We start from the raw sequence: 60,948 nt of genomic DNA, 5'->3' as shown, positions 1-60,948 counted from the left end.
CCAAATAAACCTTTGTACCACTGGTCTATAAATGTATACCTCAATACATAAGACCTCAATCCTAGCCCTTTTTGCTTTTGGGCTTAATACTTTTTCCTAAGAGAAACTGAGCTCATAAAATATACTATTTTTTCTATTTCCTCCTCCCTGTTATTATGGATTTGGGCAGTCTGGTTTAGTGCCCCCCCAATATTTTATGCATGGTGCTAGAATTCTAACTCAGCAATTTTAATTTTTAAAAATTTATTATTAAATTGATATGCTGCCCATTCTGCTATCTGTTTTAAAGTTCATCTCAGCTTCTGCTTTCTGTAGTTTCTCATTAGATGCTACAACCATGGAAAAGGGCCAAAGAAAAGCAAACTCTGCATATAGTGGTGTCACACCACTTCCTAGCACACCTGAGATGCTGGGAAGTCATGTTAATCCAATCTGTTTCCATGCTCTCAAGATAAAGGCTGCCAGGAGTCCAGGACAAATACTTGCAATCAGGAACAAATTCTGATTGCATTGCCTCAGGAACAATCACCATTGCCAAATGCGTTAGCTATGTATCCTTTGCATCTGCTAAATATAGTTGATTGTATTTGATAGAAGGCAAAAAACTGAGAAGCAATATATTCTAAATGAGCTGTTTCCAACCTGGGGTCCTTCAACATGTTGAATTTTAGATTCAATAATCTCTGATCAGTGTGATTTTTTTTATTGATGTTAATGGAAATGGATGGGTTAGGGTTAGGGTTAATTCCATAAGGAGATTGAGCACCGATATGTCTCAATGTTCTTTTGTTTTTAGAAATGATTGCCTTCATCTTGCTAAGTCTTGCTGCAGTGCTTTAACAGTCTTTTGGAAATGTAAGTTGAATAATTTTGTATCACACATAGCAGATTTAATATATACAGTACAAAACTTTCTCCTCTTACAATTAAGAGGCTGTTGTAGGAACCTCAGCCAATCACAATTACAGCATTCTCTTAAAGATACAACAGTATTAAATGACTATCCTAGTTTATATATTGCCAACCCAACTGTTAGATGACTATCATTCCTAACAGGATTCCTACACTTTTAAGCTTTCCAGAGGGCAGTGAAGATCTGGTTCAGCCCCTCCCCCCCTCCACCAGTGTTGGGGGTTCAATGGGGCTGATTGGTATGGCACTTGGAGAGTAGGATGCCTCTCTTTTTATTCCTGTTGTGAGCCACTTAGGATCTTTACAGGAGATAGATAGCCATATAAGTTCACATACATACTTCTGCAGTATTCCCTTGAAGAACAGATTAAGGTATAATGATTAATTCATTTTAATTTGGCTGTGTGATCACCTGTTTCATATGTTGTGCCTAGTCTCCTTTCAAATACACAGACAAATGGGCCACTCTTTTATAGCTGGGGATCAGAAGAAAGTTGCAGGGAGTAGAATGGTGATAGAAGGAGATAGAAGGCAAAGTCATTCACAAGAACTGCTGCTGAGGCCTGAAGCCACCTGTTCTAGTTACCTGTTCTATTTAAAGTCATACAATTTTTAATTGTTTTTATTTTATTTTATTTTGCTTGCTATCTTAAGGTTGATTTTAACTCTGAGTCAACCAGGAGACAAGAAAAACAAAAGGAGATTGTTGACTTGCACAATTCTTTAAGGAGATCTGTGAGTCCAGCTGCTAGCAACATGCTAAAAATGGTAAACTAAATGTCATTATATTTGTCAGAGAGTTTGAAAGTTTAAGTTTCTTTCTAGTATAAATATTATATGACTTACCAACTAGGATAAGAGAACATATTTATTATTGATTGATTGAGTAATTCTGCTTTTTTGCCAACGTGGATTCAGGTGAATCTGTCTTTTTATTTGAATCTATCAGTTACAATATCACTCAGGGAAATATACAATGAAAAAATATCATGAAAATATATAATAAAAATAGGAAATTGAGGGGAATTACGTTAAGAGGGTCTTTGGCAATATCTAGTATCTTCTCATAGTGTATTTTTACATCATTTCCAATATTGGCTCTTGTATCTTTAATTGCCATAATCCCAGCAAAGACTAGACTTGCACATTTCACATAAATTGCAATCTCAAGGTCCTTTAGGTTGATATAAATCCCATGGAAATCAGTAACCCTTGTGCTCTAGTAATTGTACATAGGTACATAGCATAGTGCAATGCCTACAACATCTGGATGTCCTTTCTTCTATATGAAAATCAGTTACAATACTGCCATTTACATCCAAGCACTGTGGTTTCAATTAGCATCAAACAAAAAATAATAGAGTTGGAAGGGATCTTGGAGGACTTCTAGTCCAACCCCCTGCCCATGGTAGGAAATATTACACCGTTCCAGAGAAAATGGCTGTCCAGTCTGTTCTTGAAAATGATAATACCAATTTGCTGTACTGTTTTGTACAATCTGATTTTTTTTCTTTTATGAAAAGAAGTTGATTAGCTTTCCTCAAAGGTAAAACCAGTTTTACAAAGTATTAAAATAGCAATGCATATTGGCAAGCAAATGGCCCAGGTAGATCTTTGGTTCACGTGGCAGTATCACCAGGAAACAGACTGAAAATACCAATTGGAATGATTTATGTAAATAAATAAATATTATGACATCTATGAAAAAGAAGGAAGATGGTGGGGTAGTTAGAGTGACATAAATGACAATGTCATGATATATCCCTCAGTCCTTACTACATGCACCACAAGATCCAGGAAATGCTTTTGTGTAAATTATCAGAGTAGAGTCACACATGAACTGATCATGCAGGAACCTTGATAAGACTGGTGATTGGGGAGGAGACAGCCAGTCTTGGGCCGCTAATGTGTGGGGTTCCACGGGGGTTGGTGCTTCTCCTCTCCTATTTAACATCTAAATGCTAGGAGAACTCATCCATCACCATGGGATGAGTGTCATCAATATGTTGATAATATTTAATTCTACAGTTCTGTCCCTGGCAAATTAAGTGATGCTCTGGATGGGGAACAACTGGCTTCACCTGAACCTGGAAAGATTGAGTGGCTTTAGGTTTTGGGAACCTCCAGTTCTGGGACATCTTTGGTGCTGGATGGCATTATATTGCCCCAAACCAATCCTATGCACAATCTGGGTTTCCTCCTGGATTCACAACTCCTGCTTGAGGGACAGATGGCAGTTGTGGCTAAGAGAGCCTTCATACAACTTCATATTGTTCACCAGTTGTGTGCCCATTCCTAGATCAAGGAACTCTTGTTCACAGTGACCCACCTTTAAAGTCCTATGTGGGGTGGGGATGGGTTATTGGAGAAACAGCCTCTCCCCAATTACATCTTCCTGTCTCACCAGATCTAGCAGAGAGGGCACTGTGTGGGTTCCATTTAGGGAGCTACATTTAGGAGGCCATAGGCAATGGGCTTTCCTGGCTCTGGTGCCCACATTGTAAAGTCTCCTCCCCACCACCACAAGGCTAGCCTGAGGACACCAAGGAACTGGAAAATTAGTGAGGCGCAGAGGTGGTATTCAACAGGTTTTGACCAGTTCTGGAGAACCTGTAGCGGGAATTTTGAATAGTTCAGAGAACCGGCAAATACCCCCTCTGACTGGCCCCGCCCCCATCTATTCTCTGCCTCCCAAGTCCCAGCTGATCGGCTGGGTCTTCTTTTGTTACTGGTAGTAAAAAAAATTGAATCCCACCACTGGTGAGGCAGGGCTATTATTATTAGCATCCCTTTGCTGATTATTTCTTTTTAGCTATGTTTCATAGTTTTTAATGCTTTTGATAATAATTTTTCGTGTTATTGTGAAACAGTTTGTTTTTAATTTTGTTTAAAAGCACCACCAGAGTTTTGTCGGATGGATGGATTGATGGATGGATGGATGGATGGATGGATGGATGGATAGATAGATAGATAGATAGATAGATAGATAGATAGATAGATAGATAGATAGATAGATAGATAGATAGATAGATAGATAGTAGACAGACAGACAGACAGACAGACAGACAGACAGACAGACAGATAGATAGATAGATAGATAGACAGACGGACGGACGGACAGACAGACAGACAGACAGACAGATTAATGAATAATAAATAATTAACCTACAGTAATAATTGTTGAAATGTTCCAAAAATCATCTCTTAACCGTATTTTTTTCTTGAATTGGAAAAAGGCCATTTCGTTCTTTGGTTCCTGCATGTAAGAGCAAGTCAACACACACTCATCAGAGAACTCCATCTTAATCTGAATGTTAACAGTCCTGGTCAGAAGGAAACCCGCTTAATGGCAATCATCAGGGTACACATGAGTTGTCTGCACACATGGATGGGTTTTTTGTCAAAAAGGGTGGGGAGGGAGCTTTATAATCCATCTCCAGCTATTCAAAGAATGTTTTAGAGCAGGGGTCTCCAACCTTGGCAACTTTAAGCCTGGCGGACTTCAACTCCCAAAATGCCCCAGCTTTCCTGCAAAATCTCAAGCCTAGTGACATAGGGTATTCTGTTGCGAGTGGAGGAGTGTAGTACTCTTCTTGTGAAATACTTCTGGACTCACTCAATTGTATTAATGTCCAATAAACAAAAGCTGGTGTATCAATACAAATACTGTAGACAGCCACTGCTCCATGGACCTGGAGTATATGACTCTTAAATGTAGACCCATATATCTTCTGAGGGAATTCAGCATGGTTTTGATTACTGCATTCTATATCCCACCTGATGCCAATACTACCATAGCTTTGGGATTCTTGTATAACATTGTTAGTAATCAGCAGAATAAGTATCCTGATGCTGTGCATATCATAGCGGTGGACTTTAATCAAGCCGATTTTAAAAGAAGTGCTCCCTAAATTCTATCAGCATGTTAAGTGTGCTACTAGAGGAGCAAACATATTGGACAAAGTATATACCAATATCAAACATGGCTATAAGGTTATACAATTACCACATATGGGACAACCATATGTCACTGCTTTTAGCACCAGCATACATCCCTCTTAGGAGACGGGCTGTGCCTATAATAAAGACAGTGAAATCTCGGCCAGAAGATGCTTCCCAACAACTTCAGGATTGTTTTGAGAACACAAATTGGGACATCTCTTAGCACCCTGACCTAGAGGTGCACACTACAGCTGTTCTGTGCTATATCAAACACTGCACAGATACTATCACTGTGGATAAATGTATTAGGATCTATCCCAATCAGAAACCCTGGATATAAATCATGGAAATCAGTAACCCTTGTGCTCTAGTAATTGTACATAGGTACATAGCATAGTGCAATGCCTACAACATCTGGATGTCCTTTCTTCTATATGAAAATCCAGTTACAATACTGCCATTTACATCCAAGCACTGTGGTTTCAATTAGCATCAAACAAAAATAATAGAGTTGGAAGGGATCTTGGAGGACTTCTAGTCCAACCCCTGCCCATGGTGGCAGGAAATACTACACCGTTCCAGAGAAAATGGCTGTCCAGTCTGTTCTTGAAAATGATAATACCAATTTGCTGTACTGTTTTGTACAATCTGATTTTTTTCTTTTATGAAAGAAGTTGATTAGCTTTCCTCAAAGGTAAAACCAGTTTTACAAAGTATTAAAATAGCAATGCATATTGGCAAGCAAATGGCCCAGGTAGATCTTTGGTTCACGTGGCAGTATCACCAGGAAACAGACTGAAAATACCAATTGGAATGATTTATGTAAATAAATAAATATTATGACATCTATGAAAAAGAAGGAAGATGGTGGGGTAGTTAGAGTGACATAAATGACAATGTCATGATATATCCCTCAGTCCTTACTACATGCACCACAAGATCCAGGAAATGCTTTTGTGTAAATTATCAGAGTAGAGTCACACATGAACTGATCATGCAGGAACCTTGATAAGACTGGTGATTGGGGAGGAGACAGCCAGTCTTGGGCCGCTAATGTGTGGGGTTCCACGGGGGTTGGTGCTTCTCCTCTCCCTATTTAACATCTAAATGCTAGGAGAACTCATCCATCACCATGGGATGAGTGTCATCAATATTTGATAATATTTAATTCTACAGTTCTGTCCCTGGCAAACTAAGTGATGCTCTGGATGAGGGAACAACTGGCTTCACCTGAACCTGGAAAGATTGAGTGGCTTTAGGTTTGGGAACCTCCAGTTCTGGGACATCTTTGGTGCTGGATGGCATTATACTGCCCCAAACCAATCCTATGCACAATCTGGGTTTCCTTCTGGATTCACAACTCCTGCTTGAGGGGCAGATGGCAGTTGTGGCTAAAGAGAGCCTTCATACAACTTCATACTGTTCACCAGTTTGTGCCCATTCCTAGATCAAGGAACTCTTGTTCACAGTGACCCACCTTTAAAGTCCTATGTGGGGTGGGTTATTGGAGAAACAGCCTCTCTCCCCAATTACATCTTCCTGTCTCACCAGATCTAGCAGAGAGGGCACTGTGTGGGTTCCATTTAGGAGCTACATTTAGGAGGCCATAGGCAATGGGCTTTCCTGGCTCTGGTGCCCACATTGTAAAGTCTCCTCCCCACCACCACAAGGCTAGCCTGAGGACACCAAGGAACTGGAAAATTAGTGAGGCGCAGAGGTGGTATTCAACAGGTTTGACCAGTTCTGGAGAACCTGTAGCGGGAATTTTGAATAGTTCAGAGAACCGGCAAATACCCCCTCTGACTGGCCCCGCCCCATCTATTCTCTGCCTCCCCAAGTCCCAGCTGATCGGCTGTGTCTTCTTTTTGTTACTGGTAGTAAAAAAAAATGAATCCCACCACTGGTGAGGCAGGTCTATTATTATTAGCATCCCTTTGCTAATTATTTCTTTTTAGCAATGTTTCATAGTTTTTAATGTTTTTGATAATAATTTTTCCTGTTATTGTGAATCAGTTTGTTTTTAATTTTGTTTAAAAGCACCACCAGAGTTTTGTCGGATGGATAGATGGAAGGATGGATGGATGGATAGATAGATAGATAGATAGATAGATAGATAGATAGATAGATAGATAGATAGATAGATAGATAGGTAGGTAGGTAGGTAGGTAGGTAGGTAGGTAGGTAGATAGATAGATAGATAGATAGATAGATAGATAGATAGATAGATAGATAGACAGACAGATAGACAGATAGACAGACAGATGAATGAATAATAAATAAATAACCTACAATAATAATTGTTGAAATGTTCCAAAAATCATCTCTTAACCTTGTTTTTTTCTTGAATTGGAAAAAGACCATTTCGTTCTTTGGTTCCTGCATGTAAGAGCAAGTCAACACACACTCATCAGAGAACTCCATCTTAATCTGAATGTTAACAGTCCTGGTCAGAAGGAAACCCGCTTAATGGCAATCATCAGGGTACACATGAGTTGTCTGCACACATGGATGGGTTTTTGTCAAAAAGGGTGGGGAGGGAGCTTTATAATCCATCTCCAGCTATTCAAAGAATGTTTTAGAGCAGGGGTCTCCAACCTTGGCAACTTTAAGCCTGGCGGACTTCAACTCCCAAAATGCCCCAGCTTTCCTGCATGGGACCCTCCAGTTCTGGGACATCTTTGGTGCTGGATGGCATTATACTGCCCCAAACCAATCCTATGCACAATCTGGGTTTCCTCCTGGACTCACAACTCCTGCTTGAGGGGCAGATAGCAGTTGTGGCTAAGAGAGCCTTCATACAACTTCATATTGTTCACCAGTTGTGTGCCCATTCCTAGATCAAGGAACTCTTGTTCACAGTGACCCACCTTTAAAGTCCTATGTGGGGTGGGTTATTGGAGAAACAGCCTCTCCCCAATTACATCTTCCTGTCTCACCATATCTAGCAGAGAGGGCACTGTGTGGGTTCCATTTAGGGAGCTACATTTAGGAGGCCATAGGCAATGGGCTTTCCTGCATGGGGCATTCTGGGAGTTGAAGTCCGCCAGGCTTAAAGTTGCCAAGGTTGGAGAACCCTGTTTTAGAGAATATCGCTGTAACTTCCGAATACACGATTTGAAGGAAGTCAAAAGGCAGTAAAAAAAGGATCAGACAGATACTTTCTGCAATTTTAAATTGTGCCTCTTTCATTGATTGATTGTTGCTGTTCACTTCTGTTCTTATTCAGGAATGGTATCCTGAAGCTGCTTCAAGTGCAGAACGTTGGGTCAATAACTGTAGTCTTCATCACAGTCCAAACTCTTTGAGAGTTCTTGGTAAGTCATAGTATAAAAGCATAGTATAGCTTTCACTGGTTAGAGGATTAATAGTATATTTCACATTAAATAGCACTTATAATCTTGCTCTTAAATATTAGCAGAAGTAATACTTATGAATCCTCCCTTGGGTGGTAGAAGGATTAAGACAGTAATAATTTTCTTAATCCCCACCCCCCATGACTTTGCAGGAAAAATGGTATTTGAACAATGATTTTTTGATTTCTTTTTTATATTATACATTACTACATCTATAGACTACCATCTCCCCAAGTTGCTAAAGATGTTGTTCTCACCACAACTGATGGTAGCTGCTGAGCCCAAAGATGTTCAGAGATTTCCATAGTCATTGGAGAATTAAAACTGAATCTCCCTAATCTCAATACCACACTATGTATTAACATACAGATGTACCCAAAAAATAGGACATCTGGGTTCTAATTTACTTCTCAATAAACTGTATTGTTTTTAAATTCTCATCAGAAAACAATTGATAACTACTTTGAACAACTAAAGGTTCTGCAAAGCATTACAGTAAGAAATCGGGGTACAAAATGTTCATTTTCCTTTCCAATAGTTTAGCAAGATGATTGCCTCAGTATCTCTGGAGCAATAAGTAATGCTCAGCTATCTCCTTTCTGCTGTCCTTTTGCTTCTTTCAAAACATGTATTCACCTGTGTTTTCTTGCTGCTGCTTTTTTTTAACCCTATCCACTTTTAGAAGGAATACAATGTGGTGAAAATCTATACAAGTCAAGTCACCCTCATGCATGGAGTAGAGCAATTCAGTCTTTGTATGATGAATACAAATATTTCACCTATGACATTGGAGCAAACCCACCAGGTTCCCTTATTGGCCATTATACTCAGGTAGTACTTTTTATATCTTTGCCATTTCTATGTTCACCAAGTATAAATCCACAAAAATGAGTGAGATAAAAAATGGCAGATTCCCTTGAGTTAAGCTTAAATCCATGGCTGATCCTGAATCACTAAGCTAGGCTAGGCCTGGTTGTTACATAGGAAAATCATTGCTTGAGGCTAGACTGAAAAATTGAGAAAACATCCCACAAAAAATTAATAGCAGAACATTTTTCTGTACTGTGGTCAAGAAAACCAAGCAACTGTGTCATTGCAATCACTAAATAAATCCATAGGCCTGAGCACAGGAGGATCTTGGCTAAAAGCCGTAGTCCCAGTGCATGTTAAGGAAAAGGAAAAACTAGACTTGGTTAAATGTTGCACTGTTTTGTTTTTTAAGTACTGATAGGGAGTAAATGAAGGATTGCAAAATACTAAATGTATTATTTGTTATTCAAAAATAGCTGCCGATTCAGATCTTGGCTTTCATGCAGCTGGGAAGGAAGAACTAGCTTGCTGGTCATAACTCTTGACACGTAGACTGCTTTGGATGTGGTGGGGCACTTTAGAAAGAGATGGTCTATAAAGTTCAGGATGAAACAGTTTCGTGGGTTTTTTTTTCATTTTAAATATATACATTTAAAGCACAGAGGATGAAACCTTATTTGTTCTAATATTTATTTGCTTTGGCAAACTTTTATATGAAATGATTGGAGAAGTTCTTTGTACACTCATTGTTATTGTGGTATGCAGTATATACTGCAACATGCTCGCATCTGGATTTTTTTTCTTACATGCTCCTCTGAAGGCCATATATTTATTATCAATATTAAGCTTCTAGGATATTAACCTGTGTATATATTTTTGTATCTACAGATAGTTTGGTACAACAGTTACCGTATTGGTTGTGCTGTTAACTATTGTCCTTCATCTGCATACAACTACTTCTATGTTTGTCAGTACTGCCCATCGTATGTATCAGCTATGATTTCTACATTTGTCACATTTATAGCAAGTCTAATTAGAGTGATTCTGATTTCCCTGGAAAAGAAAAAAATGAGCTTAAATAAAATTTTAATCAAATGTTATTTACAATCTTACACCCAAACAAAATATAAAGCAGTGTACCATAAAAAGAACAGAATAAATGCAAATGTAGCAGTGAAATATGGCTACTCCTAGCTAGACTTATTATATGTTAACTAACTGCAGTAAGTTTTGCATGCTAATAATTCAAGTTTAGCCATAGTGTATGGTTTTTTGGAGTTGATATTTGTTCAATATAAGATATTGAAAATGAAATTTATCAAGACCCCAAGGATTATTTGAAATAGGGGTTCCAACAAAGAATTTCTAAAAGCTAAATTCTAAGAAATGGGCCTGGGGCATATGGACAAATCCTTTCTATGTAGCTGATTTTCCTAAATCTGACTTGGAAGATGACTGATGATGGAATATGAAATTATAGCAATGAAAAATTTCACATACTATTTACTGACCTTGCCAGTTTGAAAAAATATAATTTCCTAATGGTATCCTCAAAAGTAATTTACTATGCTTCTACAGGAAGAATCTTTTTTGCTGAGAATGTCCTGTCTTACAGCCAGGTATGCTCTAGGATAGAATCCATAATGGCACAGGTTTTCTTCAATAATCTTTTCTAGTTGATATTTATTTATTTATTTGATTTGTCAATCGCGTAAAAGGTAAAAGGTAAAAGTACAAACATGAGTAAGAATACAGGAAATAGGTATGAATAAATGGAGAGAAAAGGACAGGGACGGTAGGCACGATTGTGCACTTATGCACGCCCCTTACAGACCTCTTAGGAATGGGGTGAGGTCAATAGTGGATAGTTTGAGGTTAAAGGAGTGGGGGTTAGAGGATGTAACAACAGAGTAAAGTAATGCATTCCAGGCATTGACCACTCTGTTGCTGAAGTCGTACTTTCTGCAATTGAGTTTGAAGCGGTTTACATTGAGTTTGTATCTGTTGTGTGTTCTTGTATTGTTGTGGTTGAAGCTGAAGTAGTCATTGACTGGTAGGACATTGTAGCAGATAATTTTGTGTACTACGCTTAAGTCCAACTATAGGCAGGGTAATTCAAGGTTGTCCAAGCCCAAAATCTCAAGCCTAGTGACATAGGGTATTCTGTTGCGAGCAGAGGAGTGTAGTACTCTTCTTGTGAAATACTTCTGGACTCACTCAATTGTATTAATGTCCAATAAACAAAAGCTGGTGTATCAATACAAATACTGTAGACAGCCACTGCTCCATGGACCTGGAGTATATGACTCTTAAATGTAGACCCATATATCTTCTGAGGGAATTCAGCATGGTTTTGATTACTGCACTCTATATCCCACCTGATGCCAATACTACCATAGCTTTGGGATTCTTGTATAACATTGTTAGTAATCAGCAGAATAAGTATCCTGATGCTGTGCATATCATAGCGGTGGACTTTAATCAAGCCGATTTAAAAGAAGTGCTCCCTAAATTCTATCAGCATGTTAAGTGTGCTACTAGAGGAGCAAACATATTGGACAAAGTATATACCAATATCAAACATGGCTATAAGGTTATAAAATTACCACATATGGGACAACCATATGTCACTGCTTTTAGCACTAGCATACATCCCTCTTAGGAGACGGGCTCTGCCTATAATAAAGACAGTGAAATCTTGGCCAGAAGATGCTTCCCAACAACTTCAGGATTGTTTTGAGAACACAAATTGGGACATCTCTTAGCACCCTGACCTAGAGGTGCACACTACAGCTGTTCTATGCTATATCAAACACTGCACAGATACTATCACTGTGGATAAATGTATTAGGATCTATCCCAATCAGAAACCCTGGGTGACCAAGCGCCTCTTGCATGACAGGACCAAGGCCTTTAGGTCCAGAGATGGGACAAGATACAGTGTTGCCAGAACTAATCTGAAGAAAGGTATTCAGAAGGCCAAGACTGATTATAAGAGGAAGATTGAGGATAATTTTTATAGCAATAACGTGAGGCAGGTGTGGCGAGGGATTCAACAAATTACAAACCCTCAACTGACTAATGTCATCCCTGCTGAGGGGGATGCTTCTTTGGCAGAGGAACCGAATTATTTCTTTGCTGGCTTTGAAGTGGAGACATCAGAGACAGATAAAACACAACTACCAGCCAATTGTAGCCCCCACCTCATTGTGGAAAAACAGGAGGTGAGGAACATTCTGAGGGCTGTGGATCCTAGAAAGGCTGCCAGTCCTGATGGTATCTCTGGACGAGTGCTTAAAGACTGTGCTGATCAGTTGGCTGGAGTCTTTACAAGGATCTTCAATCGGTCTTTATCCCAGTCCACTATTCCATCTTGTTTGAAGGCTTCCACCATTGTTCCACTGCCAAAGAAGTTCCCTATCAATAACCTCAATAATTACAGACCAGTGGCACTCACTCCTATCATCATGAAGTGCTTTGAGAAATTGGTCTGCCGGCACATCATTTCTGGTCTTCAGCATACATTTGATAAATACCAGTTTGCATACAGAAAAAATAGATCTACAGAGGACGCTATAGCCATCACTCTTCACACTGCTCTGGCTCATCTAGAACAATGGGAGGGCTATGTGAGGATGCTTTTTGTGGATTTTAGTTCTGCGTTTAACACAATTCTTCCACATGGACTAGTGTCTAAACTTCTGGACCTTGGGCTTTCTAATTCAATCTGCCTTTGGATTATGGATTTCCTGTCTGGCCGCTCACAGAGGGTCAGATTAAGTAATCATACTTCTTCAGTCCTTATTCTTAACACTGGTACACCACAGGGTTGTGTGTTGAGTCCCTTACTCTATACTCTTTATGTGCATGACTGCATTCCCACTCACGCTAGTAATACTATTGCTAAATTTTCAGATGATACAACAGTGGTGGGACTTATCTCCAGGGGGGATGAGTCTGCCTACTGAGATGAGGTGGACCGGTTGCTTTCCTGGTGTGGAGACAATAACTTGGTCCTCAACACCAATAAGACCAAGGAGCTTATGGTGGATTATAGAAGGAACAGATCAGACATCCAGCCCTTGCTTATCAGTGGAAACCGAGTGGAGCAAGTGGCCAGTTTTAAGTTTCTGGGTATTACCCTAGAAGAGGAACTGACCTGGGGTGCTCACATTGCAGCCCTGGTCAAAAGGGCCCAGCAGAGATTATACTACCTGAGACTTCTCAGAAAACAACAACTGAATGAGAAACTGCTGGTGACCTTCTACCACTGCACCATAGAGAGCATTTTAACATACTGCACCTCTGTATGGTTTGCCAATTGCACAGTGGCAGATAGGATAGCACTCCAGAGGGTTAATGTCATTGCCCAGAAGATCATGGGTTGCCCTCTCCCCTCTTTGGAAGACCTTTATAGCTCCCGCTGCCTTAAGAAAGTTCAAAACATTCTCAAAGATCCATCTTATCCTGGGAACCCATTTTTTGAACTATTACCATTTGGCAGATGGTACAGAATAATAAAAACAAGGACAAATAGGCTGAAAAACAGCTTCTATCCCAGGGCAGTAGCTCTTTTGAATTCTGATGTATAGTGCGGTGTTGGTGTGGTGTTGGGGGTTTCCGGTTCAATGTGTGAAGGGTGAAGGATGTATGTTTGTGTTTATTTTCATGGTCATGGTCATGATGTGCACTGAAGATGGTGTTTGATTTCGTTGTACGAGGTGCAATGACAATAAAGTAAAGTAAACTAAACTAAACAGTGTAGATTCCAGACTGATGAGCTGTATTAGAGTATTGGTCTAGCAAAAGTTTTGTATGCTCTAGTTAGTAATTCAATATTTCCAGAGGAGAAGCTTCATAAGATTAGATTTACAACTCTTAATGCCTTTTGGGCAATTCTGTTACAGTGAACTCTGGTGCTTAGATCATTAGACATAAGTACACTGAGGTCCTTGACAGAGTGAGGGTCATCAATGAGGTCAGATCTGCCTAGCTTGTATTTGGTGTACTGATTTTTTTTTTTTACCAATGTGTAGGAGCATTTGTTGGTCGAGATCTGGAGTTGCCAATTGTTTGACCATTCAGACACATAATCAAGGTCACTTTGAAGGACAGTAGCATTGTCAGTGGTATTGAATAGTTTTACATCATCCGCGAACAGGACGCAGTTCCTTATAAGGTGATCACAAAGGTCATTTATATAGAGTATCAACAGTGTGGGTCCTAGGAGGACACGGCTGTTAACTGGAGCAGGGTTTGATATAGCACTCCCTATTTTTACTATTTGTTGCCGGTTTGACAGGAATGCAGTAATCCATTTATGAAGGGATCCGGAAATTCTGTAAGAGTTTAGTTTTAACAGTAGTTTGTCATGTACCACTGAATCAAACGCTTTGCAGAAGTCTATGTAAATTGCATCTATTGCTTTACCTGGTCAAGTAGAGTAGTCCATATGTTTTTGCAGTGTAGGAGTTGTAGATTGCAGGACAATTTTTTCCTGAACCAAATTGTTTTTTGAAGAGTAGGTTGCTTGACTCTAATTGGAGGGTGATGACCTTTTTGTGACCTGTTGCTGACCTTTTTGTGAACTGTTTTTGTGAGAGGGGTAACTGGTTTGGAGGCAGGGGGTAAATGACCAAATAATTAAATTCCCCCCAATATATAGCAAAGAACAAAAACTATAACTGAAAAAAAGAGTACATAGAATCTCAATGGAATGGAATGACACTTTTGTCGGCTATACATGAAGTGGGATTCAGACTTTAAATGAATCTCTTAGCTCTTAGCATGATCCACCATTCTCATACAGTCAAAGACAGATGTAGTTTTAGTCTTCTAGGTCATCTTTTTAAAGGATATCTGGAGTTTGAGGATGAAGGGAGAATTCGTGAAGCACCACTGTTTGCAGTCTCTTCTGCAAGTGGAGCCTCTTCTTTTTGCAGATGATATGCCTAAATTCAACCCATCATCAGTTTGAAATATATGTAGTGCATTTATTGTTATAAGGAGGAATTCAGTATGCATGGGTATATAACTTCAGTGAGAAGTTCATCAATGAATAGGCTCCCTATTTTTACGATTTGTTGCCTGTTTGACAGGAACACAGGAATCCATTTATGAAGGAATCCGGAAATACTGTAAGAGTTTAGATTTAATAGTAGTTTGTCATGTACCACTGAATCAAAGGTTTTGCAGAAGTCTATGTAAATTGTGTCTATCGCTTTACCCTGGTCAAGTCGATTGGCCCATATGTTTTTGTAGTGTATGAGTTGAAGATTGCAGGACAATTTTTTTCCTGAAACCAAATTGTTTTTTGGAGAGTAGGTGGTTTGAATCTAAGTGGAGGGTGATGAATTGGTTAATGATTGATTCCATGACTTTTCATATGACACAACACAGTGAGATTGGTCTGTAGTTTTCAACCAGCCTGGGGTCACCTTTTTTGATGACCGTAGCTAAGGACCATAGCTTTGGTAAGGAGCTGGTTCTGAATGATATTTCATATATAATGCTTAGGGGTTCCGCTATGGCAGAGGAGAGCTTTTTTAAGAAGTATGCACATAATCCATTGGGGCCAATAGATAAGGATGGTTTTATGGGCTGAAAGGTTACCTAGCAAAAAATGTTTGAACTGCTAGTAGTCATGATGGAAAAAAATGATGAAATAGGCATTATGACAGCCCAATGCAAATCCCACCCTTTTTTATTGTGCCCGGAATAGACACAGTATGTTAAGCCACAAAGTTTGTGCTGTAACATCATTGTTCTTTCCTCCATATGCTTTTATCTAGCAATAAAATCAAAAATACTTACATTTTCACAAGATTGGCTGACATACACTCTTAGTTATATTTTATTTCAGGAGATCTTCCAATTATTTTCCTCTATTGTTTCTGCACTGGATTATGAATAGAGTTAAATAAAAACTGACTTTGGGATTTTTAAACAAAAGGCCATACAGGTAGTCCTCATTTAATGACCACAATTTGGACTGGCAACTCAGTCACTAAGCCAAGTTGTCATAAAGGGAAATAATGGCTGTGTTACTGTGTCAATCTCACTTTCCTCTACTATTACAGACCAGGAAGGGTTGTACAAGCAAGGATTGGTAGCAACGTTGGTTATTTTGTTACCATCATGACTGCAAAATTTTGCTTTCTAAGTCAATCACTGAGTGAAGACTACCTATATAATTCTACAATTTCCCTGAAATATCTTTCTGTGTTGGTCATAACGTGGCAGGATGTTATGTTGTTGCTTGGATATCTATTTTTTTTAACATATTGTTTCTTTAAATCATGAGGCTGAACAAAGTCATTTTGGAAATGAGTAGCCTGGAAATTAATTCAGTGCATGCATCCATCCAGAAAATAGAAAGCGATGGATGGATAGATAGATGGATGGATGGATGGATGGATGGATGGATGGATGGATGGATATCTTCTTTTTCCTTCTAGACTAGAATATAAGCAGCCCCCAGAATACTAATTTACTATTTTTGATATGAGCAAAAGGGAAAAATTATTTACCACATGGAATTTACTGTTAGATTATATTTATTTCAAATTCTTTAATTTTAATCTTTAATATTAATTAAATTTAATTTTTCTCCTAATCCGGTTCATTGTTTTGTATTTAATTTTTGTCCTAATCCGGTTCATATATTTTTTTTGTATTTATTTAGCTTACTTTTCCATTCACCTTATTCTTTTTAACTTCAGTGGCAATTCCAGGAATGGAACTGGAAATCTTCAACCTGCAATTACATGTTTTGTCACATGGTTTCTCCCCAATTATGGGCAATACCTGGAAAAAAACCATGCATAACATAACATGCACAGAAACAATATGGATGATATGCATAGAAGGCAGACTTGCATCCTCAAGCAATCATAGCCTATGATTGGCAGGAATGGAGGAAATCCTTTCTGTGTTGCTTAGAGAGAATTGAGAAAGACAGAGAGATGGAGAAAGGATGTTAATAAAGAAAGAGGAAAAATGAAACAGGGGAAAAAGGAAGACATGAGGAGGAAATCAAAGTTTCCTTCAATTATTTCTTTAACAAGCTGGGAAAATCTTTTTTTTTTTTTGCTCTCTCACAAAACTTGACAGAATTTACTGCCTTTTGGAGAAGACTTCAGAAGTCAGGTCTTGCCCTTCGATGGTGCTGTCTGCTCTCTCAAAACTGGTGACCCAAACCAAAGAGACCAAGACAATGCAAACAAAGTCAATTATCTATTGATACTGCATGAGGGTTTTGGAAATCACAAATGTAAGAGTAATAACACCATCCTGTTCATCTTTTTTCATTCCAGAGGGAACATCATAGGTTCAATTGCTACTCCATATAAATCAGGGCCACCTTGTGCAGACTGTCCTTCGGCTTGTGACAACGGACTATGCAGTAAGTTGTTTTTTTTAAAAAAAGCTCAATTATTAAATGAACATTTTTAAAGATCATGTCATGTCACCCAAGTACAGATTTTATATGAACAGCTAACTGCCTCTTGGTAGAATAACAGGCATAATGGAAGACGGTCAGCTATCCAGCAAGACAAACCTAGGCAAGACAACTGGACCACCACAAAATGAAACATGTATTCATGGGATAACCAGACATCTAGACATCGATGGTGCATCTATATGAGCCCATACTAGTCAGTGGTGGGATTCAATTTTTTTTACTACCAGTTCTGTGGGCATGGCTTAGTGGGCGTGGCAGGGGAAGGATACTGTAAAATCTCCAGTCAGAGGTGGTATTTGCTGGTTCTCCAAACTACTCAGAATTTCCGCTACCGGTTCTCCAGAACTGGTCAGAACCTGCTGAATACCACCTCTGATGCTAGTGGTTGCTAAGCCCAGACAATTGATTCAGAAAAGATGAGGATGATATCAATCCATTTTAGCTTATTAAGAATTTAAAATCCATACCAGCTTTCTCTGAATTTTGTTCAGGGTTATTTTTGAAACTAAATCAGCAGCTATATATAATTACTCTAATATATTCATTAAAATAATAACTCTAAGTACTAGAGTATTTCATTTTCATTTTAAAAATCTTCAGCTTTAAAGCACCCTATTAAAAATACATATGTTTGATTCTGAGCTCTAAAACTTTGCATACAATTGTAAAAGAGTCCCTAGCAGTTATGCTTCTGGTAATTTCTCACTTTTATTCATGTTTCCTCTTTTTAAAATTTTCAGCAAATACTTGCAAGTATGAAGATGTCTTCTCAAACTGCAAAATTTTAAAGAACAGATATGGATACCATATTGATTTGGTCAGGACATATTGTCGTGCTACTTGCTTCTGCCACAATGAAATAATATAGCCTCTCTAGAGGAGATTTGCTGGGCAGCTACTTGGGCTTCGCCTTCTTCATTAATCAAACATTATAAGCTGGACTCCTTTGCATCTTTGGAGGCAGCCTTTGGATGGAGAGTTCTTCAAACGGTCCACCCTGTCTAGGAGATTCAGACCAAACTAGGCCCGCCCATAGGACAGTCAGCTTTGGTATGTCCCAATCCTGGATGCAATCTCCACCACAATGGAGAAGTGTTGTTGGTTCTTACCGGATACGACCTTTCTCGTTGGGTGGAGATATCATCCAGCCCCACCCTGATGTGGGTCGTTCCGAATCCAGTGAAGCACAACAACAACAACAACAACAACAACAACAACAACAACAGCAACAACAACAACAACAGCAAAACACATCAGTCTGTCACTATTTCTCCACCAATTTCTGGGGCATCCTTAGGAACAGGGGAGTGTCCTCACAGATCTGACAGACTTAGTCCAATCAGCTAGCAACAACTGACAACCCAATCCTAGATTCTATCTCCACTCAATGAGAAAGCTCATACAAGTTAAGAACCAACGACCGTTTCCTGTTACATTGTAACCCTCATTAGCTCATTTAAGAACATTTGGCAGTTATGCCTGGGTACATATTCCAAAAGGTACCAGGAGAAAAGGACAGAATAAGGCCAGGAAGCTTAGATCTGTTGGGTATGAGCCAGGAACAAAAGGATACAGGTTTACAGATGTTATCAAACAGGTAGTGATTTCAAGAACTGCTAGTTTTGCAGAGTAGAATAATTGGAACATGCTAATCATGAGGTATTCATGCCAACGCATAGTCCTAGTTTATCGGAAGGTGAGATAGGGAAGGAGAGATAGGAAACCAGGTCAGATATAGATACAGAAGAGGATAGGCCCATGATAAAAAGAGAAGACACCGTGGATATAGATATAGAAGAGGAGAGACCTGTAACAGAAACACAGGAACACATAATACCAAGAAGATCTGAGAGGAGTAATAAAGGTTTGTCTTCTGAAAGGTTCACTGCAAGTGAGGTTAGAGCATACAGTGTCAGGAATGAACTCCAAAGTTGCCAGGATATGATGTCATTGTCAGAAAGGAAAAAGGCAGTAGGACACAGATGTATTGTTACACAATGATGTAAAGTATAAAGCATGGTTTGTTGCACATGGTTTGTAATATTGTTTGCTGACAGTGTAATTGGAATTAACCTGGTATGTATGTTTGTTAAAGGATGTAAATGTAAATGGATAAGATGTATCAGTATTTGTAACCTGATGTGTTAAAAAAGCCTGTATCTCTGGAAAATATAATGACTATGTAAAAGCATTTGGATTATCTGCTGTTTGGCTTTAAATAGGAAGAGTGTTAAGGTCTTGGGATTTAAGAGTCAGCCAGCAGTGAAACTAATGCAATATAGGCTGATGCAATAAGAATGAATTAGCATAGCATGGGTATTTCCCTTTAAGACTAGGGATGTGTTCTACCCCTTTAAGAGGTGTTTATATAAAGGCAGCCATTAGAGGGTGTGTTCTCTCTCCTTGTGTCAGGTATTCATTGCAGAGTTCTCTCTGTGTTAAGAACAGTTAAGAAGAAGTTTGCTTGCTTGTAATGTATTTGCCTACCACATATATTTCTGTATATGTCTTGTATATAAACCACTGCTAAATGTCGAAGTCTCTGTGTGCTGTGTTTTGCTCTTGGGTTGTCTCATAAGATCTGTCTCATGCTGCAAACACTCTGACAGGTTATGGGCCCAGTACAGAGAGAAGGTCAGAGTGACTGGAAAGCCTAGAGAGAAGAGAAACCCAGTGGGAGCTTACATCCGGATAAGTGGTTTAAATTGTGGTTAGTGGCAACATGGCCTCTGTTGGTGTAATCGGAGGAGGTTTATTGGTGTCTCGGCTGAATGAGACAAAATACCTCTCCTGGAATGTGAAGTTGGAAGTGTATCTGCAGAGGGAGGAGTTGTGGATGATTGTTACAAATCCACCAGCAGTCCTGGATAATGGAGACCAGAGGAAAAATGAAAACACATTATCCAGCATAATTTTGGCTTTGGAGGACAGTCAGCTGACATACGTGAGGGGTCTCCAGTCTGCAAGAGTGCTGGGAGGCATTGCTCAGTGTGTACATCAGAGAAACTGCGGGCAGTAAAGTGTTGCTGACTAAGAGGCTGTATAAGGCACAGCTAAAGCTAGGGGAGTGTATGTCCACACATCTGCAGAATATGAGAAGGGCATTCCTTGAGTTGGAAGAAAGAGGAATGACATTTACTGAGGCACGCAAGGTGTATATGGTGCTCAGTTCCCTGGGCAGTTCATGGGATGTTCTTGTGACAAGTCTGGAGCCTATGCAAGAGCAGGATTTAACCATGGCATATTTGACAGGTCGATTGTTAGAGGAGGAGCAGAAATGGCTGGGGAGAAGACCAGGAATGGGAGGAGAGAGCTTTCAGTACAAACCAGCATCTACAAAGGTCAAGGATGGAGGCAAAGCGGCTGAGACAGTGAATTTGTGAAGAGATGCTACACGTGGTACATACTCTGACAAAAAAGCCTGGAGGAAAAATATTAGAATGGGAATGAAAGGACACTTTCCTTTAGAAACTCCTAGTAGTTTGGTAAACATCTGCTTCTTTATGCCTACTCAGTTTAGTGTAGAACATTCATAATAGAAATCCCATTACCACAGTTTTATTTATTTTATTTATTTATTTATTTGATTTGCCAATTGTTTACAAGATAATAAGTATAAGTGTATACATAGTTGTGAATACATGAAATGGGTACATATAAGAAAAATAAAAGAAGAATAAGAGAAACAATAGGACAGGGACGGTAGGCACGTTGGTGCGCTTATGCACGCCCCCTACAGACCTCTTAGGAAAGGGGTGAGGTCAATAGTAGACAGTCTAAGGTTAAAGTTTTTGGGGTTTGGGGAAGAAACAACAGAGTCGGGTAGAGTATTCCAGACATTGACCACTCTATTGCTGAAGTCATATTTCTTGCAATCAAGTTTGGTGCGGTTAACATTGAGTTTGTATCTATTGTGTGCTCTTGTGTTGTTATGGTTGAAGCTGAAGTATTCATTGACAGGTAGGACATTGCAATGTATGATTTTATATACCATGCTTAAATCAGACCGAAGACGGCGTAATTCAAGGTTTTCTAGTTCTAGAATTTCAAGTCTGGTGGCATAAGGTATTCTACAACGAGTAGAGGAGTGGAGAACTCTTCTTGTGAAATATTTCTGGACTTTCTCAATTGTGCTAATATCAGATATGTAATGTGGGTTCCAGACTGATGAACTGTATTCGAGTATTGGTCTAGCAAATGTTTTGTATGCTCTGGTTAGTAGTGTGATATTACCAGAGAAAAAGCTACGTAGGATTAGGTTAACAACTCTTAATGCCTTTTTGGCTATGTAGTTGCAGTGGGCTCTAGCACTTAGATCATTTGAGGTGAGTATTCCAAGGTCCTTTACAGAGCTTGGGTCATCAACAAGATCTTGACTATTCAGCTTGTATTTTATTTTCTGATTTTTTTTTGCCAATATGTAAGACAGAGCATTTATTTGTTGAGATTTGAAGTTGCCATTTGTTTGACCATTCTGATACATAGTCGAGATCTTTTTGTAGGGTAGCAGTATTGTCTGTGGTATTGAACAGCTTTACATCATCAGCGAAAAGAACGCAATTGCTCTTAATATGATCGCAGAGGTCATTTATGTAGAGTATGAAGAGAGTTGGTCCTAGAACACTGCCTTGGGGGACACCACTATTGACAGGTACAGAATTTGATAGGACGCTCCCAATTTTGACCATTTGTTGTCTGTTTGCCAGGAATGCTTCTATCCAGTTATTCAGTTGTCCAGAGATACCATAGGATTTTATTTTTAGGAGTAGTTTGTCGTGTACCACTGAATCAAAGGCTTTACAGAAGTCTATGTAGATTGCATCTATTGCTTTGCCCTGGTCGAGTTGTGTCGTCCATATGTTTTTGCAGTGTAAGAGTTGCAGATTACAGGATAGTTTTTTTCTGAAACCAAATTGTTTATTGGAGAGTAGGTTGTTTGTCTCTAAGTGGAGGATGATGGATTGGTTAATAATTGATTCCATGACTTTACAGGTGACGCAGCATAAGGAGATTGGTCTGTAATTTTCAACTAGGCTTGGGTCTCCTTTTTGAAGATGGGGATGACTGTGGCTTGTGACCATAGGTTAGGCAAGGAGCTGGTCCTGAAAGATTTTTCAAAGATTATGCTTAGAGGTTTGGCTATGGCAGTGGATAGCTTTTTTAAGAAGTAGGCACATATTCCATCCGGTCCAATAGATAGAGATGGTTTTAGATTGCGTAGTGCTTTTTCAACATTGTCTTCTGTAAAATCGATATGTATTAGATCATTGTTGTTATCTGTGGTACGGCTAGGAAATACTGGGCATGATCCATTGCTGTTTACAAATACTGAGCCGAAGAATGTGTTAAAGAGGTTGGCTTTAATGGTGTCGTCGTTGCAGTCTTTACCATCAGGTCCTATCAAGGGTGGGATGGACCTTGAGTCTTTTAGTTTGTTGTTTACAAAATTGTAAAAAGCACGGGTGGAATTGGTGCTTAGAAGGTTTTCCTCTTGTTTAATGTGATAATTGGTGCATTCGGTCTTTATCTGGTGGCATAAATTTTTGTATCGGCTTTTGAAATTGGCAACGTGACCAGATTTGTTTTTCCGCCAGAGTGATCTCTTTTTGGATTGAAGTTTCCTTATTGTTGATGGGTAATCTGCTTTTTTGTTTTGTTTTGGGAGTTGTTGTTGGTACATATAGTTTGATGACTCTTTTGACTTCAAGTAAAAATATGTTGTAATGGTCTTTAACAGTATTGCATCCAGTGAATAAAGATTGCCAATCAAGGGATGAGAGATCGTTGTCTATAAGATCATAGTTGCCTTTTTTGAAGTTACAATTGGGGATTACATCATTGTGGTGATTTTTGTGTGGGCGTATGTTGAGACAAAAGTCAATCATATTGTGGTCACTGCTGGAAAAGGGTTCTTTAGTTTGTATTCCGTAAATTAAATTCAAACTATTGCAGAAGATGAGATCGAGGCAGTTGTTTAGTCTAGTGTTGTTGGTTACTAGTTGTTCCAGTCCCAGATTTGTAATAGCATTGTAGAAGGTTGTGTGTATGATTTCAGTTGTACATTCATTTAGGGTCCAGTCAATATGAGGTAGATTGAAATCACCAAGAAAGATAAAAGGGTATGGGCAGGATGCAGCCCATGTTAGTAATGTATTTAGCTTGTTTACATGTTCGATGTCATAATCAGGTGCTCTGTAACATAGTAAGAATCGAATTGTGATATTTAAGGATAGTTTGCAGATGATGGTCTCAGGAAGAGCAAGCTCCTGGGTAACTTGGATATTTTTTAGATGTAAGGACTTTTTATAGAAGATAGCAAGACCACCTCCTCTACGAATTTCACGATCTGATCGGTAAACATGGTAGTCCCTTACTGTGGTAATGGAGTCAGGGAGAGATGCATTGAGCCATGTTTCACAGACAAATATAATGTCGAATTTAGCCATATTTAGTAGGATGAAAAATTCAGGTATTTTATTCATGAGGCTTCTTGCATTGAGTAGTTTGCATTTAAGGCCAGTAGTAGTTGGAATTGAGGTAGTTAGGGGCGTGCATGCCTAGTCTTGGGTGATGGTGGATCGGTTGAGGTAGGGTTGTGGTTGAGGGTTAAAGCCGAGTTGCGGGTTGTGTGACTTACTTTTGATACAGTCAGCATGGTAGTCAATGTACAGGTCCTTCTCTCCATTGTCTAGGCGTTTTTTGAGTTCAGTGCGGAGTACACGGAGCGGGCACGTTGCTGTATGGTTAGGTCAGGCGACAACAGAGGTTCTTATGGTTGGTGTTGGTTTTGGCGAGTGAATTTATAGTGTAAATGAATTTACGTTTGCTTGATTCATTTTTGCAAATGACCCTGCACAAGCGTGGGGCCACAGAGCCGTCTCTGTTTTTGAGCTCTCGGTCAATGCGGAAATGTCAAGTATTTCATCAGCGGAGATGGTTGATGCTTGATAATCACTGATGATGTTTCGGACAGTTGTGATGTCATCATTGACATTGATGTCCTCTAGACCAAATAAGATGGCGTTTGGGCGTTTCCGTTCACGCTCAACGGCTTCTCTGATGAGGATTGGGATATCAATATTTGTCTGGGTTGTGTTTATTTGTGGATTGGGTTTTGGATTGGGTTGTGGTTGTTGGGTAGAGATGTGGTTTGTAGCTATTGGATGTTCAGGTTTTTTGCGTTGTGTCTTTTTTTTCAAGGTTGGATATTCTTTCTTTTACGGCGTCCAGGGATGCTACTATGGTGTTAAGGGATGTTTCAATGGTTTCGATGGTATCAACTCTTTCAGACAGATCCAGTTTGGGTCTGCATGATTTGCAGAAATATGGAAACTCATTGGATGATTCTAGGTATTGAATCATTTGCTCAGGTAATCCCAAGCAGTCATGATGAGCGTATTTTTTACACAGAGAACATTTGATGGAGTTTTCATTATCCTTTAGATTTTTGTAGCATTTAAGGCATGTGCAGGAGTCTTGTGGTTCATTGGTGGGGATTATCTTCTCTTTAGGTTGTGGTTTGGCATAGGATTTTCTTTTTGGCATCGTAGGTTTGTTAAGATAGTATGTTGATTGAATTAATTAAAGGAACAATTTTGGGTAATCTATATAGCCAATATTACATCAAACAATCAATTGCAGTAATCTCTCTAGTCAGATAATATTCCTGAGAACAATCAGCCTAATCAATTAATTACTCTAATCACTAATCAATTAATTACACTAATCATTAATCACACTGTTCATTTAAATTCACTAAATCATTGATTTTACTATTCAATTAAATTACATGAATCTTGATCTTTTAAACTAGTCAGTAATCACACTATTTGCACTAAACACTCTAATCACACTAATCAATTAAAACAATAAATCAATTAAACCATTAATAAAATATTTTATAGAAATTGATTATCTAATCGTTGATATAGGTGATGAGGTAGAAAAGTTGTAAGTTTTGAGGTAATGAATTAATCAGTGTTTGATTAAAGTAATGAGGTAGTATTAAGAGTCTGCAAGGAAAGGGTTAATTGTTTTACTAGCAGCTGTAGTTGACTGAATGAGTTTAGAAAGGACAATGAAATGGGTGTCTACATCTCCAGCAGGTGATGCCCCCTCTCACAATGGGGAAATTCTGTCCGGGTTTTAATGAAAGGAGCCATATGAGAAACATTGATTCTTCCTTTATTTTGATATAATTTTGCAAAAGCATTTAAGGCCCCCCAATCTACTTCTCTTGCCTTGTCCACTTCCTGCCCCTCTTTGTTTTTTTTTTGTTTTTACAGGGAAAAATTGGTCCCAGATTTTCTCAGGTTGTCAGAAGAAGCAAACAAATAAAGTAATTTGGAAAGAAGATGACATTCCCTTAGATTGGCATGACGAGCTTTGCAAATATTTACAAAATATTAGATGTTTGATTTTATATGACATGTCATTTCTCATAAAGTTTTTTTTATTTTTAAATATAATCAACATTATTACATGGACAGGGATCAACTTCCGGTTGCAAGGCTTCAGCGGCGGCAGGAATCCGCTTCTCTGCGGGTCCCTGCTGCGCTCGCCGCTGAGGTACCCCCGATCCAACTGGATTTGGGGGTTGTCGCTGCCCCGAAGAGGCAGCGGAAGATAGAGGAGATCCGGGCAGGGGTCTTGGGATATCGCACCCCCTTTCCCCAGCCAGCTAGACTCCTTTTTCCTGAGGCGGTGGAGCGGCTGTCAGAAATGGCAGCCCCAAAGGAATCTTCAACCGGATAAGAATGTGCAGGAGGAAGACCGAAGGAGAAGTTTTCTTGGCTGAACCGGGACACTAAGTAACTTTTAAAACACCCTGGAAACCTGACTTTCGGATTGATACATTTGTTTCCAAAAGAAGTTGTTACGGCGGCGAAAGTGCTGAAGGAAAGTTCACCCCCCTTCCTTACGGAGAAAGCAAATGAGCACAGAAAAACCTGCTTCTTTAAGGTAAAAATAAGCTCTTTGTTATAAGTGGGAAGGAGAGGACTAAAAAAGAAATCTTTAAAATTTATTGGAGGAGACGCCTTGAAGATTATAAGACCAACAACTAACTGTAATACGGCTTTAAAATATATTTGGGATCTTGCCCCAGGAGGAAAAGTTGCAAAGAGAAGAAGAGGAAATAATTTCTGTCTGTTTGGATTGTTTGATAACTTTGACATTTGCAAATTACTTTAAGATTAAAAACATCAGGGTTGTTCTTAAAAACTTACAATGGCACTATCTGTGGATCAACTAAAAATGGAATATGAAAAACTAAAAGAAAGAGAACAAAATGACAAGGATTCATTGGGAGCTGTCTTCCACTTCTTAGAAATGGCGGTTTCTACGTACCAGCAAATACTTGAGGAAGGAGAAGGAGAAGGAGAAGGAGAAGGAGAAGGAGAAGGAGAAGGAGAAGGAGAAGGAGAAGGAGAAGGAGAAGGAGAAGAAGAAGAAGAAGAAGAAGAAGAAGAAGAAGAAGAAGAAGAAGAAGAAGAAGAAGAAGAAGAAGAAGAAGAAGAAGAAGAAGAAGAAGAAGAAGAAGAAGAAGAAGAAGAAGAAGAAAAGGAAGCCATTTTTAATGGACAAAAAAGTTTGATTAAGAAAGAAAATAGGAAGAGAGGAAAGAAAAATGAGAATTTAAGATTTAATAAAACAACCATGAAAAATAAAAATAAGGTGGAAAAAAGGTACAATGTTAGAAAGCAATTGAAAAGAGAATTACAACAGAGAGGGGAAGCTAAAAAGGTGGAGGTTAGGAGAGGGGGGGGGCAAAAAGATCAGATTGGAGAAGAAAGGGAGGGAAAGGGGGGGGAAAAGCCACGGTCTCAAACAAGATATCTTTTTTAGAGATAAAGGATAAAGGATAGCCTATAATTTAAGAAAGATTCTGCAAGAGTACATAAGATAGTATTGTAGTATTTGCATTTAAAATAGTCTATTGGAATATTATAAGATTTAATAAAATATTAAAATGTTTTATAATGATAGATTTCAATATTTAATAAAATATCAAAGAGAATGTGTAAAATGATTAATGCTTAGCTATACTATTAAGTAGAATTAGAATTAGAATGGAAATTATATATTTAACTATATTATAAGTTTATTATTCTTTTTTTTTTCAAAATGCAACATGTAGAATGTACCAAGCAGAATCAGGATAGAAATTATGTATTACTTTAAGTGTTACTTTAAGGAAAGGCGTCACACCTTAAAAGTGATTACAGGGGAAATTCTTTGCTAAAGATAAATAAATGATTGGAAAAGAATGGACAAAAGATACAAACATAATGATTTTGAAATAAGATGAAATAAACAAAATATAATTAAGAGAGTGAAAAGAAGGGAGAAGTTATATAGAAAATATAGAATGGTTAATAAGATATGAATGGTATATAAGGTGAGCATGAATTTGATTTAGGTCTGTAAAAAAAGATGTAACCCGGGGCTAAGCCACTTTTCAAAAGATGTTTTATGTTTTATGTTTTGTGTTGTTATTAGCTATGTTTTGATTGTGAATTAATAAAACCTTGGAGGAATAAAACTAAAGGGAGAGAAATTTGGGAAAGACATGTATAAATGATAATTAAGGAGATTTTATCTTTCTATGTCTTGTTTTATGTTTTGTATTTTGTGTGTTTATGCCTGGTTGAGAATTAATTATGCCTTAAAAATAATGCTTTATTTGCCTTGTTAAAACTTATAAGTAATTTTTTGAGAAAGGAGGTTTTATACTTTGATGTGATATGTTTTGTTTGTTTTTAAAATCAATAAAACTTGTTTTAAAAAAAACATTATTACATGGACAGTGTGGCATCTGAGCACGGGTGGGATTCAATCAGCATTACTGTTCAGTGATTACGTTTTGTGCACATAATCCTTCATTCTTCAGTTATTCAATATTTAGTACATCCTTCTAATAATAATAATGCCTAATAATGCCTATTAACACCCTTTTTCAAAACCTGGTCATTTCCTCTACTTATCACTTTAAATATGTTTTGCAAAAATATGTATAACAATATCCCCCCTATTCCTAATTTCTTAATCTATTCTAATTCTTAGTACAGCCAAGCTTATTTTTTTTAAATCCTTTCTATCTGTCATCTCTCATTCTCTTAAAAGTTTTATTTCTTCTCTTTTTAACTTGCCTCCCGTATTTCTCCCTTGGCTTCTTATTTACATCTTTCATATTCAATCCAACTATTTTTTGCTGCCAGTGCACCTGTGTACCTGCCAAATCCTCTGTCTTTTTTCCCAAAAATATCTCATTTTATTCAGTTCCATTTTTTACCTCCTAATATATATTTACCCAACTTTATTGTCTCCTCCTTCTTTTCTCCTTCTTCTATTTGTTGTGAAGTCTGTTCTATGTCATCCTCTAAGCTTCCAGTTATCTCCCTTGTTTCCTGGCTTTTATTATCTTGATTCATTATTTTTTGTTGTACATTTTCAGTCTTTCCAGTTGTGTCATATAGTGTCTTTCGTCTCCCTGAAATTCCTCATCATAGTATCATAGAGACTTTGGAGCATCAACATGGTTTCTTTTTGAAGTGCCTCCAGTTTCTACTGATGTGCCATCTTGTCTTATTTTAAAAGGTCCAAATATTACTCAATGTTCTGCTGATAATCTGTCACTGCTCAAGAGTCCATTCTTTTTTACTTCCCAAAGCCAACAAGTTACTTAATCTTAACATTGTTCATCAGGAGATATAATAATTATGATTCCTTATATCCCACAGTTAGTCAGTTAGTTCCATGTATACAGTCCGGGGTGGTGGTGGTTTCCAGATCGCTCCTTAAACCCACTCTTTGAATTGCTAATTAATTCCAGTATTCAAAAGTCATTCCATTAGATATCCTCCAGGTTTTCAAGGTAACCATAAAGTAGATAAGTATAGAACAGATAGATAATACAGCAGACATTCAGGTGTTATTGTCTTCTCTTATCAGAGTTTTCCAGGGTTGTTTTTTTATTCTAGGAGTATGACATAGATGGTGCCTTCAGCTTAAAATTCAATGTTAAAGCTATTCTGACCATTATTTACTTCAAGTTGGTTCAAAAAAATATTCAATAAAAAGTCAAATATCCAGCATTTTAAAACGCCTGTTCAGTCATGCCAGTAAAATTTATACATCCAGGCTTTCTGTATTTTATAGTTTTTACTTATTTCCTGTTAGGATGCAATTTCTCTCTGCCTCTCTTTAATTGCCGCTTAAAAACATTCCAGAGAGCCTCTTTTCCTGGATTTGTTTTCTTTTAGGGTCAAATCCAAGGCAAAAATTAAAAATCACCTCACACAGCTCCAATCACTGTCCACTCACACCACTCCACCACAATCTTAAGTTTCTTTGGCTGCCCTAGCTTCATGACAGCCATAATGGCTGCCTCATCTTCATCTTTGGAAAGGAGGAAAGAAAACCTAGGTCTAGCAGGAGAGCCACCACTCTCCGTGACCTACAGAGTGCCCCTCCTTTGTATGTCACCCCTACAGAGTGACTTTAGCCCCTTGGAGGGCCCTCCAACAAAGAGGATTTAGTATGGGATGCAGACCCCTGCTCCCCTGTGTCGATCTTGCCACAATGTCAAAACTGGAGCATTTATGTCATTTCTTAAGGTTTAAGTAAACCTGCTCTGATTTGTAAGCCTTAAGCTTACTCAAAGACCTAAAGAGCTTGTAGCATGGTCGTGGTGAGAAGGGATGAAAGATATTGTACATCCTTGGTGTGGTACTAAGACCAAAAGGCACTATGGATATCCTATGGATAGATTTGACAACAGTATCCAAAGAGTTACAAGTATTTGGGGTCCATATTAGGATAGATGGTTACTGTGAATATTCTGTGCCTAAATGTGGTTGAGATAGTCAGACTAATACAGAGTTTTTGAGGATCAATGGTCCTTGGCCTAAAATTTGATAGAAACATCTTCAGATTTCCTTGAGTCAATTCTGATAGACATCCTTAGCAGGTAGAGCTGATATATGACCCCCAGGTTTGTAAATGTGGGAAGCCCAGAGATGTGTCCCTGGTATTTGTCAAGGGGTAAAACAGAGCCACATACAGCAGATGAACCTGGCAGGACATGGAACTTCAGGTCTGTTGTTATGGAAAGCAACACACTGAGGCTGATCATGAAAAGGGAGTCCATATTATTGCTTGCCATGCTACCACAAAAGTTTAGATGGTATGGTTGGCTAAGATTACCTAGCTATTCTGGTTAGGACTTAGGATACCTAAAGCCCAGACCTTCTGAAGAGCACCTATTGTACAAGGTTGCTATAAATCAAGGTTATCATTCTCCATACTAGAGTATTAGCATATGGGGTTTAGAGTTTAAATGATCACAAAGCCACAGTTTGTATACTTTCAATATTTTTACATTATCTTGAAATCTAAAGAGGTAATAACATTATAAGTAGTCCTTGCTTAACAATCACATGGATCCCAAATTTTGCTCATGCATCACTGCGATTAAGCAAACCATGTAGTCATTAAGCAAATGCAGCATATCCAATGAGTACTTTTTGCCATTTTATGCTGGAAAAAGGTCACGTGATTGTGAATTACTGTAACCAGACGTAATGTGTGTTGGTTGCCAAGCACTCGAAATATGATCATATTAGCCAGAGGGGGCAGTCATATCTTCACCAATGGGTTGTAAGTAACCATTCTTGAATCTGTTGTAATGTCAATCATTAAGGGGCTGATTGGCAACCGAGAAGAAAAAAAGATCTTGAGACAAATCAAAACTTCTGTCTTACAAGACTTAAGGGATACAATTTACTGTTGAGCACCGTGTGACTTTGAATTACAGGAAGCAGTGAAGGTATATAAACCTGGCACTGTCTGTCTGACTTCCACAATTTTCTGAAAGCAATAATAATAAGAATAAACCTTCAGGTTTATTCAGAACTAGAGGTAAGATTTATTATTTTACTGCAGCTTGTTTAAATCCATTGCTTGTAATTAACCAAGCTGGGATAATTTTAGGGGGAAAGGCAATTAGTATTTATGCAACTTCTATGAAATTGTTTTATTTTGTTCTATTTTTGAGAATATGTTACATTTATTAGGTCTTATAGTAGCTTAAATAACATGACTTATCTTTAGAAAAAATCAGACACTGCTGTTTTTTGAATTTGCCAATGATCCTATTAGGCATCCCTGGGATCTTCCCTTACTAAACTAATATTTCTAAGATTCCCTGGAAAGAGGAAAATAGAATTAAAACTCTTTCAAGGCTACAGACCTTTTTGTGCATTTATATGAATGCACAAAAATTGAACTCAATGGGACTGACTTCCAAATAAACCTTTGTACCACTGGTCTGTAAATGTATACCTGAATAAGCAAGACCTCAATCCTAGCCATTTTTGGTTTTTGGCTTAATACTTTTTCCTAAGAGAAACTGAGCTCATAAAATATACTATTTTTTTCTATTTCCTCCTCCCTGTTATTATGGATTTGGGCAGTCTGGTTTAGTGCCCCCCCCCCCCCCCCCCCAATATTTTATGCATGGTGCTAGAATTCTAACTCAGCAATTTTAATTTTTAAAAATTTATTATTAAATTGATATGCTGCCCATTCTTCTATTTGTTTTAAAGTTCATCTCAGCTTCTGCTTTCTGTAGTTTCTCATTAGATGCTACAGCCATGGAAAAGGGCCACAGAAAAGCAAACTCCACATACAGTGGTGTTACACCACTTCCTAGCACACCTGAGATGCTGGGAAGTCAACTAAATATCATGTTAATCCAATCTGTTTCCATGCTCTCAAGACAAAGGCTGCCAGGAGTCCAGGACAAATACTTGCAATCAGAAACAAATTCTGATTGCGTTGCCTCAGGAGCAATCACCATTGCCAAATGCATTAGCTGTGTAGCCTTTGCATCTGCTGAATATAGTTGATTGTATTTGATATACGGCAAAAGACTGAGAAGCAATATATTCTAAATAAACTGTTTCCAGCCTGGGGTCCTTCAGACATGTTGAATTTTAGATTCAATAATCTCTGATCGGTATGATTTTAGGAACTATTTTAGATTTATAGATTTTTATATAGATGATATAGATATAAAAAGTCTGCACACCCTGATAAAATGCCAGGTTTTTCAGATATATAAAAAAATCAGACCAAGATAAATCACTTCAGATTTTTCCTCATCTTTAATATAATCTATAAATTCTACAATTCAATTGAAAAACAAACTAACCTTTTAGAGGGGAAAATAAAAATAAAAAACTTACAATAACATAATTGCATGAGATTACACACCCTAAAACTGATACTTTGTTGAAGCACCCTTTTATTTTATGACAGGATTTAGTCTTTTGGATAGGAGCCTATCAGCATGGCACATCTTGCCTTGGGATCTTTACCAACTCTTCCTTGCAAAAGCATTCTAAATCTGTCAGATTGTGAGATCATCTCCTGTTGCACAGCCCTATTCAGGTCACCCTACAGATTTTCAATTGGATTCAGGTTTGAGTTCTGACTGGGCCTTCCAAAAATTTGATTTTCTGGTGAAGCCATTATTTTGTTGATTTGAATATTCCTCTTCATCTTTAGCATTTTAGCACAGATCTGAAAGTTTTATGTCAAAATTGACCAGTATTTGGAATTGTTCGTCTTTCCCTACACCTTGACTAAAATCCTAATTCCAGCTAAAGAAAAAGCAGCCCCAAATCATAAAGCTGCCATTACTATGCTTCACTGTGGGTACGCTGTACTTTTGGTGATATGTTTCTGCACCAAACATATTTTTTGGAATCGTGGCCAAAAAGTTCAACTTTAGTCTCATCAGGCCATAACATGTATTTCTCGCATGGTTTCGTTAGATTTTTGTAAATGTCAGATTTGGATGTTTTTCTTTGTAAGAAAATATTTCTATCTTGCCACCTTACCCTGCAGCCAAGGGAATATGAAGAATACAAGAGATTGTTGTTGCATGTAGTACATAACCAATACTTGCCATAAATCCTTTAATGTTGCTGTAGGCATCATGGCAGCTTCTCAAACTAATTTTCTTATTCTTTTTCATCAATTTGGGAAGGATGTCAAGTTCTTTACGCCATTACTGTGCCATATTTTCTCTACTTGTTGATTACTGTCTTCACTGTGTTCCATGGTATAGCCAATGCCTGGAAAAAAATTTATACCCTTCTCCTAACTGATATCTTCCAACAATGAGATCCCCTTGATGCTTTGGAAGCTCTTCGCAGACCATGTCTTTTGCTGTAAGAGACAACTGAGTACATGTCAGAAAAATCCTACTAGAAAACATCAACTTTATATGGGTTTAATCAAGGTCACTTTAATTAATGACAGGTATGTACTGACTACTAATTAATATCAGGTTGAATATGATTGGTTAATTCTGAACACAGCCACTTCCCTACTTATAAGAGGGTATACACACTTATATAACCATATTGTCCTAAGGTTTTTTTTTCCCCTAAAAGATTTCAGATTATCTTTCAGTTGAATTGTACAGTTTATAGGTTATAGTAAAGGTGGAAAAATCCTGATATGATTTATGTTAGTCTGATTTTCATTTAAAAAATATGTGTCCACTTTTTATATCCCCTGTACATATTCTTTAAATGAAGCACAGATATGCAGGATGCATTCTGGAGTACAAAGGACTAAAGGAGAGAAAAGACATAAGGGTTAGAGTGAGTTTCATAGTCTAGGTAGGAGATATATATCTTCAGAAAGGTATAACATTGCAAAAATTCTGAACTATTTAAGAAACTGGCACAAATTCCATTGAGGACATTAAGCACAGATATGTCTCAATATTCTTTTTTTTTTTTTAGAAATGATTGCCTTCATTGTCTTGCTAAGTCTTGCTGCAGTGCTGCAACAGTCTTCTGGAACTGTAAGTTTCATAATTTTGTATCACGTATAGAAGATTTAATACATATACAGTACATAACTTTCTTCTCTTACAATTAATCATTCATTAAATATATTGGATAGTTTCATATTTGTGAGGGGGTTGAAATAACATTGAGGAGCAAGAAGAAGAAATGAAGCCAAGACAACAGTCAGATAAATCTGAATCCAATGCAGAAATGTAATTTGAGAAAGAGTCTCAGACAAGACTACTCTTAGTTCTCGATAAGATGAAAGCTGGGGAGAAGTACATTTAGACTTTCAAGATTCTATTGCTATGTTACTGTAACGTTGTAATCAAATAGTATTATCATTCATTACTCTGGTTTCTTGGTCTGATCAGTAAAATTTGCTCAGTCTAACTGTTCATTTTAATTCAAAAATACATTCCAGGGGTGAACACACAAAGCAAAACAAAATCATGCTGAATTGGGCAGACAAATATAATTAAAACTGGCACATTTAATGAAAAGAATCTTAATAATTTTGATGTCCATGGTCTATAAGAGAACTTCTAGACCCTTATAGACCCTCTGGAATAGCACACACACACACACACCTGAGGTCTGAGGGATCCCCACCCTTTTAAGCCTTCCGGAGGGCAGTGAAGACCTGGCTCTGCCCCCCCCCTCCTCCAAATGTTTGTTTCAATGAGGCTCATTGGTCTGATACTTGGTGGGTAGGATGTCTCTCTTTTTATTCCTGTTGTGAGCCACTTAGGATCATTAAATGAGATAGACACTATATCAGCTCTTTACATCAATACATAAATTTCACTGCAGTATTCCCTTGAAGAATAGATGAGGAAAATGATTAATTCATTCTAACTTTGTGCTGTGGTCACCTGTTTCTTATGTTGCGACTAGTCTCTTTCCAAATACACAGACAAGTGGGGCCAATGTTTCATAGCTGGGGGTCACACTTCCCATTAGGGGGAAGTGAAGAAAGTTGCAGGAGTAGTCTGGTGAGAGCAGGAGATAAGGCAAAGTCCATTCACAAGGAATGAACCAATATTTCTGATTGATTGATAAAATTTATATTGCTGCCTACTCGCACATGGCGACTCAAGGCAGCTTACAAGTATGAACTTTTCAAACTTACATTAGGGCTATTTTAGGAAATATGCGAGTTTCCTGTCTCAGAATGATGAGGAATCATGCCACCAGTTTTCAACAACAGTTGTAAGAGATGTCCTCCTGGTCCAGGAGAAAAGACATTCAGCCCCGAGGCCGCTAGTTGCCTGTTCTATTTAAAGTTATAATTTTTGTTTATTTTTGTTTTGTTTTGTTTTGCTCTCTGTCTTAAGGTTGATTACCAAAAGGAGATTGTTGACAAGCACAATGCTTTCAGGAGATCAGTGAAACCAACTGCTAGGAACATGTTACAAATGGTAAGCTAAATGTAATTATATTTGTGTCCTTCTCAGAGAGTTTGCACGCTATCTTTCTCCTTTCTACTCACCCTCTGCTTCCTTCACAAGCAGCCAGCAGCTCCTCCCACAATCTCTGGGAATTTGAATCATATAACTATAAACCAAGAATACCAATAACACATTTAGGGTAAGTGCGCTTGAGATTGTGATTTTATTTTATTTCAAAATGACCGGCTTAGTTCAGTGTAATACTTGTTTTACAGCTGTCTTTCGCAGTACTCTTTTCAAACTTGGATACTGTCCTCTTTGTAAAAAAATTACCAGTCTACATGGACAGATTACCTATCTAAAATCTCTAATCTGTGCTCTCCAAGCAGAAATTAGGTGCCCAATCCAGCCATCTATTGAGCTGCCGTGCTACCAGCCCCCACTACCACAAAGATCCTAAAAGAAAAGGGCAGTATGGACAACCGTGGGATCTGGCAGGGTGAGAGCTGTGGACCATAAACACAAAGCTTTTGCTGTGTCCCAGCATAACAGATACAGTGCCCTTGCTGACCTTAATAGGGACACTAAAGTGACAGGTCAAGGTAGTTGTGATAATGATAACTCAAGTAAGCCGGGGATCATGGTCCTAGAAGAAGAACTTACTTTGGAAAGGAGAAAGTGTGAATCAGGTATTACGCACCAGTCACAGAAGAAGAGCAAGACATCCAAAAAGAGAAGCCACCTTCTGGTTGGGGACTCAATTGTAAGGGATGTAAATTTAGGAAAGGATACTGAGGTTTTGAAAGAGGTCAGGTGACTACCAAGTGCTACTGCCAGCAGAGACAAGAAGCATATTCTTAAGGTAGTCAAGAATGCCAGCAAGGACTGTGATGTTGATGCTATTATACATCTTGGTACAAATGATCTGTCCCAGAAGGATTTACTTTCTGTTCAGAAAGACTTCCAGAGCTTGGGGTATGAACTTAGTAATATGGGCTGTAGGCTTATCTTTTCAAAGGTTCTACCAGTACACAAGGAACAAAAAGGGAAAGGGCAGCTTGTAGCAGAGTTTAATGTGTGCCTAAAGGAATGGTGTAAAAGGGAAGGCTTTGGTTTTATTAGTCATGATGTCTGCAGCTGGTCCAATGAAATACTGTACAAAAGAGATGTTTTGCATCCATCAAAGAAAGGGACTGAGTTACTTGGCATTAAATTCACAGATTTCCTGGATAAACATTTAAACTGAACAGTGGGGACAGAGAATTAATGGATTCAGAACATTTCTGTCCCTAGCAACCTAAAACTAATAAGAATACCAGTGCATGCAAAATAGATGTTTGTGCAGGTAAGATTATCAACCTTGATGCCAACCAAAACCAAGCATTTAATACTAAGTGCCATATCAAGTGCACTAATCAAAAACAGGTGGCAAGAAAGTAGGGGCAGGCAGGCACAACACAAGTTATGTAGACAGTAAACACAGTGTCAGACATGAAGATCTCAAGTTCCTATATACAAATGCACAAAGTCTGGGGAACAAACAGGGTGAACTCGAACTACGAATACATGAAGGCAAATATGATATAGTTGGAATAACAGAAACTTGGTGGGATGAAACCCATGACTGGAACATACTGGTAGAAGGATACACCCTATTCAAAAAAACCCAGACCCCATAAAAGAGGAGGTGGAGTTGCACTGTATGTAAAGGACCACTATATTGCTACAGAAATGCATGAAACCAAAGATAAAAACCTTCTAGAATGCATATGGGTCAATATAAAAGAAAAAAAGAATGACATGGCCATAGGTGTATATTATAGGCCACCCAATCAAGCAGAAAATATAGATGTCCTTTTTGCCAGCCAACTAACAAACATATACAGGAAACATACAACAATAGTAATGGGAGACTTCAATTATCCTGATATCAACTGGAAAACTAATTCTGCACCAAGTGAGAAATCAAATAAGTTCCTAACCAACCTAGCTGACAACTTTGTTGTCCAAAAGGTAGAGGAACAGCCATACTGGATTTAATTCTTACAAACAGAGAAGAAGTGATAGAGGGAGTTGAAACTGCAGGAACCTTGGGTGAGAGTGACCATGTCATACTAGAATTCAACATAACACAAACACAAGCAACAGAACATAATGACATCAGAGTCTTGGATTTTAAAAGAGCTGATTTCAATAAACTCAGAGAGAACTTGGGAAAGATTCCATGGATGAAAATCCTAAAGGGGAAAACAACTCAAGAATCTTGGGAAACTCTAAAAAGTATGATCATAGAAGCCGAGACCAGCACAATACACTGAAAAAGAAAGAAAAGAAATCCAAGAAGAAACCAGCATGACTGCACAAAGATCTCTCTGGCAAATTGAAAGAAAAAAAGGACAAGTACAAAAAATGGAAAGAAGGACATACAACTAAGGCAGAATATCAGCAGATAGACAGAATCTGCAAAGACGAAATCAGTATAGCAAAGGCTCAGAACGAACAAAGACTTGCAACAAAAGTCAAAGATAATAAAACAAGTTTCTTCCAACATATAAATAACAAGAAAAAAATCAAGGAAACAGAAGGTCCACTAATGAGAGAAGGTAACAGGCAACAGAGAGAAAGCAGAACTGATTAACTCATTCGTTGCATCCGTCTTCACACAAAAAGAAACTATAGCTCAACCCACCAAAAACATAATTGTAAAGGACAGACCAGAAATAAAAGTTAAAATTAGCAAAAAATAGTAAGAGAACATCTGTCTGATCTTGATGAAAACAAATCACCGGGGCCTGATGGATTACATCCCAGAGTTTTAAAGGAGCTGCCAGAGGTCATCTCAGAACCACTGCATCATATCTTTCAAAAATCCTGGAGCACCGGGGAACTACCAGAGGACTGGAAAAGAGCTGATGTGGTTCCCATTCAAAAAAGGAAAAAAAACAGACCCAGGAAATTATAGACCAATCAGCCTAACCTCAATACCCGGGAAGATATTGGAAAAGATAATAAAAAAATAGATCTGCCAACTTTGAGAAACAAGTAAAGTAAAAACTAGCAGTCAACACAGGTTTGTTAAAAACAGATCATGCCAAACCAATCTTATTTCATTCTTCAACATAGTGACTAAATTAGTACACCAGCAAAATACTGTGGACATAATATATTTAGATTTCAGCAAGGCATTCGACAAAGTAGACCACAACCTACTTATTATTAAGCTAGAAAAAAGTGGAATAGATAGCACCACCACTAGATGGACTCACAACTGGCTGGCAAACCATACTCAATGAGTAGTCCTTAATGGGTCTAAGTCTACATGGAGAGAAGTAAGTAGTGGGGTGCCACAAGGTGCTGTCTTAGGCCCAGTACTCTTCAATATCTTCATTAACGACTTAGATGAGGGAATAAAAGGGGAACTTACCAAATTTGCAGATGATACTAAGCTGGCAGGAATAGCTAACACCCAAGAAGATAGGCTCAAGATCCAGATGGATCTTGACAGACTAGAACACTGGGCCATATCTAACAAAATGAAATTCAATGTAGAGAAAAGTAAAGTCCTACACTTAGGCAAGAAAAACCAAAAGTACACATATAGACTGGGTGAAACCAAGCTCAATAGCAGTAACTGTGAGAGGGATCTTGGAATCTTCGTGGAAAACCAGCTAAATATGAGCCAGCAGTGTGCAGCAGCAGCCAAAAAAGCTAATGCAATCCTAAATTGTATTAACAGAGGGATACAATCAAGATCAAGGGAAGTACTAATATCACTCTATAAAGCCTTAGTAAGACCACACCTAGAGTACTGCATCCAGTTTTGTTCACCACATTATAAAAAAGATGTTGAGACTCTAGAAAAAGTACAGAGAAGAGCAACCAGGATAATTAGGGGACTGGAGGCTAAAACATACAATGAATGGTTGCAGGAACTGCGCTTGGCTAATTTACTCTTGGGAGCTTTATCTCTTTTATTTATTATCTCTGTCATCAATGTCTTAGTTTTAGTTCCTTTTGTATCTTTTGGCAATGTCTCTGAATCTTCATGTCCATCTTGGCTGTTTTCCTCCTCCTTTGGCTCCTCCTCTCTAGGATTCCTTTGTTTTGCTATAAATTGCATTACTTTTTTCTGCCAGTATGTCCAATAGTCCCCTTCTTTCTTTTATCATTTCTCTCACAGTTTGCAGTTCCAACTTAAAATTCTTTGCTTGCTTCTTGCATTTTTTAAATAAATTGTGTTATTCTTTATTTTATTAAAGTTAGTTGTAATCCTTGGCAAGAGACTCCATTTATATCTCTTATCCTTATTGGTATTTCTATTTCCTCTGCCCAGTCAACCCTCAACAGTCCCAAGATATTGCCTTCCTTTGTCCTCTTGCTGCAACCTCTCCCTTTTTCTTTTAAGTTTCCAGGGTTCTTGTTATGTTAAAATATTTTATTTCATGTTTTTTTCTCATTCACACATTTAACAGACCAGTAATTTTCCATAAAGTCATCCAAGGAAAAATGACTTGTACCATTAGGTGGCGCTCTATATCGCTTCCACTTTTCAAAGTTCTTTTCCCCCCTTTTTTCAATTATATTAATGTTAATTTTCAAACATTTGTGGTCTCCCTCTGTCCTCGACGGAAGTGCCACTGCAAGCTAGATGTTTTCTTGTGGTGTCTAGAGACTGCGAAGGTTTGGATGAGGAACAACAAGCTTTGGGTTTTAGGATGCTCCAGTTCTGGGACAATGACATCTTTGCTGCTGGATGATGCTATATTGCCCTAAACTGACTCTGTGCCCAATCTGGGGTTTTTCCTGGATTCACAGCTCCTGCTTGAGGAGCAGGTGGCAGTTGTGGCTAAGAGGGTCTTCATAAACTTCATATTGTATACCAGTTGTGCCCATTCCTAGATTGAGGGGCCCAGTCACCTCCTGGTTGGACTTTTTAAATGTGCTTTACACGAGGCTGCCTTTGAAGAATACCCAGAATCTTCAATTGGTGCAAATTGCCGCAGAATTGGTAGTTATGTGTGTTCATTGTACAGCAAATAATATATTTCTGCTGAGTATTTGCCATGGCTACCAGTTTGTCTCCAGGCCCAAATCAAAGTGCTTATTTTGATTATTGTTATTTGGTGGGCATGGCACGAAAAGGATACTGTAAAATCCCCATTCCCTCCCCACTCCTGGAGGGAATGTTACTGCAAAATCCCCATTCCCTCCCCACCCCGCTAACCTGCTTTCCAGCTGCGTTCTCCTGTGCAGGGCAACCAAAGAAGACCCAGCCAATCAGCTGGGACTCGGGAGGCAGAGAATAAATGGGGGCGGGGCCTATCAGAGGTGGGATTTGCCGGTTCTCTGAACTACTCAAAATCTCCGCTACCGGTTCTCCAGAACTGGTCAGAACCTGCTGAATGCCACCTCTGGTTGTGTGTGAGGGGCAGAATGGAGCTTTGCACACAAACACAAATATCCACCGCTCACCTGAGCGGAGTTGCAAATGCAATTGCCTAACACTCACAGGAGTGGAGTTGTGCGTACGCTTGCTCACCCGCCTCTCGCTTGAGTGGAACTCATTTGTGCGGCCAGGTTCCTGAATGACCCAGGTGTTGGGGACTCTTGCCCTACATGGCATGGGGACAGGTTATTGGAGAAACCATCTCTCCCCAATTACACCTTCCTGTCCCAGTTCCGGTCCCATTTCATTTTAGCTATATTTTATAGTTTTTGATGTTTTTAATAATAATTGTTGCTGTTATTGTGAATTATTGTCTTTTAACTTTGTTGTGTGCCACCCAGAGTTTTGTGTTTTGTGAGAAGGGCAGCTCTATATAAGGGATGGAGAGGGAGCTCCAACTATTCAAAGCAAAGCACATTTTAGAGAATATTGGTGTAACTTCTGAATTTTTAACTGCGGGATTTGGAGGAATCCAAAAGGTAGTAAAACATTACAAGACATATTTTCTGCAAATTTAACATATGATTTTTTTCAATAACTGACCGTTGCTGTCAATTTTTATTCAGGAATGGAATTCTCGTGCTGCTCAAAATGCACAACGTTGGGCAGATAGATGTACTTTTGCTCACAGTCTACCACATACAAGAACTGTGGGTAAGTCAATCCCAAACAATAGTATGGTTTTAAATGGTTAATGGATTAATAGTATATTTCACATTAAACAGCATTTACAATCAATCTTGCTCTTCAATATTAGCAGCAAGAGTAAAGCCTATGAATCATTCTATAGTAATGGTTTGGTTCAATTGAGATGTTAATAATTCTTCCCCCCCCCCCCCCCGAACAATTATTTTTTATCATTTCTTTTTTATATTATATATTACTACATTTATAGCCCACCATTCCCCAAAGATTCTAAAGATAATGTGCTAATGTCCTCACTACAGCTGTTTTTGATGGTAGATGCTGAGCCCAAAGATGTTCAGAGATTTCCATGGTCAATTGGAAAATTAAACCTAAATCTTCCTAATCTCACTATGTATTAACATACAGATGTTCCCACAAATTAGCGCATCTGGGTTCTAATTTACTTCCAAATAAAGTATATTAATGTTTTTATATGCTCTTCAGAAAACAAAGGATTGTCAGTCTGCACAATCAAAGGTTCTAGAAAAGCACCACAGTAAGAAATCTGGGTGCAAAATGATCCTTTCCTTTCCAATACTTTACCAAGATGATTGCATTAGTATTTCTGGAGAGATAGGAAATGCTCAGCTCTGCTTTCTGCTATCTGTTTGCTTCTTTCAAAAGATGTATTCACCTGTGTTTTCTAGCTGTTGCTTTTTTTTTTTTTTTAACCTTCCCCACTTTTAGGAAAACTCAGTTGTGGTGAAAATATATTCATGTCAACTCAACCTTTTGCATGGAGTGGAGTAGTTCAGGATTGGTATGATGAAATCAAAAATTTCGTCTATGGCATTGGAGCAAAGCCACCAGGTTCTATTATTGGCCATTATATCCAGGTAGTACTTTTTCATATCTTTGCCGTTTCTATATACACCAAGTATAAATCCACAAAAATAAGATAAAAAGGTAGATTCCTTTGAATTAAGCTCAAGTCCTTGTTTGATCCTGAATCACTAAACAAGGGTAGGCTTGGTTGTTACATAGGAAAATCATGGCTTGAAGCTAGACTGGAAAATTGAGAAAACACCCCACAAAAAGAGCTGAAGAAGCTTCTTGGATGAGAAGCAAAATGTCTTCAAAGAAAAAGCAGAAAGTCCAGTTGCCTCTTGGAAAAAAAAGTACCTTTGAGATAACCATGACCTGGATGACTGAGAATTTCCACAGACACCGCACAAAAAGATAATAGCAAAACATTTGTTGTGCTGTAGCCAAAAAAACCAAGCAACTATGTCCTTAAAATCACTAAATAATTTCATAAACATGAGCAAAGGAACATCCTGGTTAAGAGTCATAGTCCCAGTGTACGTTAAGGAAAGGGTAAACTAGACTAAGTTAAAGTGTTGCAATGTTTTTGTTGATATTAAGTACTGATATGGAGTAAATGAAGGGTTGTAAACATACTAAACATGTTGTTTGTTATTCACAATTAGCTGTCTATTCAGATCTTGGCTTTCATGCAGCTGGGAAGGAAGAACTAGCTTGCTGGTCATAACACTTGACACGTAGACTGCTTTGGATGTGGTGGGGCACTTTAGAAAGAGATGGTCTATAAAGTTCAGGATGAAACAGTTTCATATTTTTCATTTTAAGTATATACTTTTAAAGCACAGAGGATGAAGCCTTGCTTGTTCTAATATTTGCTTTGGTAAAACTTTTATATGAAATGATTGGAGAAGTTCTTTGTACACTCATTGTTATTGTGGTATACTGTATATACTACAACATGTTCGCATCTGGGTTTATTTTCTTACATGCTCCTCTGAAGTCCATATGTTTATTATCAATATTAAGCTTCTAGCATGTCAACATGTGTGCATATTTTTTGTATCTACAGGTAGTTTGGTACAAAACTCACCTTCTTGGTTGTGCTTCTGCCAAATGTTCTTCAACCAAATACCTCTACGTTTGTCAATACTGCCCAGCGTATGTATCAACTTGATTTGTCTCATCAAGACAGAGAGATAGGAGAAGGAGAATGTTACAAAGAAAGAGGGGGAATGAAAGGGCGGGCGTGGGAAACAGACATGAGAAGGAAACCAAAGTTTCCCTCAGTTCTTTCTCTCTCTAATAAGCCAGGAAAATATTTTTGTTGCTCTCTCACAAAACTTGACAGGGTTAAGATAAAGAAGATTCAATATTTTATAAGGTGTAGGAACAATGGTATAGATGGATAGATCGGAGATAGATTAAAGATAGGTAATTATTAAATGTAAGTAATAGACAGAATAAGAATGTAATTATGCATAAATTAATACCTGTAAATAATGCACAAATTATTGTCATATGATAAGCACTACAGATAGCTGTTATTGAGTGATATATTTCTTATGGCTTTAATGTAATAAAAGTTCAATAAAGTTTATTTAAAAAAAAAAACTTGACAGAATTTACTGCCTTTTGGAGAAGACTTCAGAAGTCAGGTCTTCCCCTTCGACGGTGCTGTCTGCTCTCTCAAAACTGGTGACCCAAACCAGAGAGACCAAGACAATGCAAACAAAGTCAATTATCTATTGATACTGAGAGGGGGTTTTGGAAATCATAAATAACATATAACACCATTCTGTTCATCTTTTTTCATTCCAGAGGGAACACCAGCAGTTCAAATCCATATAAATCAGGGCCACCTTGTGCAGACTGTCCTTCAGCTTGTGTCAACGGACTATGCAGTAAGTTTTAAAAAAAAGATCAATTATTAAATGAACATTTTTAAAGATCATGTCATGTCACCAAAGAACAGATTTTATTTGAAGAGCTAACCGCCTCTAGGTACCCTGTTTCTCCAACAATATGGCCTCCCTCAATAGGAAGTCCCAGCATGTTTTATAGGCATGAAATGAAATTAAGCCCCTCCCCCCAAATTAAGGCCTATATTAAAACATGAGAAATGGGGGGAATGGTGGGGGGGGGCTTGCCGTTAGAAAGTACTTTTGTTGCACACCCGGATATGGCGCTGCCTGCGTTGACCCTGATACGAAGTGCCCCACCAACGCCGAGGTCAACATCCAAGCCATCGCCGCCCACCCGAAGATGCAAGGGGGGGGAATTAAGTCACCCCTGAAAAGACGGCCTAGCCATTTTTTCGGGGCTCAAAAAAAAAATAAGACCCGGCCTTATTATATGAGAAACACGGTAGAATAACAGGCATAATGGAAGACGGTCAGCTATCCAGCAAGACAAACCTAGGCAAGACAACTGGACCACCACAAAATGAAACATGTATTCATGGGATAGCCAGACATCTAGAGTTGCCTTGATGGTGCTTCTATATGAGCCCATACTAGTGGTTGCTGAGCCCAGACAATTGAATCAGAAAAGATCCATTTTAGCTTATTAAGAACTTAAAATCCATACCAGCTTTCTCTGAATTTTGTTCAGGTTTATTGTTGAAACTAATTCAGCAGCTATATATAATTACTCTAATATATACTCTAAAATAATTACTCTAAGTACTAGAGTACTTCATTTTCATTTTAAAAATCTTCAGCTTTAAAGCAACCTATTAAAAAATACATATGTTTGATTCTGAGCTCTAAAACTTTGCGTACAATTGTAAAAGAGTCCCTAGCAGTTATGCTTTTGGTAATGTCTCACTTTTATTCATGTTTCCTCTTTTTAAAATTTTCAGCAAATCCTTGCAAATATGAAGATGCCTTCACGAACTGCAATGATTTAGTGAAAGGAACTAAATGCCAGACTGAATGGATCAAGTCAAAATGCCCTGCTACTTGCTTCTGCCACAATAAAATAATATAGCCGATCTCCCATTCAGTATTTGTTATCTCTGCCAGAAAAATCCAAATTCCTATTAAAATCATGGCATCTTTTAGTATCAGCAAATTCTTACGTGACATTTGATTTCATATACTTTGCATGAGGGTCTTATGAATGCCTAAGGGAAACATAAGCCGGAGTAGAGGCGAGGGATGAAAACTGTAAGTTCAAAGGGCCATAGGAACAATCACAGGCCTGGGTAACATCCAAAAAATACCACACTGAAACCTTGATTAAAAGAAAACACTGAAGGCCTGAAAATAAGATCACCAAAATTCTTTGTACTCCAACTAAATCCAATCTAGAACTTTACTAAATCTAACCTAGAACTGATCTGATGCCTTTCATGCAAATTATATGCTAGGTTTTGGTGTTTTTAGTGTTTTAATTGGTTGTAGTTTATAGTTTAATATGATTTTATGATTTTTAATTTTTGATTGGGAGCCACCCAGAGTTGGATGAAAGATGGGCAGCTTTATAAATGTTTTAAATAAAAAAATAAATTCTGTGTAAAAGCAAAACATCCAATTGACTGGTCAATGTGTATACTTTATGTATCTACATGTGTGTTTTTGTGTGTTTGTAATTTGGTGTAACAATCTACCAAAATATTATAAAAAGGTAACCTTCATAAAGTGGTTTAATATCCCTGATGAGACTCTTAAGCCAGACATTCAACCAAAGGCCTACCTCAAAGCAGTAAATGTTTTCTTCTGCGTTAGTTTTTTTAGTGTTTTCATACTTAAAACAATAAAATTTACATTAAAAAACTACCTTGTAATGCAGAGCTTAAACATCACAAATTCAATATCATTTGGAAACAAACATAAGGGGTAAAATCACCTTGTTGTCAGACTCAACACCTAGTACAGTGGAGGTACATCTGTACTATTTGCTTAGCAAATAAGTAAATGGAAATAGCCTTATGTTGCCATCTTCTATATGTTTTTAACTTTCCAGTCACATCCAGCTTAGACCTAGAAGTGTCAATGGGTTCCTATCCTTCTGCTTATCTAGTCTGACTCTGCTTAGCCAGCACAGGAATGATCCCATTTATGACTGAACTCTTTCTTCATTGAAAACAGAACTGCCAATATGAAATTGCTGTTATACGAATCTATGGTGAGGGAAGGGAAAGGATCATTTATTCTTCCTTCCTATTTATTCAGGTATTTATTCTGGTGGTACCTTAGTTCTACCTTATTACAATTATTGTTCTTGCAGAAAAAAAGAGAGAAGTGGATTAGAGCTGTCAAGCCAAAACTAGGGTTCCCACCAAAGCTGCCAAATGTATCACTCCATGAATTTGAGAGGTAGCCTTCAATTGAGTAGCTGCAGCACTTTTTGTAGTGAGCTCCACACTGGAAAAATGGCTTATTGAGTTAAAGGGCTCTGCACAGCTGAAGGATTGGCTTTCACAAGGTGGAACATTGGAATCCTAAAAGACAGCATTCGGCATCACCGTAAGTTGTTTTTTGATATCTCTCCCTGGTAAATCACTGCTTTACAACACCTCTTCAAGAAATAGGTTGCTTCAATTTTGTCAGTGTCCTTGGGTGCATGTTAGATCCCACAAGTTGGGCTTTCTCTCTGTTCTGTACAGTCATTTACATACTCGTAAGCCCCGCGTTGCGATTGGCTAAAGCGCGCAGCAACCGGATTGGTCGAGCGAGCCACACTGATTGGCCCGTTGCGAATCCCCCGCGATTGGTGGAAACTAATCGCGGGAGATTCAAGCGGTGCCATTGGCCGCAGCCGCCGCGGCTTGGGAATAAAAAGCCACAGTTTTTCCCTCCAAGCTTAAGCTATTTACGGAGCACAATAAAGAGCTGAAACCAGTCACTGACTCTGAGCTTCCTTCCTGCGACGGACGCGACACTGGCGACGAGGGTGGGATCCAGGGAATAACCACCGAGCACGTGTCCCGAGGAAGACAAAGACCGACTAGATGGCCAGCATCACCCCGCCCGCGCCGTTCAATCCAGCTACTGAGGATTGGGAATCGTACACGGACCGATTCCTAATGTTCCTCGAGAGTAGCAACTTAAAGGATGCGAACGGGCAGAAGAAAAGAGCCGTCTTCCTGACGCACTGCGGGCCCGCAATGTTCAAGATGGCCAAAGCCCTTGCAAAACCCACGGACGTGAAGGTGATGGACTGGGGCGATCTCGAGCCGTTGCTTCAAAACCACTACGCCCCCGCCGTGCCCATCCTCATCCGGCGGGACGAATTCTACCGGCGGAACCAGAGGCAGGACGAGAGCGTCAGCGATTTCATGGCTGACCTGCGAGACCTAGGGGGCATGTGTGAGTTCCGGGACTTGGACGATGCCCTCCGAGACCGCGTGGTCCTAGGCCTCAGGGACCCGGCACTGAAGAGCCGACTGATGGCAAAGGGCGACATCGACCTCGCCGACGCCCTCGCAGAAGCCACCGCGGCCGAAGCGACCCGGAAGTCAGCAGCCCGGCTTCGGAAGGCAGACAACGGGGACCGCACCGACAACCCCGAGGCGAGCCGACGAGAGACCACCACCCACCACAGGGACCTGGACTCCGCCTCCGACACCACGGAAGAGGAGGAAGACGTCCATCGGCTCCAGGCAGGACGGGACCGACGAGATCAACGAGGTCGTAAGTCGGGGCCCCAGTGCGCCGGGTGCAGGGGCAGCCACCCTCGATCAGAATGCTGTTTCATCGACGCGATCTGCCGGCATTGCAACAAGAGGGGCCACATCGCCCGAGTCTGCCGACTCAGAAAAACATACAGCCCCCGACGCCGAGACCAGAGCAACCGGAGGCGAGACGACACCCCCCCCAGACCCATAGACCGCCAAGTCGAAAATCGCTGGAGCCGGGACGCCCGGGGGCGATGAAACGGGGAAGGCCGCCAGAGGGAGGAAACCCATCAGACGGTCACAATCGGTCACGCCGAAACCACCGATGCCCGAAAAGTCTACGTAGAAGTGGACATTGAGGGTGAGCCATGCCGGATGGAGGTGGACTCCGGGTCCTACCTCTCCATGGTCGCCTGGAAAGAAATCAAGCGGCTGGTGCCAACCATCCAGAAGGGAGGACTAGAGAACCAGAGGTTGGTGATCAAGGACTACCAGGGGAACCGCATCCCCGTCATCGGGACCGGACAGTTCGAAGTGACCTTCAAGGGCCGCACCGCAAAGCTTCCCCTGATGATCGTGGACCAAAACCGACCCAGCCTCTTAGGGCTCCAATGGTTCGCACCACTCGGCATCGAGGTTACGGGCATAAACCACATCGCGGAAGACGACTGGGAACAGCAACTGGCAAAGGACTTCCAAGAAGTGTTTGACGGCACCCTAGGCAAGTACCGAGGGCCCCCTATCTCTTTCAGTCTAGACCCCAGCATCGCCCCCATATGCCTAAAACCGAGGCGGGTACCTTTTGCACTCCGACAAAAAATCGACGAGCAGATTGACAAGCTCGTCAAACAGGGGGTCTTGCAACCAATCGACCACGCCCGATGGGAGACCCCAATAGTCACCCCAGTTAAGCCAGATGAGTCAGTGAGAATCTGCGGGGACTATAAGGCCACCCTCAATTGCGCCCTACAACAAAGCACCTACCCCGTCCCAGTAGTGCAACACCTACTACACTCACTGGGGGGGGGCAAGGTCTTTGCGAAGCTCGACCTGGCGCAAGCCTACCAGCAGCTGCCGGTCGATGCAGAAACCGCCGAAGTGCAAACAATAGTCACCCACCGGGGAGCGTTTCGTTGTAACCGACTCCAGTTTGGAGTCAGCGTGGCCCCGGGAATTTTCCAGAGCCTCATGGAGAGACTGCTGCAAGGAATAAAAGGGGTGGTCCCCTATTTCAACGACGTGCTAGTGTCGGCAGCCAACCAGGAAGAGCTAGAGGGTCGCCTAAGGGAGGTACTAGAAAAATTCAAAGGGGCCGGGCTAAAAGTGAAGAGGGAGAAATGCCAGCTATGCACAGAGCAGGTCGAGTTCCTAGGGTACCTCCTAGACCGACATGGCATCCACCCAACCGAAAACAAAATCAAAGCCATCAAGGAAGCCCCCACACCCAAGAACAAAACAGAGCTGCAAGCATTTCTGGGACTGCTCAATTTTTACAATGTGTTCTTGCCCCAAAAGGCGACCGCAGCGGAGCCATTGCATAGGCTCCTGGATAAGACGGCCAAATGGACCTGGGGGAAACGTGAGGACACCGCATTCAGGAAAACCAAGGACCTGCTCACCTCGGATGCCGTCCTCATACAATATAATGAGACCCTACCCCTCGCCGTCACATGCGACGCCTCACCCTTTGGCGTCGGCGCCGTTCTCAGCCACACACTCCCGGACGGAAAAGAAGCACCCATCGCATTCTTTTCAAGAACACTCAGCAAACCAGAAAGGAACTACAGCCAGTTGGACAAGGAGGCCCTGGCTATCGTTGCAGCAGTAAAGAAGTTCCACGAGTACCTCTACGGCCGCCGATTCACCATTATCACAGACCACAAGCCGCTGCTGGGAATCCTGGCTGGGAACAAGGCCACCCCGAACATCCTATCCCCCAGGATGACAAGGTGGTCCGAGTTCCTCGCCGCCTACGACTACCGGCTCACACACCGACCCGGCAAGACGATCACCCATGCAGACACGCTGAGCCACTCGCCACTACCCAACCTAGATGCCGACCCAGCCCCCACGACGACCACCCTCAGCATAGAGGCATTGCCCGATCTACCCATAACCGCGTCAGACATTGCCCGAGAGACTAATAAAGACAAACGTCTGGCGCGGGTATTACATTGGGTAGAAAAAGGGTGGCCGGAACAAGACAACGATGAATCATTCAGGACATTCCGGAACCGGCAAACAGAACTGTCATTACAGAAAGGTTGTTTGTTATGGGGGGACAGGGTGGTCATACCAGAAAAATTGCAAGGGAAAGTATTAAAATTGTTGCACGAAGAGCACCCGGGCATTGTGAGGACAAAAGCCTTGGCCAGAAGTTACACTTGGTGGCCAAGCATGGACAAGGAGATCGAGGCTTGGGTGGCCAAGTGCTCACGCTGCCAAGAAACCAGACCAAATCCTCCCGCCGCGCCAATCCTAAAATGGGAAACCCCCAGGGGGCCATGGTCCAGGGTCCATATAGACTTTGCCGGGCCCACAAAGGGAAACACATTCCTCATCACGGTGGATGCTTACTCCAATTGGCTGGAGGTAAGCAACATGAAAACCACAACAACAGAAGCTGTCACCAAGGTACTCAGCAAGCTCTTCGCAACCCACGGCCTCCCAGATGTCATCGTGTCAGACAACGGGCCCCAATTCACCTCGCTAGAATTCGAAAAATTCCTAGCGGAACGGGGCATACGACACGCACTGACAGCGACGGCACATCCGGCGGCCAATGGTAGGGCGGATCGGACGGTTCAATTTACAAAGAAAACCCTCCAAAAGATCGAACACGGGGAAATACAAGAAAAAATAAATAAAATGCTTCTGATACAACATATAACCCCAAACACAACGACAAACAAAAGCCCGGCAGAATTACTAATGGGGAGGAAACTAAGGTCCCCACTCGACAGACTACACCCCACATACAACCCGGAAAAACCCCCAGACTCATCAAGCAAGCACCGGGTTTTTGCACCAGGCGACACAGTCTACGCAAAGAACCTTACCGGAGACCCACTATGGGTACCGGCAACCATAACCCAACTAACAGGCCCCCACTCATACCGGCTGCAGACAACTGACGGACAAACATGGAAACGCCACATCGATCAATTAAGATCAAGGACAAGAAACACAACCGACACGCAATCAAACACAGACGACCCCATTAACGCAAACCAAGAGGGGAGGGAATATACAGGGGATCAAGAAATAATAGAAAATAACCAGCAATACTCACCGGTTAACAGCCAGTTCGAAGCCTCACCAGGAAGAAACAGCCAGGCCAGCTCTACCAGCCCAGAAAGACTAGGCAGGAGCGGCGAGAGTCGCAGCTCGACCAACCCGGGTAGACCGGGAGGGAGCTACAACAAGAGGCCCGGCGACATCTTCCAGGCGGTTCCATCGACGAGACCAAGAGAAACAGAGGACCCGACCGAACCGGCCGAGAGCCAAACAACAACTAACCTGCGCAGGTCCAGTAGGCAAGTACGGAGCCCCGCCTACCTACGGGACTACGTTACGTAGGACCGAACCAAGAGGGGAGGGGTGTTCTGTACAGTCATTTACATACTCGTAAGCCCCGCGTTGCGATTGGCTAAAGCGCGCGGCAACCGGATTGGTCGAGCGAGCCGCACTGATTGGCCCGTTGCGAATCCCCCGCGATTGGTGGAAACTAATCGCGGGAGATTCGAAGTGGTGCCATTGGCCGCGGCCGCCGCGGCTTGGGAATAAAAAGCCACAGTTTTTCCCTCCAAGCTTAAGCTATTTACGGAGCACAATAAAGAGCTGAAACCAGTCACTGACTCCGAGCTTCCTTCCTGCGACGGACGCGACACTCTCTCTCTCCTCTTCAGAGTTAAGAGTACATGGGACAAATGTATCTTGAGAAGAGATGGGCCTGGCTCCCCTTCCCTCTCCTGCTAATAGCAGCTGCTGTTCTATATGCAGGCACTGCAACTATTATTTAGTAATGACGCAAGGAACCTTGTCAGAGGAGCAATCTCTTAGCAAATTATGGTACATGGAGTCTTATGCGTCAGAAATGTGTTCAGTAAAGCAAAGAAGAAAGGGTGTGTGCTGAACTGTGCCTGGCAATTTTAGAAAAGTTTTCCTTCCCTGTGAAAGAAGATTCTGTTTTTCTGACTTATTCTCCGGGAGCTTGAGAATTTCTTTCAAATTTCTGTGGGTCAATCCTGAGCTTATGCTTATTATAATACTGGAGGTAGTAATTAAGAAAGTTTGTGCTTTCTGTTACATACTTTTCGTTGTTCTGAAACTTCTGTCTTCTTGGTTTGGAAAAGCTCAAGACTAAGATGCCCTTCCTTGTCTTCTAAATATTGATCATGCAATAAAAGATCAGACCAATAACTCTTGGCTACCTCATAACTTTAAAAAGTGGGGAATGCCCAAGTCCATTTTTGGGGATTTATTTATTGCAGTCTTTATACAGTTCTTACTCCACATTGGACACTCAGCAGTTAAAATATACATAAACAAAACATTTTAAAAGTCCATAGCCACAACATCAGTAATTAGAAATATCTCAACAGCAATGATCCCATACTTCAAAAATAAAAACCCATTTCAATAATTACATCATAATAACATAAAAATTATTCAGTAAAACTTTCCCAGTCTGTTTTGGCCACCTTTCTAAATATCAGAGGGAGCTGTCCTATATCTTCACAGAGATGTATGGCATGGCTCCACAGGGATGGAATTTATACAGAAAAACATGATGCCTCCATCATCACTTGATGACAAGGACTTTCAAACTACAGTTAGTGATGAATCCACTGGATGGGTCAAGTCAACTTGAAGGAAGTAGTCACATAAATGCTGAGAGGTCAAATCATTAAGATCTTTCAAAATGAGAGCAGTTTGATTGTGCTTTAATTCTTGGTGGTTAGCCATTACCCTAATAAATTTAGAAAGAAAATAATTGATCCAAATGAATCCAACCAAGTAGAAAAATAGAAAGTATCAGTTTGGGGAAGTTATTATACATGCCTTAGTTTTTCTTCCTGGCTGGATTATTTTAACTTTGGTTATAGAGTTCTTTTTGTATTGTTTTGGGGGTTAGGGTTTGTGCTGCTTTGTTTTCTTATAAATTGGTTAGTTAGCCACCCAGAGTTACCTGTTTCAATAAAGGGGAATATTTCTAGCTCAAGGTTGAAATGAGCAGTCCCTGGTGCTTTTTGATCTTGGTTGTTCTGAGCTATGTATATTCATTTAAGCTCCTGAATGAAAGAGATAAATCTAATACATGAATTCTTGTCAGTAATTGAAATTATCATAGATACTGTATTATATCGCTTGCAACCTGACACACTTTTTAAGGGGATTTTTTTTAATACGACCACCCCCTTACACATGTCCTAGAGTAGCAGATATTTTACATGTAGCAGGCTACCAATATACCTATTTCCTTATTATCTTGGGTTACTGATACAACATCAACAAAGAAAGATTCCCCTTCAAATACTGAGGCGTTCTTACTACTTAAAATAGATTGTATTAGCAGTGTCTCACTCATCTGGGCTCCAGTGGTAAACATAAATCAATCATGATCGCATTGGGGCAAGGCAGAACTGGGAAAACTGTTCCATCCATGCTTCTCCTAGCACAGCAAGTGGGCTTTCTTTGACTGCCTAGAGTAGATAGTAGCCAAGTTCTTCTCAGTTCAATATCCATTATGGAAAGAGTATGGATGTATTCAGGTCTGGATTACCCAGTTTCATAGGCAGTTTTTACATAAGATAGATAAGGGAAGACAGTGTAGGAGATGACAAGGCAGAGAGAGGTCAATTTTGTCAAGTCTTGACTCCCTACATGTCCACAAGAGATCTAACCCAGCACACCTTGAATTCCATTTACTCTTATCTACTGCCACTTTGCTTTGATTGTTAGTAGTTTAAATTCTGTAGAGCAGGGGTGTCACACTCAAGGCCCAAAGGGCTGGCCTGGAAATGGCAAAGGAGCAGCCTATGGTGCCTCTGGCAGCCAAAATGGGGCATGGGGGGTCATGTGCAGCCCCCCCATGCCCTGTTTTTGGTCTGGACAGCCTCCTGCAACACTCTGCCAGCCAAAATGGGGTGCAGGGGAATGCGTGAGGCCCCACATGCTCCATTTTGGCCAGCAGGGTGCTGCAGGAGGCCATCCAAGCTGAAAATGGGGTGCGGGTGGGTTTGTGCAGCCCCTCCTGTACCCCATTTTAGCTGGCAAGGTACTGCAGGAGGCATCAGTCCCATCTCCCCCCACCCCCACCCCCACCAGCCGGCCTGTAGAGAACTACAGTGCTGATCCGGCCCTCAAATAAATCCAGTTTGACACCCCTGTTGTAGAGTGTTAACATGAAATAAACTTGTAGTGATTTGAACCATCTTGTTTCCTGATTTTTTTGTGCCTGACGAGAGAGAGAGAGAGAGAGAGAGAGAGGGAGGGAGGGAGGGAGGGAGAGGGAGAGGGAGAGGGAGAGGGAGAGGGAGAGGGAGAGAGAGAGAGAGAGAGAAACATGTCTTTGGCCAACTGGATATACTACAACCAGCAAAGGTCACTAAACTCTCTTTTTCATTAGGAAGTGAGGCAGCCATATTTTACACAAAGACCCTGTTAGATATTTATATACACACCTCTTATTAGTTGGTCCACGGTGGCAGGAAATTAAAGAGCCATCACTGGTTGTAGCCACGAGCAGCTCCACTGTAAAAGGAGTTGTCACGACTGCCGAACAGGGTTCTGAAACAATGTAATAAAGAAGTTAAGTGATTGGAGCCTCCCACATTTTCTCTCTCATCCACAATCTAACACTGGAGATGAAGATAGGATGCTGAGATAAGCAGGACCGCAAACACATGGCTAACAACCGGACAAAGAACCCAACATGGTTCTTTGACAAAGAAAACAACACGCCACCCGCTCCGTTCAATCTGTCAACTGAGGACTGGGAATATTACGTCGACCGATTCCACATGTTCCTGGAAGGAGGCAAAATGATGAACATTTTGGAACAGAGGAAATAAGCTGTCTACCTCACACATTGCAGCCCCACCATTTTCAAAATGGCCAAAGCTCCCTCGGCACCCAATGATGTAAAAATGATGCCGTGGCCAGATTTAGAGAGGATCCTGAGGGCCCACTACACCTCACTGGTATCCAACCTAATCAAGAGACACGAGTTCTACAGGAGAGACCAGAAGGACAGAGAGAGCATCAACGATTTCGTTGCCAACTTGAGGACCTTGCCAGGGCATGCAAGTTCCTGAACGTGGACGAGGTGATGAAGGATTACGTAGTCCTGGGACTCAGGAACCTGACACTACAGAGCCACCTTCTCACAAAGCCTAAAATAACACTAAAGGAGGCCATCGAAGAAGCATCGGCCGTAAAAGCGTCCCAGGAATCTGCCGCAGCCATGAGGAAGATGAATAAGACTCCACAGCCCCCACCAAAGGACACTGCTGCCATTTACCACGAGGACCTCGAGTCCGAGTCAGGATCAAATGACTGCAAGGAAGTGAACCAACTACGTTCAGAGAGGCACCAAAGAAACTGAGAAGGGAAGCAAAGGGAATTTTGGTGTGCAGGTTGTGAAGGTAATCAACTCTGATCACAATGCCGTTTCCGTGACACCATCTGCTAACAATGCGAGCGGAGAGGACACATAGCAAGGGCATGCTGACCATACAAGCCCAACAGCAGGAGGCCAAGACAAGGCACACCTCCAAGGAACCGAGAAAATCAACCCGAGAACCAACAGAGCTAATTCAGCTGGGGCCGGCAGAACAACGAGTCGGCCACAGCAAGGAGCGAAACGCACTAGACAGTAACAGTGAGCCACTCCAGCACATCGAACGCCAGGAAGGTTCATGTCCAAGTCACGATAGAAGGTAAACAATGCCGGATGTAAGTGGATTCTGGATCTTACCTGTCGATGGTATCCTAGGACACCATTAAAGAACTAATGCCCAACCTCATACAAGACCAGGTGTGAAAACAGAGGTTCATCCTAAAAGATTATCAAGGGAACAAAATTCCCATCATTGGCATAGGGAAGTTCCGAGTGACCGTCAGGAACCCCTCCGAAATCCTACCTTTAACCGTGGTCGACTGGGACCGGCCAAGTCTACTGGGGCTCGAGTGGTTCAAACCATTGGGAATCTACTTCACCAGAATACACAGCATTAATGAAGATGAATGGGAAGACAATCAGATGGAGGAATTTTGGGATGTGTTCGACGGAAAATTGGGCAAGTACTCGGAGTCCCCTATTTCTTTTAACTTAGACCCAAACATAGCCCCAATCAGACTAAAAGCGAGACGAGTCCCATTCATGCTTAAACCAAAAATAGATGAGCAGTTAGACAAGCTCATCACTCAAGGAATCCTAGAACCCATAGACCATGCAAAATGGGAAACACCTATCGTCACCCCTATAAAACCAGATGGATCTCTGCGCATCTATGCTGACTATCAGGCCACCCTTAACCGTGCCCTACAACAGAGTGCGTACCCCGTCTCAGTGGTGCAACACCTTTTACACTCCCTGGGGCAGGGTAAGATCTTTGCAAAGCTTGATCTCACACAAGCCTACCAGCAGTTACCGATAGACGCTGAGACGGCAGAAGCCCAGACAATCATAACACACTGAGGGGCTTTCAAATGCAATCAACTACAATTTGGGGTCAGCATGGCCTCCACAATCTAACAGGCCCTCTTTCAGTCCTGCACCAACACACTACTTCTACTATTTTGTTTCTCCCCTCTGAAGATTGCCTATTTTGCATAACAGATTTGCAAAGATGTTTTAATCTATCTGCATATATGAACAAGACTGATTCTCATATCAGTTCTGTTTATGGTGGGTCTGGGATTCTTTCACAGAACCATTTTCAATCCAGAACATAACATGAATGAAAAAGGCGGAATTGATGTCTTGCTACTAGATCTTGTATTCCTCCTACAGCTGGTACATATTGGAGATCAGACATAATGCAGGAGGGAAACCATTAGCCATTAAAGGTCTATTGTAAACAGCTTTCTGACTTTGTCATTTTAAAAAAGGAATTTGAACTGGAAAGAAAACCAGTTAATTCAACCTATAGCTCTGAAAAAAGGCTTACAGCAAAGTTTTCTCTGAAGGAAATAAGGTGCTCCACCTCATTGAGCAGCAGCTCAATCCTAAATCCATAACCCCATCTTAAAGGATGTGACCTCTGGGCATGCATTGCACATTTGCAGAAGCCACTTTGGTTGGCTTCCCTGCATAGAGTTGTTCGGCACATGCTTTTCTGTCAAGGAACTGCTACACTTGAAATGTACTAAAACAACCTATCAAACTCTCCCCAGTCCTAGACTGGGTTGGTAAAAATCTAAACACTTTATTCTTTCTCCGTCTTTAAGAGAGGAGACTCAGGAAAAGATACACCTCATTTTGTCCTATTCACTTCTAATCTAGATGCCCCTTTCAAATCAAAGGGGCAGAACAGCAAAAATAGTATCATGTATTGAAATGAGTACAGATTATCTCCACGGCAGAAAATAAGCCTCCCTCAACAGAACAGCGTAACATAGATTTTAACAGCCAGGGACCAAATCTCAAACCTTGTCTGAATGCTCTGAATATTTTACAGCTGCAGAGGAATTAAACTAGGCCTCAGTTTGATAGACATTGTTCCTGTAAATGCAGAATTGGACAGACTGTGAGCTGACACTCTTAAGCATGAGGTAGAACAAAGGAAAGGCAGATTTGGAGTGTATATGGCAAATTGTTTTCATAGCAAGGGCCTCGCAGAATAAGATTGCTGATCTATACTGAAATTTAAAGATGTGTGACAAGAAATCCATTTGAAAAATAATCTGCTAGAGAGAAGTAAAGTCACACACCTTTTGGAAATTGTTTTTCCTTAGCAGCACAGCTTTATTCTTTTTTCAGGCAGTCTTAAATTCAATTCAAGTTAAGAGCTCAGTGTGGTTTAATTTTTAAATGCTAAAATGAGTCTGCCATCTCCTGGACACATTTTAACTGCAAACCCAACAGCCTTACAATGTTCAAGTAGCAAAAGTGGGATTCAGGAAGTGGACATTTAGAGCAGAGGATTCAGAAGTAAGTCTGAATTTTAAGCTGTAGATGAGGAAAAGGTGTCATATTGGACATTCTTCATGTCAAGTCATGTAATACTCAATCCTGTCCTTAGTGCTAGTAACTGCTGTAAGTGCTTTTGTTTTTTAGATCAGTCATCATTGGAATAAATTAATTCCAAAGGGATTTAAATGTACCTAACTATCTGGGGCAAAACAGTTTCTGGGCTGGTGCCTTAACTACTATACAAAACTGGCTTTATTTAAAAAAAATATGGAAATATAAAAAACCGAAAATGAATGTATCATGGGATAGAAATTCAATAAGAATGTTGTAGTAACAAAAGCCTATAATTCACTTTAATTTTCAATTAGACTTTTCAATATAATCAAGAGACATTTGCCATTCTAAACTTACTAATTAAGTATCAATAGCAGTTAGACTTATATAATGCCCCCATACTACTTTACAGCATTCTCTGGGTGGTTTACAATGTCAGTAAATTCCCCCAACAATCTGGATTCTCATTTCTCGGAAGATGGAAGACTGAGTCAACTTTGAGTCCTATCAGGATCAAACTCCAGGCTGTGGACAGATGTTGCCTCAATACCGCATGCTAACTACTGCACCACCAGGGCTCAGTGTTGATTGAAACGGCAATCCTGATTTAAGTTGAATTCTCTACTTAGATCTGTTAAGAATGGCAATCTTTCTGTTAAGTCCTGAGCATGGGCGCAAGGAACGGAGACGAGGCATTGAACTGTGACTTCAACTCTTTATTAGTGACTTCAGAACAGAGCAAATAAATGGGCAGCAGCAGCTCTTTGTATAGAGCTGGCTGCAGCCACAACAACCAATGATTTAAGTTACCCGCGCTAAAAGCGTCCAATCAGGGGTGACCTGCTGTCAGCCAATCAGATCAGCCAGAGATGGCCAATCACGGCTCGCTATTCGCGGGCCAATCAGAAGTGCAGGTTTACAAGCCTGCTGTAGGATAAAACTATTAGGGTTTTTAAAACTATTAGGGTGTTTGCTTTAGTTCATAACACCCCTCCCCCCTAGGTTCCGTCTGAGGGGTGGGGTGACGTAATCTCGTAAATAGGCAGGTCGTTTTACCTGTCTATTTGATTTGCGTTGCTCTACTGGTTCCTGCCCTGACCCTGGTTCCGGTGGGCTGTTTGCCGCCCTCAGCGGCAAAGACGGTCCCACCGCTTCGCTTTGTGACTCGGGGTTGTCATCTCTGCCCTCGCCAATGCTGTCATCTGGGTTCCCTAGTTCCGTTTCTGATGCAGGGCTGCTCCGTGGCGAGGCAATCCCCTGGCTCGGTTCTTCCTCGGACGGTGAGTATCCCCTGGCTGGTTGTGCTGCTTGCTGGTTTTCAAACGTGGGGTCATACTCTATCTCTTTTCCGGCCCCCTTGGTTTCCCTCCCCCCCCCCCGGTGTGAAATTCAGGGGTAGGTGCCAGTCTGGAACGTAGTTGGTCAATGTGGCGTTTCCACATTTTTCCATCAGCAGTTTGTAGACGGTAGGATCAGGGCCCCGTAAGTTGCATTATGGTAGCGGGGACCCACAATGGGTCACCCGAGAAGTTTTTTGCAAAAACGGAGTCGCCTACCTGGAATGTACGACACTTGCTGCTGGACCCCAGGGGTTGTTCTGGTGTGTAGGCAGGGTGAAGGCGATCAAGATGTGAGCGAAGTTTTCGGCCCATCAGAAGTTCGGCCGGGGTTCTGTTTGTGGTGCTGCTTGGAGTGATATATTGGAGGAGAAGCATCCTGGTTATCTTGTCATCAATGTCTCCATGTTCCATCTTGTGTAAAGTTTTCTTTACAAATTGGACCATTCGCTCAGCCCTGCCGTTGGCCGCAGGGTGAGCTGGCGATGTTAAGGCATGGCGGATGCCCCGGTCTGCTCGGTACTGTTCAAATGCCAGGGCAGTGAATTGGGGGCCATTATCGGAGACCAGGACATCTGGCAATCTGTGGGTAGCGAATAGCTTATTCAGTTTTTTAGTGACCGTGTCCGTGGTGGTGCTTTTCATTTTGTGGACCTCGAGCCAGTTGGAATAGGCATCCACTGTTAGAAGGAAAGTGTGTCCTCTTGTGGGTCCCGCAAAATCGATGTGGATACGGGACCAGGGACCACGAGGTGTTTCCCACTGAGTTGGGGGTGTTTTGAGAGGAGTGGTGCGAGTCTCCTGGCACTTGCTGCACGTGGCCACCCAGGCTTCTATCTGCTTATCTATGCCTGGCCACCACGCGTAACTCCTTGCCAATGCCTTCATTCGCACGATGCCTGGATGTCCATCGTGCAACATTTTTAAAACTTTATGTTGTAGTCTCTCCGGGATGACGACTCTGTCTCCCCACAAGATGCAGCCCTTTTGAGAGAACAGTTCTGTCTGTCGGTTTCTGAACGGCTTGAAGGTGTCGTTGGGTTCGTTGTCAGGCCAACCTCATTCCACCCAGCTGAGGACTCGTGCCAAAGAAGGATCCTTCTTCGTTTCCGAGGCGATGTCTCATGTGGTCAGCGGTGGTGACTGAAGAGTCTCGAT

General features: G+C 40.5%; 2 protein-coding genes across 2 annotated transcripts; both read left to right on the top strand.

Annotated features, from left to right (window-relative positions):
• Nucleotides 1–796: 796 nt before the first annotated feature.
• LOC113430936 (cysteine-rich venom protein ophanin-like) lies at nt 797–46,167 on the top strand. Its single transcript, XM_087949457.1, is given in 7 exon segments — nt 797–855; nt 1,567–1,680; nt 8,081–8,168; nt 8,890–9,038; nt 9,906–10,000; nt 17,333–17,421; nt 45,499–46,167. Coding segments are annotated over 7 exon segments (720 nt in total). The 5' UTR covers nt 797–798; the 3' UTR covers nt 45,627–46,167.
• On the top strand, nt 35,617–44,249 carry LOC113429474 (cysteine-rich venom protein-like). Its single transcript, XM_087949491.1, has 4 exons — nt 35,617–35,770; nt 41,753–41,840; nt 42,561–42,709; nt 43,708–44,249. The coding sequence occupies exons 1-4, from the start codon at nt 35,759–35,761 to the stop codon at nt 43,810–43,812; spliced, it is 354 nt and encodes a 117-aa protein (XP_087805617.1). The 5' UTR covers nt 35,617–35,758; the 3' UTR covers nt 43,813–44,249.
• Nucleotides 46,168–60,948: the final 14,781 nt, after the last annotated feature.

This window comes from Notechis scutatus, chromosome 1 (genome assembly GCF_049901735.1).
Source record: "Notechis scutatus isolate UNSWTSFEM ecotype Mainland chromosome 1, rNotScu1.2, whole genome shotgun sequence".
NCBI lineage: Eukaryota > Metazoa > Chordata > Lepidosauria > Squamata > Elapidae > Notechis > Notechis scutatus.
Note: the sequence above shows the minus strand (reverse complement) of the source record. Positions and strands in the feature narration are given on the sequence as shown.

Excerpts from the sequence above, each read along its gene's own strand:
- LOC113429474 (XM_087949491.1), top strand. Across the intron at positions 41,841-42,560 it reads ACCACATACAAGAACTGTGG|GAAAACTCAGTTGTGGTGAA; the intron begins GTAAGTCAATCC and ends CCCCACTTTTAG. Across the intron at positions 42,710-43,707 it reads TTATTGGCCATTATATCCAG|GTAGTTTGGTACAAAACTCA; the intron begins GTAGTACTTTTT and ends TTGTATCTACAG.